Source organism: Rissa tridactyla, chromosome 2 (assembly GCF_028500815.1).
Source record: "Rissa tridactyla isolate bRisTri1 chromosome 2, bRisTri1.patW.cur.20221130, whole genome shotgun sequence".
Taxonomy (NCBI): domain Eukaryota; kingdom Metazoa; phylum Chordata; class Aves; order Charadriiformes; family Laridae; genus Rissa; species Rissa tridactyla.
This window is the reverse complement of record NC_071467.1, coordinates 135359963-135432051: the sequence shown is the minus strand read 5'-3', so window position 1 is coordinate 135432051 and position 72089 is coordinate 135359963. Positions and strand designations below refer to the sequence as shown.

The 72089-nt window shown below is 40.6% G+C and overlaps 1 protein-coding gene and 1 long non-coding RNA gene across 2 annotated transcripts in view; one reads left to right on the top strand and one right to left on the bottom strand.

Moving 5' to 3' along the window:
• Nucleotides 1-5223, bottom strand: part of AGR3 (anterior gradient 3, protein disulphide isomerase family member) — a 6605-nt gene extending 1382 nt beyond the window's left edge. Inside the window, exons 1-5 of the mRNA XM_054192737.1 lie at nt 5118-5223; nt 2906-2969; nt 1584-1636; nt 858-934; nt 550-613 (exon numbers count right to left, since the gene is read on the bottom strand). Coding sequence (XP_054048712.1) covers nt 550-613; nt 858-934; nt 1584-1636; nt 2906-2969; nt 5118-5223 — 364 coding nt within the window. The remainder of the gene's footprint in view (nt 1-549; nt 614-857; nt 935-1583; nt 1637-2905; nt 2970-5117) is intronic.
• A 30884-nt stretch (nt 5224-36107) lies between these two features.
• LOC128905602 (uncharacterized) lies at nt 36108-47338 on the top strand. The gene is made up of 3 exons (XR_008464911.1): nt 36108-36222; nt 36339-36552; nt 47173-47338. It is a non-coding gene; the product is annotated as an uncharacterized LOC128905602 (long non-coding RNA).
• Nucleotides 47339-72089: the final 24751 nt, after the last annotated feature.

Sequence of the window (72089 nt, the reverse complement as noted above, 5' to 3'; positions counted from 1 at the left end):
GTGGGCTTCATCTCACCTCACTTCAGATGCCACCACAGAGCTGGTCGCTGTAGGCTCCCTGTACAGTCAGTGGACAGGAACAGGCACTCTGGGGCATGACTAATTTGATCTATTCCAGAAGTCAGCTTTATGATGGGATAAATCATTCCTTAGTTGCCACTGACTGATGGCTTGCTTATAATGTCCACACTGTAGGCATTCAGTTGGATATTTGACTGTTTTCAGTAAACTTAGTCTTATAACAGCACTAGCAAGAAGCACAGAGAGCAAAAGCCCAGATGGTAGTAGATGTTTAAGCATCTTGCCCCCAAGCACAAATTAGGTACCCTCCAGAACATATCTGTAACCTGAGGAAGCTTACGAGGGTCAAAGCCTGCGACAGAGGGAGAACTGAACTCAGGTGTGCCAAGTTGCAGACTAATGCCATGGTAAGGATAAATTTTGAGCTATTTTCTTTTTGCAAAGTGAACCATTTTGATGTCTTCAAAGGAGGACGCTGGCATACATTCAGATATCACAACTTTGAAGTTACATAAATATGGTACATACCTACAAACATGATTCGTGGCACGTATTGTCCATCAGGTGACAAGTTTTTATCTGTGGTTTCATGCTGGCAGAGAAATTAAAGCTAGTTATTAAAATATTTCTGTAAATTTTGCTGAAGTAGTACCACCAGTCTTGTACCAGAGAAAAAAACTGACAAATATACTACTTGTGTGTATATACCTGTGAGCAAATGCCTGTAACTGAAATGCCAGAGATATTTAGCTAAAAGGACATGAAAAAGCAAGACAAAGAAAGACAAACACAGGCCAAAAAAAGATGCCAGCCAAACCGCCCCAAACCCTTCATACCATGAGATTCAGCATAACGAAGTTATTTTGGGCCATTTCCTGTATCTCTTCATTTTCTGCAAAAGCTTTCTTCAGTGCTAGAAAAGACATGATCATTTTGAAGTCCATCTCAAACACTGCCTTTCCTTCTGCGTTTGGGCACCGTGTTGGCCGGAGACTGGCCACATTGTTCCTGTCTCTGCTGATTGACATTCCTGAGGAGACACTTAAGGGCTCTATCACTGCTTTTTGGGTTTTTTGACCCACGTCAGTACAACCTCCTGGCTATGAAAATGGAAGCTCTCTTCTGTTACTTATGAAGCCTGTCATCTCAAGGGATACCATGTCTCAGCTTGACAAAAGTTCATTATTCTCAGAAAATTCTTATTAGATCGATTTCAGCAGCCCTGTCCTTGTCTCCTTCTTTAGTTACCAGTTCAGGGGAGCCTAACAATATTAAATCTGTTCAATGAGTCAGTAGCAAATCTGTGTCTCTTAATTTAAACTGACGAGTGCTGCGTTAGGGATAGCAGGGCAGCAGCACTGAGTATTTTTCATGTTCTTTGTTGGGTAGTTTCATAGTGGAGTTTTTGTGAATAACAGTAATAAATCTTTAACTTTTCAAATACATTTTCATTTACCTATTTCTTTAAATAATTTTCAGTAAGTGCAAGGTAAATATGTAGATAGGTGCAGTTTCTTATAAAAATATTCACAAAATTTTAACACTCAAAAAATCAAAATTACCTTGGCAGTATTGACAGTCTTCCAAATGATGAATTACCATCAGTGGCTTGTTACTTTATTAATAATAATAAAACATGTAGTTAGATCATTTAACAAGTATGCAAACAGATCATTTTACTAGCAGACTGGAAAAAACAAATTACATTTAATCTTATGTTAACCCACAGTAAAACCATACAGACATACTGTAAAGAATTACAGGCATTTTGGAGGAAGGGAAAAGAACATAACTCCTTTGTAAAAGAAAGAAATAGAGAAATACAGTTTCTGTATCTAAATAGGTTTTCTGAAGTAAGAGATGCTAGAAGAAAGAAACAACAGAGCCATTGTTCCCAGTTAGTATATAATCAAACTGAAGAGGTATTTAATATCGCTTAAATGTGAATGATCTTAATGAGCTGGAATAAAAGGATTTTTATAAAATTGTGTTTATCATCGAATACTTCCCATGAAAATTTTCATGTTTTTTAAGATTTCTTGAACAGATACAGAATAATTCTTTTTTTTAATGTAAATAGTTTGGTAAAGTATGAGAATTTTATGGTTTTGGATGTCAAAACATAAAATAATTCTGTGCATTTTCTCTTGTATTTTTTTAAACTACTGTTACTGTTCAGCAAATCACTTACTAATGCTTGATCTGCTATCACTGTCAAAAATTGTTCAGATCCTAGCCATTTTCAGATGGGGTACATGGAAATTAATTCCCTTTTATTTTAAAAATAATTTGCCTTCAATTTAACACTAGCTCATGCTACACTATTATGATCTAAAATGAACTATAAAAGAGATTTAAATAAGTGTTGTTATGAATTCTCAGATACATTTTCAGCTGAGTCCCAGAGAAGATTCAAACTGGAACTTTCATTTCTACCAAGATAGTGAGAAACTGTGGCTACATCATGCACATCTGCCAACTAACAAAGTGTTGGGGAAAATGTCAGGGGCAGTAGATCACCACGCAAGACCAAATGTAACTGATTTCCAGCTGTTGATTAAGGAAGAAATCAGAGGTACACGATCTTAAAAAAACCCACAACAGATGTATTTTTAAAATCGTAATCATTTATCATTGCTTAGTCAAATGACAATACCACTGTTGTGACAAATAAATGATAATGTTAAACTACCAGCCCGTGATGTTGCTTCAGAGTCATAAGACCCCTACAATGGCTTTTATTTATAGACACAAAATCTGTTTTATTTAACCAAGTGGTCTGCAGTGCAGGTGTCATGGTGTTTCTTTATTCTGTTTCATTATAGTGTATTCAGGCATGACTAGTCAACAACTTTGTCTTTCAAACTATTTTTTAATCTCTTACCTTTTTTTTGCTTGATAAAGCCCTTCTTCGTAAGTTTGTACCCAGGTAATTTCATCTCCCCACCCTAGAAATATAACAAAATCATTAATGGGTGGCCAGGCAAGTAACTCATAACAAATTCCTTTTTCTTGTATTTATCAGTAGTTGTACACAAATAGGATTTGGAGGTTTTAGTCAAAGGTTCCCAAACATTGTGGATTTGCTAATTCTACATGTCCTGATAGGTACACTGGAAGATTTAAAAAAACGAAACTAACAAAACCCCAAAAAACATTCAGCTGGTTGCATATCCAGTTCACGTCCTTTGACAAATCTGCTAGATATCTTCCTAAATACTCAGAGGGCCTTAAATACACAGCCAGATCCTTTCTGTTGTCTGCTCTGTGTTTCATGTAGACCATGGGGCTTAATGAGAAAGTTGGCTTATAAAAAAGAGAAAAAGAAAATATGACAGTCCAATAAGATCAACTTTAATATAAATGTTGTTAGGACAGTCTTGGGTTATAAACTTAACTCCCAAGTAATGAATTTCAATCCCTGAAGTTGCAAGTACTTCATTTAATTAAATAATTTAATAAAAGAATGGCTGCTAAACAAAAATCTCCACCGAAACAAAATCCTAATGAATCATCAGCTTCATAGCTCATCCATAGCCGGTGATACGCTGATCTCAAAAAGCAAAATGTCCCGTTGGTTTCCTGCCTTTAGATCCCAAAGACTCCAGCCCCTGTGTAGTAGGCAGTGTTGTTCCATTCATGACATCCCTCGTGGGAATTGCAGAACAGCTTCTGGATCTGGACCAGGTTAAGGCTCTCTTTCTTCTGCGTTGTCTGGGTGGTGCTTGGACCAGCCCTGGTTAAGCAGAGATTTGCCATTAGCTCCCTCACAGGACAATTGCTTGTGACGCTACTAGGTCATCTCTTCTTTCAGGAGCGTGATTTCGGTTACAGATCTGTCTGGTTGATGGTGGGATTCTGGCATGTTGACCAGTGCGTTCCCAGCCCTGGCTGAAGTCAACTGCTGACGTAGGTAACTGCACAGAGGAGTCAGCAAGGGTCAGGTTTAAGTATTCCCCTTTGATCTGTGAAAATTACAGGTAAAGCACTCAAGGCATCCCAAAAGGCCTGAAATCAGAATTAGAAAACTGACACTTCCCTTCTGTGACTATTTTTTTCAAAATTGCCAGAATTGAAGGGAATTTGTTACCTTTTTATGCATTTAGGCTTAGTGGAAAAAATAAATCCTGATCTAGGCAAGATAGGCAATAGGTACCAGACTGAATATAACCTTTCTGCAGGGGATACCACTTACGAGAATTGATTTGTTATTTCTCTTTGTTTAGTCCAGGTGTTGCATGATTTTGTCAAATGCTCCTGGGCAATCAGTCTCGGATGGGACGTCTGGGACAGGGAGGGCTTTGCCAGTGCTTTGGATGGAAAGACCTCAGAGGTGAGCTGTGGGGTCTACAGGCTCTGCACAGCTTGCAGAAAAGGTCAGCAAGGGAGCTGGGGATTTTTTGGGGGTAAATAGGCCTGAAAGGAGAGGGAAAACGGAGAACAGGAAAAGACCTTGGTAAGCTATTTCTCCGCTTGTATTTCTAAGGATTGATCAGACATAAATAACTTAAAATAAGGTCTGTAGTTAACATACATGTTGGAAATTATGCACCGCAAGGAAGTGAATTATTCACTGCAAAGCATGACTGTGACTATCTGATAAAAAGCAAAAGCAAAAAAAAAAAAGTCACGCAGAAAAACACCACCAGTGCCTCAAACTGTTGTTCTGTGTATAAAAATGGGTCTGTAGAAAAATTGTTTTGTATAAACTGAAGTTATGAAACTGTGTGTCAGTAGTTAGTGTTACCATAACAAAATATCTTTTAACTGGGATATGAAAGAATGTTTTTTCAATGGTAGTCCTACAAGTACATCCTGATTTGAGAAACTCAGTTTAGGTTATTTGCTTCTAGTAGATGGCTGTGAGTTATACAAATTATTCAAGTTATATGAGGCCCTTATACATGTCATTAAGAAAAAAATGATGGAGTGAAACAACATGGAATAAGAAGATGCACTACTTAGAGTGTCCCTTAACACGAGAGAAACACAACCCAGTCAGTATATATGTGCTTTCAAGTTTATTCCAAATAAAAACATTTGCTGACCTATATGGTAAGATAAGGAGGTAACTACATACAGTAAATATACACTACCTCTTGACAGTGTCTGAGGTGCTCGTTTTTCCTTTTTGATTGCCATCGCAAGGTTGGAAGAGACTGCGATTAGCAGGAGAGACAAGGCCAATGTTGAATGGAGCATTGTTTCTTTGAGAAGATCCCTTTCAACACAGCAAGGAAACTGGAAAACAAAGCAACAGCTTTAGCCGCATGGATTTGTCACCTGGTGCACTGTAAATCAATGCCTTAGCGTTATCCTAAAAATCTGTACTACTGAGACAATTTTGGTTATTTCTAGAAACGTGTTTCTTTGTGAGAAAAGTGCAAAATGGAGGTGCTTAATTTTATCATGCAGCGCTTCTTTCAGCTGTCAACGTTAGGCTGCAGGGGACATTTCTCACTACAGTCTGATCCGGAGAACAAAGTTTATTTCAGCTCATTTCTGGGCAGCCAGCATTTGATTCTGATGAACTAGTACAATGTTGTAATACTGCATCATGAGGATTTCAAGACAGTGCTATTAGTTGTTCATTCTGTTAGTTTTTTAATTTCAGTGAAACGTAACAGCTTGGGATCTTTTACGTGCACAGTAGGTTTTTTGGTCAAAAGATGGTATCTTCCTTAATAAGATAAGAAAATTGACAAGTATTTGCCTCCAGTTATAATACATTTAAAATCGGCAAATCCCTCCAGAATGTTGAAATTACCATCATTTTTTTTTAGCCTGCACTCTGTGAAACAGGATGTTAAAGACTGTGAGATAAACGTCAAAGAAATTTCCAGCTGTTTCTCATAATGAAAACTCAAATAATTTCACTATTCTTCATGGCAGTTTAAAACTGATTTTTAGCTGAAGTCTTGCTTAATAAGACAATCCATATGTGCTCCTGGCTGTTTCAGCATTCTGAAAGTGTTTGCTTCTCTTCCTGACAGAGATTATTATAAGAAATTCAGTAACTTCTGGTCTCGATAAAAGTCAGAGAACAAAAGTGACGGTTGAGGAAAGGCATTACAAAGCCAAAATTTCTTAATTGATAAGTCCTTTCTCCCTGGTACAGTCATCTTTAAGCATTAAAGCTCTTGTGTTCAGGTGGATACCTGATGATTTGAACTAATTTAAAAAATATAATGCATATAGCCCAGGATACCACCCAGTCGGCTTATCAGTTCTCTCTGGAGATTCCACTTTTCAGAGGCCGAGCTTTAGGAGTTGCCAGGACCCATTGAGAAAGCGCTTTAACTTAAATAAATAAATAATAAAAAAGAATCCCCCAAAGCATTTTTGCCTGTATTGATAAAGAAAATTTCAAACTCGAATTTAAAAGTGATAACAAGTATGGAATTACAGCCCTGACCACTTAGGAAAGATGCTTTGTGATTCTTAGAATAGAGAGGCATGAAAAGTGCAGCAGCTTCTATCTTATTTAATGAATTCCTCAACATTACTAACATCACTGTAAACAGTTCAATTTCTAGTGAACAAATTTCAAATACAGCTTCCACTAACTGTCAATCTCAGTACATGAAAAGCATTCTGTTCAAGCAACTGAAGAAAAATATTGCATGTTAAAAAGTCCACAATTTTAGAAAAAATTAAGTATCATCTTGTAGTACGAATCCTATATTTCTGAAGAAATTTCCCCGGCTTGCTAAAATAATTAATATATTAATTATATTTTTCTCCTCAGTCTTGTTCACAACAGCTCCCTTTCTCCCCCACCTGGCGTCACAAACTCTGGAGTTGTTCTTCGTTTCACATACTTTCCTCCTTCGTCTCGTTCATGTTAGCTATTGTTGACGGCGTTTGAGAAAGGAGTCTCCTTTGGAGCTTATTAATTATGTACGTTAATTTGATGCTTGGAGATTATGGGTGTTTAATAAGAAAATGTGAAGTTTACCAGTGTTTCCTAAGGAGAGACTATAACTTTTAGTTAAGTCTGGGGCATGAGGATTTTTTGGTACAAAAAATTCCTTTCAAATTTTCCCCATGTTTGCGCAGACCACTAAGTTCAGTCAGCAAAAGCACATCATTACACCCTGCTACTATTCTCTTAACAAATGAGTATTTGTAGCAACTCTGTGTGAAAGTTAATAACTGTCTTTAGTACCAGTTTACCTATTAGATGTTAATAATAAAACCTAACATTTATATTAACATGTTAAAATGCTATTTAAGCATAAATAGTGATGGCTTTGAAATCACACCAGATAAAGCAGGTATGGAATGCGTGAATCAGTTCTTTCTTTCATGACGTGTTCATGGAAAAATCAAAGTGTAAATCTCTTGAAGTCACACCATTAATAATCTGAAGCTTAAATAATTGATTATCATCCTACTGAAAACCAACAGGGTTTTGGAGAGGTGATTTATTGAGCTGTAGCTGGGGGCAGTTTAAATTAAATATTCTGAATTTTTGATTTTACATGATCCTATGCTAGTTAATGGATTAAGAGAAAAAAATGACAGTCAACGCCACATAGATTGCCTTCCTCTCTCTGTCAGAACAAACATTTTACTAGATAATCTCTAAGCATCTATCATTTGTCTATTTTGTATAACTAGGCTTGTAATACATGCATCAGGCAAACCTCATCACTGTACTAAAGGAAAGTTAAGAATGAGAAATATTTGCTCACCAGCAGCGATCAGTTCTTCTGATAGAAGGTCCTTTTTCTGGAATGGGTTACTTAAAAATCAGTGTGGTTTTAGCACAGAACACCTGAGCTTCCCAGGTCTCTGTGTAGCAACAACAGCACATTCACCTGGGAAAAACTGAGAGGAAGAGAGGAACCTTTTATCTGAAAAGCAAATTCACGTGTTTCCACCCTCCCCCTTCCTTTTCTGCCATCCCTCCAACTTTCGCTCTTCTGAGTTCCCATGCTTATACACTGCATTTCTCTTCATCTTGGCTTGTATCAGGTGTCTTGTATGAGGACTGAAAATAAATAGTGGCTTATGTGTATCTGCTACTTCCCCCCTCAAACAGCCTGAGTCTGGCTTATGTCCAGTGAAAAAAGAAACCACCAATGAAAGATGGAACTGTAGGTGCTTTTGTTCCCAATGAATGGCTGGGTTCACTGGTGCTTGAAGATAGGTATGAACCTAATAGGAAGATACAAAGGTTACTTTGTGTAGAGGAATGTAATTAACAAATAAAAGGAACTTTTTTTTTTGAGAGGGAAATAAAATTATTTATTTCAAGAATACGGTTGAAAGTATCTGATTATTGCTTCTCTGAGTTGCAGTTTAAAAAATGGTCTGATTCTTTGGACATGATGCTTCATATAATTTTGACCTAACTTGGCTAATACAGGCAAAGTCCTTTATTTATCATCTTTGCTGGATCACCTTTTCCCTCCTCCTTGGATAGCTTTTGTGAGGGAATCAGAAGCAATCCTCTTTTGGTTCTTCCTCTCCCATATATTTGTTTATATAGACTGAATGGTTACACTTTTTCCTCCTCCATTAAAGTCTCAATTCTTATTTGTCTTTGATGCTTTGATCTCCTGATGTTTGTTGTCATTGGCATGTATATGATTAATGATGTACGGTTCTTGTGTTGTGTATTCTTATCAATTTTTGTACCAAAAAGTGCAAAATGTGACTTTCTGTATTTTTAGTGCTGAGTTATCTTTAACATTTGTAATGGAGAACTCAAACTTGCATTTCCATTTAAAAAATATAGTAATTGTATTTAAATCCATGATACGCTTGGCTCCTGGAACGGCTGAAGAAAAAAGGAATGTAGTTTGGTTACAAAAGAAGTGCAGGCAGATATTTAAATCAAAGTGTTATATTGCATTTATTCATTTAAATTTTAGACAAATAAAAAAGACGGTCTGAAGTCAAACCAGGGCTGATTTAAAGAACCTCCCTCTATCCAAGCTTTGGGTTTTCACATAGAAATTCCAGGCACTGAAGCTTCACTTCTTCTTACACTTCAACTAATTACAGATCATTAAGTAATTAGAAATACAGAAATTTTCCAAGTGTACTGAAGTGTATTGCTGTTCAACCCTGACATACTGTGTTCTTCAGCCCGGACATATTGTGTTCTTCGCTGCACCGGTTTCTACTTACTGTAAGGAATAAAGGGGTAGGCATTCAATCTAATAGGTTAAAATTAGTGCTGAGCTACCTGTGAGTGTCTTTTGGCAGGAGAACATTCAGCAAATTGTCTTCTGTGTTCTATATTTGGAGATCAGAGTTTCAGCCTTTGTCAGTCTTGCCATGGAGAGGTTGGCAGTTCTGGTCAAATAGACCTTGTCGAGGTTTAATATTGGAAGAAAATGACTGTAATGCTTTATAAATCCAAGCTGGATACCTTCACTGTACCTATTCAGTCACTGCTTGTTAGGTGGGACCTTATCAGCTCTCTGTCCGTGCTTTCTTCTGCCTGTGTTCAACATCCACACCTGAACCGAGTGTGAAGCTAGAGCTTATGCTAGCAGAGATGTCTTCCACCCCAGCTGCGCTGCCTGACATTCAGATCACCAGCCTGCGCAGCAGCCGTTACCAGCCAAATATTGAATCTCTGCACTGAGGACATGTTCCTGCATTCATTCATTGAGCTGGCATGGTCTCGTTCATTGAACTCGACCAGCTTCATCCCCAGGGTAATGTGGGTGGAAGGTGTTTCCATTTTTCTCTTCCATTCTAAAAGATTCATTTTGGAGGTACGAGTAACTATGGGGTAACTGTGTATATACAGTTGTATCCAGGTCAAAATTAGGAAATGTAAGAATTAGCTAGATATAGAGCAAAGCAAGGTAGCAATAAAGCATGTGAAGAGGACAGACTTTTAGAGAGTGAAAGACGTTGCAGAATAACCGACACTTGGAATCGCATGCTGCTGCTTTTGTGTGAGTCACGCAGCAACTGATTTAGGTACGTATCCATACATGTAGCCCATTTATGAAATGTGAAACTGACTCTTAAATGTTGCTCTACATAGTGCTGCACAAATACTAATTCAGAAAAAAACCAACCTTACTGTGTTGGTAGTTCCCTGATCTCACCCTTTCTGTGGCCTCATGAGTGTTTTCTCTGGTACAAGGCAGAGGATACCCTGATGTAAAGAACAACAAGGGGTGTAACAGGACAACCCCATGTGACATTTGCTTTCACTTATGCATAACTTTAATTTAAAGTGATCATGGACTGACAGCATAAGAGAAATACAATTTATTCATATAAATTTTTTTTAAGACAAAGCCTAGACAAAATACTTAGTACCAAAAATCTTCAGTGCCAAAACTAATGACACGGTGATGTCTCTGTAGACAGAAAAGTCGGTCTTCAAACTGAAGTAGCTTGCCACAGTCTGCAGCACGAGTCAATGCCAGAGGATGAGCATTGCTATGGGTCTAAACAGTCTTTCCCACCCCTAGGCTGCAGAGATCCCTAGGGCTGGGTAGTTCAGCTTACCATGTCTTTTCCAGCAGTGTTTGCACCGCTATGGCTTGCTTACATCATCCAGTTACAACGGTGTAATGAGCTGCTCTATGTCTGCTGAGCTGCAAGACCTTTGTGGGCCACAGGCAAGTGTGCAGGCAATGCTGGGCTTAATTAACGTGATAACCATATCAGATTTGTTAGCCTGTGGGAACCTACTTATTTGAGACCTTAAGCTGAGTACAAATCTGAATTTGCTGAATGCGCAGTATGAAAATTCATAGTATGAGAATAGAAGATAAAAGAGAAAAGTCCACTTCCAAAAGAATTTCTGGGGAAAAAGATCCTACAGTGACACATCTTTACTCTGTGTGGTTTCTCATGGGTTATGGCTTCCCCTCATGAGGGTAAGCGTGAAATCCCCTGAATTGCAGCAGGCTTAGTAGAAGAAACCGTATTACAAGTAAAATGAAGTATCTTCAATTCAAATCTACAATTCTGTGATTCAAATGAAAATGAAAATTTTCGCTTTTGCTTTTGACTATTAAAAATCTCCTGCTCTGGTACTTGCAGAACTGACACCTCCTCTCTGCTGCTCCCATCTCTTTGGGCTCCACAGAGACTGGCCTCTTTCTGTGCTCAGGGGAAAGTATGAAGAGAACGATGATGTGAAGCACACCTCAACTACAGTAATAAAAAGGAATTTTAGGACCCGCTAAAAAGCTGTTTTCTGTTTTAGCACCTATGACGTAGACTCTTTGCGGGGTCTATCAGTCAAGCCACCTGAATTTTGTAAGCTTTATAGGTTAAGAGGAAGGAGTGGAGCAGGCCTGGTGAAATGGGTTGGAAGGAGCCTGCTGGCCACACTGTCTGCTGCTGCAGGTGAGCTGGACTCGCTGCGGGAAGCCGGGGAAGGGTTCCAGCGCAATTGCATTAAACCCTGACCGCATTTCTTCAGCGGATGAAAACAAATGGTTTGACCCTATTTTTATTTTTTTTTTTGGTAAGCCTGGCATTACCAGCTCCCTCCTTTATGACAGTAAGACAAAAGGCTCTGGGTTTAAAGAGAGAAGCAAAAATGCACTAGCGTCACTGATGGAGGAAAGAAAAGGGAATGAAGGATTCAGGTTTCAGTGATGAGTTACTCCTGTATAAAAGATTTCTTTCTTTTTCCTTGTGAGTTGTACCACAAAGGTCCTAGCGTCAAGATGGGTGTGAATTTTTGATGGTGCTGCCGCTTGTTTTTGCTTGGACCATGCTGTGGTGAAGGCTGGGAGGAAAATGCCTGCCCCATGGAAGTCAGCTGGCTTTTGCTTGGATGTTGCCAAAATTCTCACAGGGAGTTTTAAAGATTGCTACTTGTGCTTGGCATTGACTTTCAGGAGGCATTTGAGCAACCTGGGAACCTGCTAGTAAACGGAGACACTCCACTCTAACCTTAAGACTTAGGTCTGCCTTACCTAAAGATGGTGCCTCCAGCTGGTGCTTACTAGCAGCAAGACTGATCAGCATAGCCTGATTTGAAGGGTTAAACACTCGCTGTTGATCTGCTTCCCCAGAAATTAGGTTGCTAACGATGTTCTTACTCTATCCAACTCTGCCTTAGCTCATGCGTGAGCAAGGGATGAGATCACTGCTCCTGTGACAGCTGTAGTTCCCCATCGTTCCTGCTATTCTATTGATAACTCTGGAAAAGACTTTTACGCTTGCCCAATATGCCTTTACAAATCAATACAAAATTAATTAGGAGCTTACACAGACACAATGCCCAAACAAATTTTATGCTAAACAGTATGACAAAGCTTCACAGAGCACATATTTTCATGGGTGAGAGGTAGTTCTGGCTTGCGACGCAGGTAATTGGTGTGCAGTAGGTCTGGACCTCAGGGCACAATCAAACAGCAAATACTACGAAAGCTGAGAACTACGCTCTGGGCTCAGAGTGCTGAGCATTAGCTTTCGCTGACAAACAGAAAAATGAATAAATGGAAAAACCCTGCAAGTGTCCGTTGGGCTTAGCTTTTGACTGGCAGCCAAAAATCATTATTAGAAAATTTCTGATTCATTTCAATAAAGCCATTTAAAGAAATCTAGATATGACATTCTGCTTTTTTTTTTTTTTTTTCTCTGTGTGTGTGTCTTTCAAAACAGTCACCATTGTGGAAATGTCGCTTCTGGTATTACAAGCTGATTCACAACAGATGCACTTTTTTTTTTCTTTCCTAAAAGCAGGCTCTAGGTAATGCTCAAGTGAACAAACTACTCCAGTGTTGCCTGAGTCCCAGTGGTTTTCTTCCACTGGACCACTGTGCTCATTTAGCTTTGTATTCCTGTAAAGACATTGTTATGGAACATAAGCATAACAATATAACTGGAAAAACATTTATTGAATTAGTTTTTACAGTGGTTTACACTTGCTGCAAACCATATTCTCTGTTTCTCAGGCTTTCACTTCTGTCTATGCTTTCACTTCTAGGCCTTCATCTGATTCCATTACTGTCACCTCTAACCCCCTCCAGGGTTTTCTCTGCACTTTTGGGACACTCTGGTTCCTCCATCCTTAAACTGCCTTGTGATACAGTCCCTGGAAAACTTGGTTCCAGGCTTAATCGGCACCTCGCTCTCAGCTGCTCTGCAGCTCGGTGCCTCCGTGAGTCACTGCTCTCTATTGGCTTCCACTTCCCAGCGAGATTATTTTCCTACCCTCAGGCTCCTCAGATTTCCCAGACACTTTTATAGATATAAAGCTTTGAAGACTGTCAGGGGAAAAATGTGATTTATTATTTTTCATGAATTTTGCTGAGATTTACAGAATAAATGTGTTTTGGTAAATAAAAGGCAACCAATGCTGGATGGTGTTGTTTCCTCCCTTCGATCCAAAAGTACAAACTGTTCTGGACAATATGTTAATTTACAAACTCTGACAGGCAGAGTTTGCCCTTCCACCAGCTGATCTTCCTGTTACACTATATGGTTCTAGCCATGCAGTTTTCCAACAGTCCTCTAGGCTTCTTCTAGAAGAAAAGAAGATCCCGTTTATTTAGATCCCGGCATCTCTCCATCTGAATATCACTGCAGAGCAATAGCAAGGGGAAGCCCTGGAAGCAATTCTGGCCTCCCAGGCTCCTGGTGCATCCCAGGGCACGCACTGCCAGCCAGGAGGAGGGGTAGAGCACACTCCCTGCCCATGGCTGGCCGGATCACTGACTGCTGTGAAGGAGCACGAAGAGTTGCCACCTGCCTGCTTTCATTTCACCATCTCAGAAGAGTCCCTTGGAAACATCTTTCCAAAGGGACCCGGTACAGGTACAGCTCCCCAGGCTGTTTCCTGTTTGCAATCCTTAATTAGAAAAGAGGAGTGTCTTATGTCCTGCACCCGGCAAGTCTGGAGCACTGTGGATAAGCCTGGAAGTATGACACATCCTCAGGCCTCTTGGTTTTCTCCCTAACAGCAGGCTCTGCCTATGCACAGGGTTACATTTGATTTGGTGAAAAGGCAGAACAGGGATTGGGGGGGCAGCTGGAATGAACCTTTCCCCAAGGCTTCATTGGACCTTGGTAAACATGAGGACATGCAGAAGGTCCCCATACCCCCCTGTTCCAGCCCCGTCTTGCTGGACACTGGGCAGCTGTACACTGCTGTGCCCTACCGTCATGGGCTTGGCAGGGAAGAGGGCAGGGTGGCAAAACCAGGCAGCTCCAGCCTGTGCATGGTGCATCAACATCCACAGCTTCATGTTCAGTCTCTTCTCATGAAGAGCAATCTAGCAAGCACGTACATGTCAGGGAATCATATGCAGTAACCAAGCCTTCCTGGTCAAGTGCATGTTTTCTCTATTTTCAATTTTACTTCTTCAAGCTGTGAAGAAATACCTTGCCCCTCAATGTGTACACCATCTTACAAAGTGGAAAACTCACACAAATGGGGTTTTAGCCCACCTGAATAGAGAGTACAATTTTTTTATTTCAATCGAGTACGAAGTCTTCTTTAAATTGTGGGTTGAGAAAATGATATCTAGGATTTATTTTGCCTTCAAAGTCATAAATGTTTAATTTTTTTTGATACTTGCAATGTCTTGTGCAGGTATTTTTCCAAAAGCTGTTAGAATGGTTTAGTAAGTCTTTAAGTAACATGAAGTTATTTGAGATCTGACTTGATTATGCTCGGGTTTCTGGATGATGCTATTTTTAGTGGAATAATAAGACTTGTGGTATTAAGATTCAATAAATGACTTAGTGAAACAACAAAATCTAAAGAAAATTAAATGCAAACACTGCTGTAGTTGGAGGCTTTGGGTGGGATTTCTGTAGAGCAAATACGATCTTTCAGTATTTATAGTTATACAACCCCTTAAATTTACTGATGTGGTCCATAAGACCAGAATTTGATCATTCCCAATGCCTCTAGTTGGCAGTGTTGCATTACTAATAGCTAAAGGACAAATGGTTTTATTTTAACTTTGCTGGATTCCAGTGATAAGTTCCGAATACAAATCATTTAAACATAAAAGTGATTGCATATAAAAATTCACAAAGCTTGGAAAAAGAGCTAGAAATTAATTTTCAAAAATCATAATGCTTTTAATTTTTTTTTTTAAATTCTAATTTATGTACACATAAAGTAATTTGAGAGGGGGCAGGGGTAGAAACCCAGACCAGATTTTAAGGAAGAGAGCCAGGAAATTCAGCATGTGTTTTGGAAGAGATTGAGAGTTCAGAAATATTCGATGAAACTTTCTGACTGCCACAAGAAATGAAAAGCGGCTGCATTCCCCTATAGTCAGAGTGTCCCAATAAAGACTTCACAAGCAAGAATGCTCTCCAGAAACACATTGGACTACTTTGCTGCAGCTGTGAGAGTGAGTCAACCAGGCATCTGTTGAAAGAGATGCCTGTTGCTGCAATGTTTTTGTGATGTTTTCCTGCAGTGACATCACTGTATCTGCATTAAAATGTAATACCATATAAGACCCAAAAGACATTGTGTGCTGTAAAATGAGAGTGTTTACAGTATCTTTTAGTGTTTAAGAGTTTTGTGCAGGTATTCCTTTTACTACAATAAAGAGTTTGTCCCAGGGCTTGCTTCCACGAAGGACTGACGCGAGAGGGCATGAGAGCAGCTCGGTATCTCTCAGCTTTTGTCTTCCTTTTTACTCTCTGTTCTTCAGCCAAACCTTGATCCTGCAAGTTTTTGAGTCCTTGGCCCCATTCCAGCACAGCACTTGATACATATTTAACTTTAGGCACATTAGCAACCCTATTGATGTCCATAGGACCACTCATATGCTTAAAGTTAAGCATGTTCTCGAGCGTCTATACCGGATCACAGAATATGGGATTGAGGTCTCTGGCAAGTCTCCAGGGAGGCTTCTCCTAAAGAAGCCAGACAAGCTTCTCTTCTGATGCGGACCTGGTCTGCTGCAGCTGTGTTTATCCCCAACAGCCATTGCTTGAAAAGAGCTCTAGCTGATCATTCCTCACCAACTGAGCAGACCATGCCGCTTTACCAACAGAAAGGATTCAGCTTTGGCCATGGCAACGCAGAACTGCTCACCCGAGCACCTTGTAGAGCTGCAACATGAGGTCCCTGCATTAACCCCTTTGGTGATGCTCACCCATTGCCCTAAGTCTGAGCTCACTCACTGTGGTCGACCCACAGAGCTGTCGTCCCTTCATCTGCAACCTGTTGTTGGCACATGGAGCACTTTTCTTTCAGTCTGAAAAAGATAAGTGACAACAGGCTTCCACCTTCCTAAAAGAGAAAGCTGCTTTCACATATATTATCCTCCATAATATGTGTGAATATTTAATATATTCAGAAAACTTGAATCAGAAGTTAAAAAACGAACAACAAAAACCAAAACAGTTATGGATTGCTATGGCCTCCTGTTGTTGCAAGACGAAGTTAACATTACCTAATTGAAACCAATTTGACTTTGAGTAGAGGGGCAGAGGTGGAGACAGTGAACGTGTAAAAGATGGGAGTATCTTGAAATGTTGACAGGTGTGCCAGATGTTGCTTTTCTTTATCTCCATGGCCATTAAAGACTGTTAAATATCAGAGTCTGGCTTCCACTGAGTAACAGTTTGCTTTTAGTCTTGAAATATATTTTTAGCCTGGCCAAACATAACCTTTTGCTATTTTGTTGTTACATTTATAGTCCACATAGCTGATGCAGAAACATCTTTAGCTTCAGATTAGTTTCTAGCTACAGTATTTTCTTGTTGTTGCTTTTTTTAAAGCCAAGGATTAATAGGAGACAGACAGAAACATGGGACTGAGTCATCAAGTGCTGTCCTCCACTCCTGGAGGCAGCCACACCATAATATGCTGGTTATATATGCATTAAAGTTACTTAGGAATTTTGCCCATTCTTCTTTCTCAAGCCTGCCTTTGAAACTCACTCCTTTGAGAGAAACTCTAATTTAACTAGCCTAAACTTAGACTTGGCAACTTCTGAACAAGTGTTCTTTCGCCAGCATTGCCCTAAATGATTCTCTCGTACGTATTTCTGCAGGGAAATCGTATCTCAGCTTGGTCTTCTTTCTTCTGGACAGAATAAAGAAGGGATTTTCAGTTTCTCATCACAAGAAAACTGGAAAAGGGAAAACATAACGCCCATTTTTAAAAAGGGAAAAATGAGGACCTGGGGAACTACAGGCCAGTCAGTCTCTCCCCTATGCCCGGCAAGATGATGGAACAGATCCTCCTGGAAACTCTGCTAAGGCACATGGAAAATAAAGAAGTGATTGGTAACAGCCAACATGGCTTCATTAAGAGCAAATTGTACCATACAAATTTGGTGGCCTTTGACAACAGTGTTACAGCATTGGTGGATAAGGAAAGAGCAACTGACATCACCTACCTGGACTTATGCAAAGCATTTGACACTGTCCTGCATGACATCCTTGTCTCTAAATTGGAGAGACATGGATTTAATGGATGGACCAATCAGTGGATAAAAAACTGGCTGGATGGCCGCACTCAAAGAGTTGCGGTCAAAGGCTTGATGTCCCAGTGGTGACCAGTGACAAGTGGTGTTCGTCAGGGGTCAGTACTGGGACCAGTGCTGTTTAACATCTTTGTTAGAGACAAGGATGTTGGGATTGAGTGCACCCTCAGCAAGTTTGCCAACAACACCAAACTGTGTGGAGCAGTCAACACGCTGGAGGGAAGAGATGCCATGCCAGACAAGCTTGAGAGGTGGGCCCATACAAACATCATGAAGCTCAACAAGGCCAAGTGCAAGGTCCTGCACGTTGGTTGGGGCAATCCCAAGCACAGATACAGGCTGGGCAGAGAATGGCTTGAGAGCAGCCCTGAGGAGAAGGACTTGAATGTGTCGGTGGATGAGAAGCTCAACATGAGCTGTCAATGTGTGCTCACAGCCCAGAAAGCCAACCTCATCCTGGCCTGCATCAAAAGAAGCGTGGTCAGCAGGTTGAGGGAGGTGATTCTGCCCCTCTAATCCGCTGTCACGAGACCCCACCTGGAGTACTGCATCCAACTCTGGGGCCCCCACCATAAGAAGGACATGGACCTGTTGGAGCAGGTCCAGAGGAGCGACACAAAGATGACCAGAGGGCTGGAGCACCTCTCTTTTGAAGACAGGCTGAGAGAGTTGGGGTTGTTTAGCCTGGAGAAGAGAAGACTCCATGGAGACCTTACGGTGGCTGTTCAGTATGTGAAGGGGGCCCACAAGAAAGCTGGAAATGGACTTTTTGCAAGTGCGTGTAGTTGTAGGACGAAGGGTAATGGCTTCAAACTGGAAAAGGGTAGATTTAGATTAGACACCAAAAAGAAATTTTTCACTATGAGAGTGGTGAGGCACTGGAACAGGTTGCCCAGGGAAGTTGTGGATGCCCCATCCCTGGAAGTGTTCAAGGCCAGGCTTTGAGCAACCTGGTCTAGTGGAAGGTGTCCCTGCCCGTGGCAGGGCAGTTGGAACTAGATGATTTTTAAGGTCCCTTCCAATCTAAACCATTCTACAATTCTATGTTTCCATGATTCTTCATTCATCACATCCAGCTGCCCTTTTCTGCATCTATTCTAGTAGGAGTTTAGTGTTCCTGAACAGTACTGTACCACTATAATACAGATGTGGTCCTACGAAGGTCTGGACAACTACTCTGTCTCTCTTTAAATACCTTTTCTGATACCTCCTAGTGTCGCATTTGCCTCTCTTACAGCTTTTTAAAAAATATTATTTACTAATGCTCAATCATTGTACAATCCACCGAATGACTGACCATATCAGACCGCAAAGTTTGAGCAGAAATATCTGCCAGTCATTTTTGTAAAAAGAATTTTTTATAGGAGTGCCTTTACCATCGTTAACAATCTTTTTAACGTGGATGAGCTGGCCTCTCCAGTGAGGAAAAAAGGAAAAACTTGCATTTTTCTCTGTAGGAGTAATCACTCTGGCTATACCTAACATAAAGCCCCATATTCTCCCTAAAGCCACTACTTTAGGCAATGGAGATGAACAGACATGACTGCAAACATACGGGCTAAGTCTACTCTAAATCACCACCTGGAGAAGCCAGATGGCATCTGGATGGGAGGCATCAGATGAAGAGACCTTAAGAGATTGGCTCCTACCAGCTGATGTTAGTCCCTGTAGATATCTTTCCAGTCATATCTTTGGATGATCTTGTTATATCTGCATTCTTCCTTAGCATGTACATCAAAATAGATGATGTTATATCTCAAAAAAAAAAAAAAAAAATTCTTAACAGATTTCAGTCCCAAAATCTAGATACTTGAGACACTAAAATCTCTGTTACTGGTACTGAAGCTAACCTTAATGAGTCTGTTATGTGCTCTAGCCATCACTATACACCTGTTTAACTGATATTCTGCTGACAATCATTTCCAAGGCTTGCATAAGAGATTCCAGCTGTGGCGCATTCCTGCAAATGTTTTTTTCAGAATAAAGAATGATCTTTTGTTTGAATTAGTGAAGTGTCTCTGTAGACAAGTATAACCTGGCAGTTCTTTGTTATCAGTGGTGGTGTTGCATGAAAGACATTGTAAGAGATTCCAGTGACTTTATCTTTTCCCCTTTCTTGAATAAGAACTATTTTATTGTTGCATATATGTGCAAAGCGTTGCAACTGATATTTGGCTGAAAACTTTTGGTGCAGTGCTTCAGGAAGCATGGTTTGTGGTGAGGTGTGGGTTGCAACTAGCCTGGGGTTCTGCTCAGCTTCTGCCACGTTGCATTTGCATGATGAAGTGAAAATTAATGAATTTCTTTCTCAGCTTGCACCATTGCAAATTGGAGACAGCCCCCAGAGAGACCAACATGTTCAGGCTAAAGGTTGTGAGGTGGTATTCACACTTCTTAACTTAATGTGGCTAGTGAGGAAGATAATTTGTCTAGCTGAAATAGATTAAGCCAGACTGTACATCTCCAACCTACTCTCTGGTGGGGCAGTGTGAGGAGCAGAAAAGGCCTTGATGCTGTGTAAGCCCTGCTCAGCAGTAACTAAAACCTCAGTACGTTACCAACACTGTTTTCAGCACAAATCCAAAGCATAGCCCCATGCAAGCACCCGTGAAGAAATTTAACTCTATCCCAGCCAAAGCCAGTACACAACTTTACCCAAGATTTTGGGACTATTTTCTGTACTTTTCTTTCATTTCAACAAATAAGAGCAAAACGTGGATACCACTGCAATAAAAGGCAACTTTCTCCTTTACATCAATGGAACTGTGCTGTCACCTCCAGTGGTATTTTTCCTTTGGAAATGTGATGGTATGTCTTCTGAAACATAACCCCCTCTTTTGACAGCATCTAAATTTATCAAGAAAAGTTTCTAATAGTTTTGATAGTAAGAAAAAAAAAAATTACATTTTCTTTTCGGTCATTGTTTTCCTAAGGGATGAAAAATCGTTTTTTTAAGCCATTGTTATTCAGGACAATATATAAGAACAATTCTAATGCTGGCTGAAAAGCATTATTGCCACCCTGTAAAACATCAGAACTGATCTTTTATTTTTTTTTTTTTTAAAGGAAGAACGTGAGTGAGGGAGAAGAGAGAATGATTTTCAGAAAATTTGAATTTACAAGGCAGACCACTGGAGGAACGCAAGGGGACATTTTTACATATGAAGCAAGAAAATTGTTCATAGTTTGTCATTTGGGAAGTGAATACAGATTACACAGTGGTCTGTGACATTCCTTGAGGGGTAAATATAGAAAGAAAATTACCTAGTTTTCACCAGTACTTGTAAGATTTCAGTGGTGCGACTGGAATGAAAAAGAACATCTGCCAATGGTTGAGTTAATTTGCCCATATAGCGGGAAAGACAAATGAAAAGAAATTAATAAAAAAAGAAAGAAAATATTTAATTATGATATTTAATTATGGCAGGAAAATCCAATGCAAAAGGCATAGGAAAGATCAGTGGAAACTGGCTGAAAAGAATGTCGGTTGTTTGTCATAAGAGCGTGAACTGGACTGAATGCTGAACGAGGTCCTCAATGTAGTGTTACTGCAGAGGAAACTGTCAGAGCATCTCATCAGTGGGAACTGGACTGAACTGCTTGGAAAAATGGCCAGTGGCTTGCAAATACTTTCCCCTTCTCTTTCACATTTAATTCTAGATTAGTTTACCAGTAGGCATAAGTTGCATGAGAGTGCTATATGGATGCCATAGCACAATTTACCATGCTTTTGTATTCTAGCTGAGATGAAAGACCCAGTTCCAATATAAGCGTAATGCAAATGCCATGGGGATTTTCCCTCTGCCAAACACAGACACCTGCACTATGAATAGTCTCGTCCTAACAGAGAAGTCTAAATTAGGTTGGTGGATATCTCTAAATTTTTTGGTTCCACGGATCATAAGGCATTTCCATGGAAGATACATTGACTGGCTCAGATTTGGAAGTCTGCACTGTAGACATCTGTAGTAAAGTTATGTGTGGGGAAATCTACCCCGTATGTTTCAGTTGGAGAGTACAGTAGAGGAGCCTCTGGAGGAACTAACTGCCAAAACTAACCTATCCTCATGGACAGAAAGCTGACCCTGAGCTCTTGCTGAAGGGAGAACTTTTACATTGACAATATCTGCCTAACTAAGAAGCAAGCATAGGCAACAGATGGGTCATGACAGGAACAGGAAAAATCGGCTATTGCTTGTACTACACAGAACACATTTCAGAGGAACACTTCAGAGGGGCATCATGAGGCCCAAATTAGCTACAGTGCCGAGATGGCATTTGAGTAATAGGAATGCTGCTCTAAAACCTAGTAATTTCTTGTCTGTTTATTTATCTTCCTCTCATCTTCATAAAACTGTCTTTCTTGGCCAGCAGGTCATGCTATTTTGACTTCTTCCAAAGCATGCTTTTAAAAATGAAGAAATAAATGTTTTCTTCAATACTTTTAAGAGAAATCTGTTTCCTGAGTGACTCCAAAGTCTTTGATGGTGTTTAAATACAGAAATTCAAGTTGGAACGGACCTTGGAAGGTCTCTAGTTCAATCTCCTGCTCAGGACAGGTTTGAAACTGAATTCAGATTACATTGTTCAGGGCTTTGTTCAGTTGGGTCTTGAAAACCTGCCAGCAAAGGCATTCCATGGCTTCTCTGAGTAACCAAAGGAGATGCTTACTTAAGAAGCTTCTGGTAACCAGAATTAATGCTTAATTATCTTGAGAGTTTTTTTTTTTTTTTTGGTCCTTGAGTCCAGTTGGAACCTTCTCTGTTCCAGTTTACAACCATTATCCCCCCAGTGAAAAGCTTGGCTCCTTCTTCTAACCTCCCAGTGAGCAGGCTTCTGTTTGGTCCCCCCTAAAACAGATCTTCCTCAGGTTGAACAAGCCCAAATCCTCCAGCTTTTCCTTACAGGACAGTTGCTTCAGCTCCTGACCATCTTGGTAGCGTCTTGCTAAAGGTCTTTTCAAGGTCTATCTTAATCTTTCATGTACTTGGGGGTACAAAACTGGATGCAGGTTTACATATGTAGTCTAATAAGTGCCAAGTAAAGGAGAATAATCACTAGCAGGACTCTTACTAATTCAGTCCAGGATGCTGTTGGTCTTTCCTGCCGGCAGGGCACACCGCTGTCGCATGTTTAGCATATTGTCAACCAAGACCCAGGCCCTTTTCAGCAGAGCTGCTGTTAAAGCTGGTCAGTCTCCAGACCGCACCACTGCAGTGGGTTAGCTCATCACATGTTCAGGACTTTGCATTTTTGCTTTTTGAATTTCATGACACTCATGAAATATAATCTCATTAAATTAGGCTTAGAACAAAGCATATCTAGTTCCTCACCCCACTCAAACAACCAGCAGAAATGGTTAGAATGGAAAATGGTCTAGTGGGAGGTGTCTCTGCCCATGGCAGGGGAGTTGGAACTAGATGATGTTTAAGGTCCCTTCTAACCCGAACCATTCTATGATCCTGTGATTCTTAAACCAGAAATGGTTAGAATAGGACAAACATGGAATAAGACTGTGTGATTAAAACCAGGTAGGGACCTAAAGGCAATCTCTCAGTTTGATTTAGCAGTTCACAATCAAAGACTTAAAGCTCAAGCATGAAACTTTACATCCTTAAACATTCTGTTTTCACAATGATGCCCTAAAGGAAGGAAAAGTTCTTGTGTATGAGAAGAACAAAATGGGTTTTCTGTTTTGTCCATGGCACAATCTGTAAGCAACTCTTAAAGGTACCTTTGATATACTCGTATGTCTCTGATATTCATAGAAGCATCTGGAAAATGAAATTTGGAAATATATATATATATCTCGGAATTTATTCCAGAGGTGAATCTCAAAAGCATTTTTAACCTGCCAAAGAACAGAGACACCTGGAAAAAATCATCCCAGCAGGCATAATTGAAACTAGTAAACTAACTGTGCTGAGAGAAATGCCATTGCAAATGTATAAATGTAGGTATTAGATTAAAAAAAAAAAAAGAAGAAATTTTATGTAGAACTCACCACCTCAGACTATCCTAAGTACCCTGCCTACATGTTTATGCAGCTATATTTATCTTTCTTGTAATCTTTTCATCCATTCCACTGTTCTTTGGCTCTGAGTTTTGCTTTTTATCAAAATCCTGTACACAAGGTCTTTGGTGAGTGGTATGTCTGGATTTTATTCATTTGTGCGATAGTGACAATAATGTAACTTGATCTCTGATTTCTTAATCAGTACATACAGCAAATAATGAATATTTGCAAAACCACTGAGAAATTACATCAATGAAAAATAAACAAGGGAACATTTGGACAGTTATCGTGTGATGAAAACAGCAGAAGAAATAGGAGGAGGTCCTGAAAGTTGAGAAGGAGAACAAGAATATCAAATGCCTGAGCCAAATTTCACATTGCATGGTGCTTCATTGCCAGGGTGCCAGTACTCTACTGCTAAGCTACGATTGTCACAGACACTCCTAAATAATGCAGAAAACAAAGTCAAAGTTTCTAAATGTAGAGTTGAAATAACAGAACTGTTCTATTTCTTCCCACAATGCAGTAATTCATTCTAAAAAGGATGGTCTAGGTTTACCTGACTCAGGTTATCCAAGCCAGCTCTCTGGGTCTATCCAAAATGCACAAAAAAGAAGTCTGGAATGCAAAAAGGTTCAAAGCTTTCTTTATGCTCTCCTAGCTGTCACATTATTTTATGTGCAACACTCCTAACTCACAGGTGCCTATAATACCACAAGACCGAAATGCAGCTCACGGTTAGCGTTCCCCAGTCTCCAGCCATGTCCTGTTTCTTTCAGTATCAGTTTCATCCTACCCCAGTGAAGTCAACTGTGATATGGAGGATGCCTTAAGTTGGTGATTGATGAAGTACATGTAGTGCTTGCATGTCTGTTCCACACCACGTGACCACTGTAGGTTTAACCCCCTGCAGAACAAGCTGGTGGGTTGAGGAAAGCACAGGCGAGGCAGTCAATTGCACAAGAGGAGAAGACCAGGCTCCATGTTTCCTTTGTCTCTGGGCATGACTAGGAGGGAGAGTATTTTCTTTTACTGTCAGTCCTAAAGGATTGCTACATAACCTTATGTGAGTTGAGCGAATTAAAAAATATCTTTTGTAGCTGTGAACTGACATGTGGACTTCTTCCATGATTATTGCCACTGAAGAAATGTATCTGCCTCCTTTGATTACTGTTATTCCTTAAAGATAATTTATATCAGTGAAGAAATGATTGAGAAAGTGTCTTTCAAAATTAAGTTATTCCTGTGTCTTGTCTATGACCATCTTAATAATGCTTGAACATCTTGACAATGCTTCATCTTTTCTACCTTAAAAGTGAAGATCTAAGGCAGGTTATGAGTAACTTCTATGAATAATAATAATAAAAAAAGTTATTTAGCTTTCTGTAACTCCTGATTTTATCCACTTGCATAATTTATTTCATTATATTTTATCAGATTTACCATTTACTTCAGATGTTTCTGATGCCTGACATCTGGAAAATACTTCTTGATCTCTGCCTTTGTGACTTTGTTATTTTGCTTTGCAAAGTATTAATTAAATCTGTCAATTTTTATGTCACATTTTAACCACTAATCAGTATTTTATAGTCATTCTTATTGATTTCCCTTGGTATATTTTCTGTTGTGTAATATTGGCTTGAATAATTTCCCCCATGTTTGCCTGAGCTATACTATCAATGCTCATTGGTCATGCTCTTGACGAATCTCGGGAGCTGCATTCGCCACTGCCTTTGAACTGTCATTGTCATAAATTATTTTTGAAATCCCCATATCTGTATTATGGTATCACAGTATTTTTGTGCCTTTGGGAAATGCGTTATAATTAATTTCTAATATGTGCGTTATGATGATACTATCTACCAGTTCTAGTTATAATTTTTTCATACTAATAGTGTTAGGTCCATCAGAGCTTTTACTGAACAGTTCTGACACAGACATGTAAAGTCCACGTAAGCTTTTATAGCACATTTCATTGTAGTCCAGTTTCAGGTTAGGCAAAGAGATAACTTCTGGAAAGTTTTAAAAATAAGCAGTAATATTTATTACTGTTTTTACTGTTGTTATTATTATTATAACAGCTGAACAGTAATAGTAGTTTTTCATGTAAAATGTTTAATTATTTTAATTTGTCCCTTGTCATGTGAAAACTTCATCTGGAATTATTGCTTTACATTTTCATAGCAAATGGCTGTGAAAAAACCAATTCTCTAATATAAACTGTATAAAAAGATGAGCTTCCAGAAGGCAATGTGGGTGAAGCACAGTATTAGAAGACAAAGAGAAATGCAATCTCTTGCATTAGTGAGAAGGAGATTAACTAGCAAAGTATTTTTAAGAAATCTCTGAAAAATGGTGTTACCTGGCAGTTCCACGTGCAGTCAGTTGTGCCTCTGCCCAGCTAGAAGTACACTTCCTACCACAAAAAAACAACTTGTTTGAAGCTTTTTATAACTAGCTTTCCTTCATTCTTCTCTGGTTCAGAAAACCGGATGTGCAAGAGAAGTCTTATAAACCACTACCTGTATCAACAAAACTATGTTTACCACAATGGGACCTAAAACTTTTTTCAGAGATGAATAAAGTATAGATATGTCTAAAAATGTCTAGACAGGACTTCCTTTTCAGAACTTTGGCAGTATTGTGGTGCGAAAGTAACTTTTTTAATAGTTTTTTAAAATTTCATATTACAAAAAAAAGGAAGGACCTTTTTAATTTTTAATAAAAGAGTTTAAAGTGTGAATTGATCGATTTGTTAAAGCCATCAGCTACTGGCAGTTCTCCCACATCCTTTCACAGGTGGACGGGATCCATGGTACTGTTGTTGGCTTAGGTCATTGTACGCAAGGAAGGCAAGTTTAAGGCACCCTGCATAAGTAGGTCTGTACCTGCTCCTGTGGGACAGATTTCAGCTTCATGGAAAGACCTTACGTTAAGGCAGGGTGGGAAAGAGATTTTGGAAATAAAGAATGAGGAGTTCTGTTCATGGGATTATTCAGCTACTGTGAAGTCTACAGTGGGACTAAGGAGATTATTCTTTTGAGCAAGCAGGAAAGTCTTTATTTGTGGGGTCCCTCAGTTGTGTTAGAGGCTATGGATAGGAAAAGGAGTCTTCCTTCCTTTGTAACCACCTCACCAACAAGCTTTGCAGCTGAACCGAATTTTCTCAGTTTTGCAGGAGGTATTTAAATTAATGAACTATCACAGGTTAAGTAATGCACATTCATGCCTGCCTGGCAGACCTGGTTTACATGGTGTACCACAGCAAGATTTCCTAGCCCTACAACACTGCTGTTGCAGGTTCTAATGGGATGCATATCTTCCAGACTCTTCTGACTCCAAGAATGAGGTTTTTGGATTGAAACCTAGGGAAGAAACTGCTAAAGTAACAAAAAACCTCCCTGTTCGCCTTTTGTACATGGCCATCTGCAAGGCCTCCTGCTTACATTTTCTTGAAGTTCTTGGCTAAATCACAGAAAACAACAACCTCATCCAAATTTTTCATTGTCCTTGAGAGCCTTTCCACTGACTTTAGAAGGTGCTGCCTTTGGCCATGATGAAATCACACCTATTAATACTCATCTGTCTTTACTGGGAACATTGGCTCGATGTAACTGCAAATCTTGTGCAGCTCTGACCACAGTGGTGCACATCAAATGAAACTAAACTACCCAGTACAGGCATATTCCTCTCAAGATTTCCATCCTTTCAGTGGTAGCCTATATGCCTGAAGAAATTCTCACTATGAAATGCTCTTTTATGCAGGCAGTCTGCTTTTTCTTGCCTTCTGAGACTTACACATACAGAAAATTTCAATAATCATGAAGTCTGGCTCTTGACGTGTAATGTGACCCAAGTATCTGCCCTTTAAGTATGAAGTTGTGATTGAAAAGACATCTTCTTGAAAAAAGTAATTGAAACTATCTGGCCTCATTCTTGACATTTATGGTAGCATACTGTATTTTTATAGGAAACATGAAGGGATGACAGAAAACATTTTCAGATGTGGTCATGGGCCTCTGAATGTATTTAGAGGAAAACAGAGTTCATAGAGATCCTGCATATGGAAAACAAACATATTTTTTCACATACTTCTGTATGCACAGAAAGTATAATGCATTTTGTGTCTTTTTCAAGCCACGTGGCAGTATTCAGGAAACAAGTTACAGTGTTGGATAAATATGGAAAATTCTAGTTTACCCTGTGATGTTACCCGTAAGGCCCCACGGATCTCTATGTCCTAAGCTCAGACACTTACCTTGAGAAGTGACAGAGACCTTGTGCCAGCCAGTAAGTCCGTGTTAGTTTGGATGGAGTGTTATTTCACCCCACAGGAAAGAAAGGATTGTTACAGAAGGAGCACGTAAGAGGAGAAAGACTGAAGGAGTGAGAGATGGAAGGAATGAATAATGCAATAGAACTTAGCTGTGTAATTGTCCTGACAATATATTATTAAAAGGATGAATGCAAATGTTTAACTTGTGTGTGGTGTATAACAATACTGGACAGGAACACACAAATCAAAGTAAGATTTGTTTTGTGTCTAACTGTTACTTGACCTTCTGCCTACACCTTATGTCTATATAATCCTAGTTATAGTTAGTGCTATAGGGTTATAGGGTTAGTGCTGGTGGAATAGACTAGTTTATGGCCATAGCTCATAAGGGGGTGGCACAACCGGCATTAAGTACAATCTCTCCTGACCTTCCAACCTGAATAACCAGGTAGCCATTTCTAACTTGGTTGACTATGGTCAAAGGCTTTAACTCATGCTCTTAATTCTTGCAGCAAGACCTACTGTGCTAAGTGGATTTAAAAACACTGCAAATCATAAAAGCAACATCTTAAGGTTGATAAGGCAGTGAAGAATCTGCCTGTTCTTCCTCTCCTGGTTTCTGTGGGTTCCAGAAGGCTCTGGGGAGACCTTATAGCGGCCTTACAGTACTTGAAGGGGGCGTATTAGAAAGCTGGGGAGGGGCTGTTTGCAGGGGCATGTAGTGATAACACAAGGGGCAATGGTTTTAAGCTAGAGCAGGGTAGGTTTAGATTAGACATTAGGAAGAAGTTCTTTACAATGAGGGTGGTGAGACACTGAAACAGGCTGCCCAGAGAGGTGGTGGAGGCCCCATCCCTGGAGACATTCAAGGCCAGGTTGGATGAGGCTCTGAGCAATTTTCCCTGTGTACTGCAGGGGGGTTGGAATAGATGGCCTTTAAACGTCCCTTCCAACCCAACACATTCTGTGATTCTATGATTCTATAATGTGTTCAGATACGGCAGACCACCAGAGCTTCCCAACTCTCATCTGTGTTCAGGAGCTCTGTCATTGAGCAGAGATCTCAGCAAATGTGTTTGGCCAATATGCATCAGTAGTCAGCAAAACAAATTGGATGCTTGAATACAGTAAATTATAGCTGTGAAGTAACAGAGAAAGTGTTATGGACTCAAGTAACATCAATTTACATGCTGACATGTAATAAATCTCTTCTCAAAGCTCAAAGATTTTGCTAATTAAAACACATTTGGAAGGGGGAAAAAAAGGAGACTGTTATTCCAGATTTTAGTAATGCTAAACACCAGGCTGGAGACTGTTCTCGAGGGAATGGCAGGATAGTGTGAAATATGGGCAACACTTGATAAGAGTTAAAAAGAAAGAAGGGAAAACTGATGAAATTAATGCACTTATTTAGATGGCTTCTTAGTGTTTTAGCTTAGATATTTATTAACTTTTAGTGGCTGACAGAGACTGGGAAGAGATCTGTATGTTTGAAACATCTTGTGTAAAGGAACTTGTGTTTTAGCTGGAACTTTGAGATAATAGTGCAATGCAATTGATAGTAGCAACAGAAAGGTATACAACTATGGTGGGGTGACGATGGCCAGCAGCCAGACCCCCCCCCCGCCAGCTTCTCACTCACTTTCCCCCCTCAAAAGTACAGGGGGAGAAAATATAATGAAAAGGTCATTGGTTGAAATAAAGACGGGGAAATCACTTCCAATTACCTTCACGGTCAAACCAGACTTGACTTGGGGAAAATTAATTTAATTTATTTCCAGTTAAAATAGACTTAGATAGAGAAAATCAAAAACAAAAATTAAAGCAACATCTTCCCCCCATTCACCCATTTTTTCCCAGGCTCAACTTCACACCTTTATTCCCAACTCTTATACCTCCTCCTCCCTCCAAGCGGTGCAGAGAGGATGGAGAATGGGAGGTTGTGTTCAATTCGAACAGTTCCTCTCTGCTACTCCTTTCTTCTTGCAGTCTTCCCCTCTCCACAGGCTGTGGTTCCTTCAGGAAACATCCACCAGCTCTGGAGTGGGGTCTTCCATGAGCTGCAGTGTGGATATTTGCTCCAACCTGGTCTTCTCCACAGACTGCTTCTCTAGCACCTGGAGCTCCTCCTCCCTCTCCTCCTTTGACCTTCACTCTGCTGTGTCTCACTTTTTTGTTCACTCCTGTGTCTGTCTGGTGTCTTTGTCCTTTCTTAAATACATTTTCTCAAAAGCACTACCAGCTTGGCTGATGGGCTCACCTGTGTCCTGCTGTGGGTCTGTTGGAGCTGGCTGGAACCAGCTGTGTCCCTGGCCTCTTCCCACACCTGCAGCCCCCCCTGCTACCAACACCTTGACACCTACCAAATACAACAACCCAACTGATAACCCTCTCCTTCTCAATTAGGGCATGTCTAAATGCACACACATAATTGCAGCCACCGTACCTGTCTGGACACCATCCAGAAAACAGATGTTTAATGTTACTGCAGGTGTGTCTCAGTTGTTGAGAGCTGATTGGTGTTATATAGTCTGGGGGAAGAGTGGCTGAAAAGCTGCCTGGCAGAAAAGGACCTAGGAGTGCTGGTTGACTGTCATCTGAATATGAGTCAGCAGTGTGCCCAGGTGGCCAAGGCGGCCAACAGCATCCTGGCTTGTGTCAGAAATAGTGTGGCAAGTGACTGTCCCCATGTACTTAGCACTGGTGAGGCCCCAACTTGAATACTGCGTTCAGTTTTGGGCCCCTCACTACAAGAAAGACATTGAGGTATTGGACCACATCCAAAGAAGAGCAACAAAACACGTCTTGTGAGGAGCGGCTGAGGGAACTGGGGTTCTTTTAGTCTGGAGAAAAGAAGGCTGAGGGAAGACCTTATCGCTCTTTATAACTCTCTGAAAGGAGGTTGTAGCAAGGTGGGGTTTGTCTCTTTTCTCAAGTAGCAAGCGATAGGACAGAGGAAATGGCCTCAAGTTGGCCAAGGGGAAGTTTAGATTGGATATTAGGAAAAAATTCTTCACTGAAAGGGTTATCAAGCGTTGGAACAGGCTGCCCAGGGAAGTGGTTGAGTGACCATGCCTGGAGGTATTTAAAAGATGCATAGATGTGGTGCTTAGGGACATGATTTATTTATGGACGTGGCAGTGTTAGGTTTACAATTGGACTTGATGGTCTTAAAGGTCTTTTCCAATCTAAATGATTCTATGATTGTATGTGTGTGGTGCCTTCCATTGAAGCGGAAAATTACACAGAAGTTCAACAAGGTGATCTTCCAAGTATTACAGTAGAAGATGGAGACTTGTTGTGAGTATTTTAATGTTTTTCACAAAACTGAATGGACAGATGAGGGAAGAATCATGAAGGAGAACTCTGCAGGTTCTCATGGGTGACCGTGTGTGGTCCCCATATAACCTGCAGCTGACCAAGAAACAGCTGATGTTTTCTGTTTCTTCTCCACTGTAATATTTGTTTGAAATCTACCAGTTCTGTCAACATATTTTAAGACTTTCTGAAAGTTTTTCTTAGACTCCATGCAGTATCATTTCTGCATTTCTTTAATCAATTTGTGTGCAACATCAAAAAAGACAAAGCAGAAAGAGGTTACTTGCTGGGACAACCAAGAAAGTAAGAGAACTGGCCAAGCTGCCCATCCCTGGGGTCATTTGTCCCCTGCTTCTAGCAGGCATCCAGCTTTCCAGGTGGGCCAGCTCTCTGATCTGACCACTGTGTTGCCTTCTTGAACCCTTCCCTGCTTCATGCTGTTTCTCATATTTGTTTTCCATTGAAAAAGAAAGAAAAGAAATTTAAAAGTTTGGGGGATGGGTGAGATGAAAACCACTTTATTTATTTATTTCCAGCTCGCTCCACCAAAGAGAGGAAAGTACATAAATGAAAACAAATGGTCCCCAGAGAATTTACTGTTGTTAAAAAGCAAATTTTCATCAAAAAAGTCATTTCACTGAAAAAAATTTTAGGCATCTGTAATTGTGCTTTTGTTGATTCAGAGCCTGCTGAAGCCAACTGAGAGCTTTCCCACTGATTTCACTGATTTTGGATGGAGTCTCTTATGAGCTAACGATGTGTTGTTGATTTGGTGTTTGTTAAAAGAGAACCCAAAACTTTCTGAAACTTTTCCTTGGACTCATTATCCTCCACTCAATTTGTTTCTGCATTTCTTTGATGAATGTATGTATGACATCAAAAGGGACAAGGGGGAGACGAGTATGAGTTTACATTTCCCTTTCCCAGAACTTGCATGGTAACTTCATTTGTTGTCTGTTGTTTTAATGTATAACAGGCTCATGTTGCTTTCAAGATGGAAGCAGAGATTTTCATTATTCTATAGGAAGTATTTTCACGGCAAGATCCTTTGAACATTTTCCATTCCAGACTAATGGAGAATACAAGAAAGCCATGGGATACCATTAGAAAATCTGATTTCATAACATTTTAAAAAGAAGCCTGTCTTCTTTTTAATCAGTTTCCTAGGATCCTGCTGAGAACCCCTTCTGACATTTTGTCATCTTGTCAAAAATAAATTTTCTTTTCCCTTTGCTCTGATGGAGGTGGGGCCATTTTTACAGATGGCTTGGTGAAGTGAGTAGGAGCCCAGAAAAGGGGATAATTATTCATAAATGACATTTCCCATTTGGGTTTTCTTGAGCAGGACAGATACTCTAATGTTTGGTTCTAATGACAGGGAAGGATTTATGGTGTCTCTGTCTTATCTCCTGGGAGCACAAATGCTTTACTTCAACTCTTCAAGCTGCTTTGATATATTTTTTTCTAAAATACAACATGCATCTTACTTTATTTTGGCATTTAAGTCCAATCGGTATCCTAACTATGTAAAGACAAAATGTCAAATAACTGGAAAGCTGCTTAGCTGTCTAAGATACGCCTTTCATAACAACCTCCAGGAGAACATCATTTCAATGATATCATTTCTTAAGGTTAATTTGTACTGGGTGTAAAGCATTAGGTCATGCTGTATGTTTGTTTTCAAGCCTAGGAGGTGTGTGACGGGAAATGTTCCCTTCTGGGACTATGTAAAGCAGATACACAGTCATGGCAAGACTGCCAGATGAGTCACAGGTGGGAAACCATTGTGATACTGAAGAATTTGACTGTAGCCACTTTCAGCATTATCTAATTTGAAGAGTCTTCCTCTACCCACACTGTTCTCTGTTCACTTCTGACTCACCCTTGCTCAGACATATAAATCTGGGAGTCACCATATGGAGTCTGTTGAGCAAAAGAATATATCACATTTCTGGGTACATGCAACTCACAGGACCTAGCGCAGCTGTTTTCTCCTTCAAGATGTGTGGATTTAACAGCCAAATTAGATGAGAGGGAAGGGGATGAGTTAAGTAAGGTTTAAACTTTTGTCCCTTGTCCCTTGATTGTGTAGCACGTTGACTAGGGGCATGTTGCACTTGGAGAAGCCTCGAAGGTCCTTGCAGGCTGAGCATCTTCTCTGTCAGTCTGGTCCAATTTTGCTCCAATTAAAAGCCTAGCTTTCTTCTTATGGTATATTATCCACTAGTGGGTTGAGAATGGTCTCAGACTCAATGATGATTAATAAGGGATAGGAACTAGGGAGCTGTATAAACTTGCTGTTGAAAGTTGATTTTAATAGAATAGCAATCTCCCCCCTTCTCTTTCCTTTGAAGGAAATGGTGTATTCAGCATTAAATGGCCCTATGACAGCTACACAGAGGGGACTTCCCTTACTTTCTCATACACAAGCAACTCTGAGATCTCATGTGAAAATCTTGTCTTACCTAGCAGACCTAGCAGAGTCTTGAGAGTTTCCAGTAACTAGCTTGTGAGTTATAGACAGCATTGGTGAAGTCCACTGATGAACTGTGGGAAAATGGATGCAGTCCAGTGTGTATTAACACCCTTTCAAAGAAAAGGGTGTTCACGGGGCATTATCACTGCTGATTTCGAAGGGGAACTCAGGCAGAACAAGAGAAATACTCACTTCTCCATTCCAACACCATGACTCATTCAACTTTCTTTTCTGCGTCTCCTTTATATAACTTTTTTTTAAGGTAATTTTTCTTCCTCAAAGACAGTTCCACTTCCCAGTTTGCTATATCCACTACACTGTGATTTTATGTAGACCTAATTGCTAAACTCAAGGTGCCCAGAATGCTCTGTTCTCCTCATTTTAAATCTTTTTCCTACATAAAGTACCTGCAGGGTTCAAATTCTGTAATAGAATCCTCCTACTTGGTGAAAAAATGCCTACATGGTGCTCTGCCAAATATACCATCTTACATTTGGAAAAAACATCTTCTCAGAACTATTTTCAAGGAAAAGGATATGGCTGAAAAAAAATAAAAGAGCCAGAGAGTTATAAGCTACGTTATCTCTGTGAGAAAGGGGATTTTCATCACTCTTTCAAGGCCGGCTTCCTACAGCATGTGTGATCAGCACCTGCCAAGCACATGGAGACTGTATGAAGGGAGAGTTTTTTCGGTGCTTAGTGAATTAGCTGCTCATGAAAGGGGACACAACAACACTGTACTTACTCAAGAAATAGGTGTAGTAAAGGCAACCAGAGGGCAAACATCCCTGCTCCTCCAGCGCACTTAACCTGCGCTGTATGGTCTGCACTGCTAAGGAGGAGAGACGAGCTCTGCTTCAATGCTCGCTTCAGCTCTGGCCCCTCAGCTGCCCCTGCCAACCAAATCACCAACTGTCTCATTCCCTGGCTTCAGGAAAATGCTTCTGTGAGAGGCTGGATTGTGCCCATAGCCACGTTTCACAGAAATCACCATATTACCAACAAATGCCATTAAATGTTGACATGAGACAACACACGTATCACTTAGGGCCGGCTATCGTTCTGCAGTGTTTCCCAACCAGTTTCTTTGAAACACCAATAGGCATGTTATGACATTGCAGAAATTGATTGTTTTTCCACTGATCTTGAAATAAAATTGTTTTAAATGAAAGCATTAAAAAAGACTTTCAAGATATATTGGTAAAGTACAATGACTGCCTTTTTGCTAGATTACCAGAGCAGGCTCTGATGTACAGGTTTGAATTAATATGAGTTTTTTAAAAACGTTTTTTTTTGTTGCAGGTGTGTTCGCTCTGATTTTTCTGAAGATGATGTCTTTGCCCTAAGCAGCAATGTGCTTGCTGTAATGTACCTATAGGTAATTGTGCATTAAGTTCATTAACATGGATGCAGCAGACAGCAAAGCGACCACAGCTTCGCTGCCGGCAGTTCCTGAGACTGTTCCTACCATTAGCAGATTTCTTAGGGTGCCCGGTAACTTCTCCAGCTAACAACCCAGTTTGTGCACAGAGAGTTACGCTGTGCAACGAATAAATGATGTAGCCAGCAGAGGGCAATGAAGGTCAGGTTTTGGAGAGGTTACATAAAACAATCACAAAAGTGGTCGAAAAAGTAGGGCGAAAAGGTCAAACAAGAGCACGTTGTGAACTGCTGCTGTACATTCATTTCTATTAATTGCTATAAGACCTAAGTGAACCCTTGTGATCATGTGATCTATAAACCTCCTTTTTAATGGCCATATTAAAGAACGTAGTTCCTTATTTATGACAATGTAATTAATCGTCTTTTCAACAGGGGAGAAAAAACTAATAAAAATGATACTCTCCTAAAATAGGACAAACAGCTTAAACCAATAGCCAATAAACCCGTAGGTCCTCATATAAATCCTGTTTTATTGGTCTGTTCTGGAGAGCAGTTGTTTTGTTTAAGTTGATAAACAGGTCATTTTTCCCAAGACAATTAGGTGCCTGGACGAAAAAGAGGGAGGGCCGGAGAAGTCAGCTGTTGCTCAGTTCAGAGGAAAAAAGCTGCTTCTTTCCGTCAAATGCAAAATTGTTTATCACAGATACTAATCCAACATGCTGGAAATAATGTGAAGTTATGGTAGAGAACAACAGTTTTTAACTTAGGTGACATCTGCTAGGGCTGTAACTCAGATCTAGGCACTTGGGCAAGCAGTCGGTGCCAAGAGAGTGCAAGCTGCAAGAGTGCAAGAGTTATTTGCCTCTGACAATCTGGGCAACATGGGGTTTTTTTTGAGCCTAATTGTGGCTCTAGGTGCCAAATATTTTAAAACTGATCTCTTGACATTGCTATGTTAACCAATGAACAGCTTAATAGCAGGAAATGCCTGGAGTGTTAGTGGGAAATTGTATTTATTTATTCTGTGGAAGATCCTAAAGGAGCCCTTCAGGACTGGGACCCTGTTGCAGCTCTGCTCTACTGCACAGGAAAGCTCCTGTGGGCAGCAGACCTGGGTTTCACTTCTATATGTGTCACGGCTGCTCAGTGACCTGGGGCATGTCACTTGGCTTTTCTGTCCTGAGCTTCCCATCTCAAAACAAGGTTAGCAGCTCCTCCTGTTTAAAGTGCCAGCAGAGCTATACCTGCAACCGACTACACGAAAGCTTGGTTGTGTTTTGAGATGGCATAGGAGAGAGAAATAAATCTCTATTTTGTGACTGTGGTAAGTCTGAGAGAAAGGTCCTGGGCTATTTGAGTGAAATCTTTGCCTCCCAAAATTTCAGCAGAAAGCTGGGAACTCTGACTGCCCTGGTGAAATTGTTGTCTGGCCATTCGCAGTGACAGAGCCTGGCAAGGACACGACAAGACCCTATGCAAGAAAGAAAATACTTCTTTCAAAAAGGAAAAAAAATGGAAAGCCGAACCTTGTGATGATGGTGTGGACTTCAAATACTCAGGAGAAGGAAGAGCAAAGTCCCAGAGGAAGAGGGGGGTGAGTCACACGCCTTGTGCTCCCAGCAGAGGTTCCCAGGCAGGGAGCAATCGGCTGGTGGTAAGTGCCCTGATGTTCCTGGCTGTTAGCAGTAACGATAATTATAACTAAAGCTGTCAGTGCCTGCGTGCACTTACTTCAGAAAGAATACAGGACATGTTATGCTGTGTCAGACCCAATATGGACACGTTAATAAGTACCCGTTTGCGTATGAGGTAACTGTTGCTTCTGAGGTTTTATGGTGTCTCGTCAGCTAACAGCCAGGAGCCCGGCTGGCGCCGGCTCGGACGTCAAGTGGGATCTACCTGAGGAGATGGCAAATATTTGCCTTGGTGCTGATGAGCTGGGTTTCACTCATGGCTCTGTGCTCCCCATCAAATGAATCGTGGCAGGGGTAATGGGTGTGTTTGAACCCTGACGAGTCTTTGCTGAGCGGCTGCTAATTTTTGCCTTTTCTCTGGTCTGACCGTTAAAATGCAACCAAGTAGTCACATTTGTATCAGCGCATCTGAAGTGCAATCGCGGAGTGGCTCTGCTCGGGGCTCGGCGACGGCTCCCTTGAGAGCAAAAAGCTGCTGTTCCCAGGGGGACAACATCCCTGGGGAGGGAGCAGGGGTCCCCTGACGGATTCTTTTTGGCAAATGCAGGCTTCCGGGTGTGCAATGGAGGGCAGCCTGCCTACACTTCTCTCTGCTAGGGCTGACTTCCCTCCTGAGTCATCAGGGCCAGCCAAGGATTCGGTAAACGCCGGGTTGCCCCAGTTTAGCTGCTGCGCAGTGTTTTAATGGAGCCAGTGCACTGTAATGTAGCAGCACTTCTGCCAGGCTGATGTACTCCGCCAGCGCAGATTAAGTGAAATCAGTGAGCACAATAGTTGTAGGCAAGTCACAAATAAATTATATTCATAGGCTTTAAATATTTTATTTTTTTTTTTTCTGAGGCTAAGGGGGGCGGTAATTCATTCTCCTATGCCTCTCCCACAACACAGACTTTCACCCAGCCACTCCTACCTCTTTGAGGACAGATTTTAGACCTTAAAGAAAAATGTCAGCGTTCATTTTTATCTACTTAGGTGTGTAAAATAAAAATCCCTATCTCCTCACCCATTAAAGTAATCAGCAGGGGATTTTCTTTCACATTCCTGTCTTGAACTGTAGGAGGAAGGGGAAAATGCTGAAATATCTTTTTTCCTTCCCTTCCCTTCCCTTCCCTTCCCTTCCCTTCCCTTCCCTTCCCTTCCCTTCCCTTCCCTTCCCTTCCCTTCCCTTCCCCTTCCCTTCCCTTCCCTTCCCTTCCCTTCCCCTTCCCTTCCCTTCCCCTTCCCTTCCCTTCCCTTCCCTTCCCCTTCCCTTCCCTTCCCTTCCCTTCCCTTCCCTTCCCTTCCCTTCCCTTCCCTTCCTTTCCTTTCCTTTCCTTTCCTTTCCTTTTCCTTTCCTTTTCCTTTTCCTTTTCCTTTTCCTTTCCTTTTCCTTTCCTTTTCCTTTTCCTTTCCTTTTCCTTTCCTTTTCCTTTCCTTTCTTTTTCTTTTTCTTTTCTTTGAGGTGCTCACACATTAGAGCAAAACGAAAGCACTAATCAAGGAATGGCCAATCTTCCTTAGTGTTCCTCCCCTCACGCTCAATTCTTCCACAGCCAGACCAGTATCAGCTGTTTGGGGAATGGAGGGGACAGGCAGCTCGGGGGGAGGCAGTTCGCAGCCAGGGGAGCGTGGCAGCGGCCTCCTGGGCTCCCTCCAGCGGGACGTGGATGTGGTGGAGAACAGCTGAGCTCCACGTGGACTCATTGCGTGGGCATTTATGGCAGCACCCAAGCAGGGCTTTGCGGCTGGTCATCTGGCATCACCTTTGAGTTGCATACAGATCAGATGTCACGGCTGGACAGTCCCTGTGCCAAACACTTCATAAAAGAGCCTGTTGTAGTAAAGTGATGAAAAAAAAATTGAAGTCCTACGAGATTATGGTAAAAGCGCAAGTGTTGAAAGCATTGGGAAGCCTACTTGGAAGAAAGTGAAAGTTTGACATTTTCAAAACAACAAGATGTAATGTTTTAAAACTTGTGACAGAATCACAAATTCTTGAGGTCTACCTCTTTCTCTACCATTCTTGCTTTGGCCCTGGTGAATCATAGCCCCTCCTTTTTTTAGATGTGGAGAGTAATTTCTAGAGCCCTTTAATACCCAATCAAAAAAGTCTTAGGCGTAGCACTTGCTTTCCTTCTGAAATACCTAATATTTGGATTCATTGCTCATAAGATCAAGGTTATGCTTGAGAGGAACAAAAGATCAAAAAAATCAAGGTTATGCTTAAGAGAGGAACAAAAAATAACAGAATAAATAATAGAATAGCCCAAATTAAAGTAATTGTTGATTCTTTTTGCATTCCAAGACCTGAGAGGGAAAGCTTAATTTCTTTTGTAAACCATTTTCTACCACTGCAGCCACAGTAAATGACATTTAATTGAATAAGGTAGAATAATGAAAAAAACAGAACAGTTGATCAGAGAGGTGAATGAAGTCTTTCTGTTTTCTACATTAGGGAAACGTGAAGTTGACAGTGGTTTAGAAAAACATCTCAAGGGAACAGACTTGTTAACATCAAAAGTTTAATTTCTAGAATATTTTCCATCTTTAAAGAGCAAATGCTTGTTGCTGTACAAGAATCAGCTACAACATTTTTACAGATTTCAACAAGGAAGTTGTGCAGTTTATGAGTGGAGAAAGCAAGACATAGAGGGGTAATAATATTTTGTAACCACACCACAAAAGGGAGGTAAGAAGTGAATTAGAATTTTCTATAGGTGGAAATATTCATAATCAAACATAACCAGTTTATTTGCAGGTACTTGGAATTTGTTTATGTAAAGAATTCCCCATGATCTGATAGAGAAACTAGCAATACATGCACTTTTTAAAATGAAACTACATGCTCTTCGTTTAGGCTTATTATGTTTTACGATGTACCTTTACGTTGAGGATGTTTTGTGTTTCTTAATAGTGAATTATAACACATCTCCTTAGTTGAGAGCAATTGCCCACTCTCAGGTCACAAAGTCAAAAATAAACTGGAAATTTCCATGTTGATAAGAAAGCCTTAAACCAAAAAATGGCATAGGTGTGGTAACGCAAAATGTCTGTTGCTGTCCCGGGCTCTTAGCCAGAGCTGGTCTGAGCTGATCCTACCATTTTTCTTCCCTGCTCTCTCCTTTCCCATCTTTCTCTGCTTTCCCAGTCTTCCTTGCTCCAAACCTAAAGATGGCCAGCTATGAAATGCTGCCAGTCAGGATTCCCAAGCTTCAAAGGGATCTCTCATCAGCGGAGACAGAGGCTCTTTTGTGTAGCTGTTGGAGAGTGGCTCTGGCTGCTTCCGCGCAGGCAGGCAACTCCGGAGCTTCTCTTCGCTCCAGCCTCTCAATGCACCATCTGGATGTCGCAGGGATTTTTTTTGTTGTGTGTTTTCCCCAAGGCTGCAGACGAAGTAGGACTGCAGTCAGTGTGATGGTCTGCAGGGAGACGTTGTTCTACATGCATGAATGCAAAGAAAAGGGTCTCTGCGTTTCAGCGCATTGGGCAAGGAAGCCTCTCCCCAAAAGGTGCTCTTGGCCTTTTGTGCTTTGACAGCTCAGAGGAGTCTTAAAACTAGAGGAAACAAATGCTAAACTTGTGCTGGGAATTCATCATGAAATGGAGTCCATGGGTACAGTAACAGAAAAACTGTGAAGAAGAAATTAAATAGAAGTGATACTAAAATCTTTAGTTTAATACCATTGTCATCAGGTTCCGAGGGTCAGGAAATCCTGCTGTGCTTTCTGAGAGGTGTCTGGGATTTTACAGGAACTGTCAGCTTGATTTCACGAGGCTTTGCTCTAATTTTCTGTGTCCTGCTCTGTGAAAACATGAGTGCAAAGTTCTGCTATACCGACAGGTCAGGTTAATACCCACTTACCAAGGTGCAAACAAAGTGGCAAGGAGATGTGACCCATCTCTTTTGAGCAAGTGATATGAAATGTTGAGAAGGCAAAGTAAGAACAGCCACAGTGAGTCAAACCTCCGATCTGTTTAACTCAGTATTTTATCAGCTAAGGTGGTTAGCAGGGAATACTTAGCAAGAATTTAAAAAATAGTGTAAATACAGAAAGCGTCTTTCTGTAATACAATCCACGAGCTGGGAGAGAGGGTAAGGAGTCACTGAACACGGCTGTGGAAGTCCTCTTGCATCTCTTGCAGTGCAGAATTTTAAATTGCCTGCGATTTACTCTCATGCAGAAAGATAGTGTTTATCAATGGCTTTGCAAAAGGCAAACCCTGCATTTACTTTCCCTTTGCTTTCTGGCAGCTGAAGTTTAGCATCACTGCTCTCTGGGGCCAGAGGCTCCTCAAGGCAGGCGCAGCGTCTCTCTGTGTGTCAGCAGCAGAGTGCCAGATCTCCCTGGGGCTTTCGCACACTCGCATTTGCCGCTGTTTCTTCCACTTCACAGATCCAGAAGATCTTAGCTCTGGTCAGTGGTTCATGGTATCCGTGCCCCTCTAGATTATGAGGCTGGGGTTTTGTTTTTGCTGTGAGCCTATGGGACTGGGACTGTGAAATTGCTGGGTGAGACAGCAACAGCCTTCTGTGCTGACTTAGAAGATTCCTGATCACTCATTGATTTTTGAGAGAGAAGCAACAATCTGGAGAAGGAAAACCCTCCTGCTGATCTCTTGTTCCCTTCCTTGTGGATCAGAGGGACCTGTGAAACTATAAACCTGGTGACCACTTCACCTCCCCTGCTCAATGAGAAGGTATGCAGGCATGCAAAGTTTCTTGCAACAGTTTCTTGGGTTATTATTAGATTATTTTTTTTCACAGGTGTTTCATGAGAGGATGCAATATGGGATGCACTTTCTAGGATTCTAGCTAAAGGGGGGCCTGAAAAGATATGCTTTGAGTCACCTTTTAGAAATACTTTTAGATGCTCTAAGAAAATGCTCCTGAAACGTTTGACCACTGAAAAAATATCATACTGAGCCTAAATCAGCACAGCCTTTTTACGCTTTGTGGCTAGAAGATTTTAAGGGCACACAAAGGCACAACCAAAGGCAGACCTGGGCAGTACAGCAAGGAGAGGGTTTTGCTGACAGTGCACTGTACGGTGGGTACAAGATGGTGCAGTTCTTTGCCCTTCACCGGGCAGCACTCTAGCGTATTCACATCTTTTATTCAGCATTTAACAAGATCATTGCTGTGTCACGGCTGCATTTCTGGGTGATGCCAGTCTGACACTACCTCAGGGTAGAAATGCTCTAAGTATAACACAAATGTACCTTACAATAATGGAAAATCCTTTTGCAAGATGGAGAGTAATGCACGCCGAAGAGACGAGCTGCTCTGGTAGCCCCAAGGTGATATCTCCCAGAGCAGCCGGAAAGGTGAATGCACAACAGCAGCAGTATTTTACAATAATTTACATGAAAAGAAACAGAATGACGGAACTGGAGGCTACAGTGAAAACAGATTAGGTATTTTTCCCTAGCACTAGTGATAGTGAAATATTCTGTGCAAGATTTCATTCAAACTACATATTTTGGAGAGAAAAAAAATAATCTGGTTTTATCCTTTCCTTCTCTTTCCTTTTCCCTCCATTGTCATTTGGGAGAATCTCGTCTTCTTTAAGAGGCTTTACACACATGGTAAAGTTGATTCATAAATAGAAGATATAGAAGGCATATTAGTTTTCCTTAAATCTCATTGTCCGATGTAACTGAGAGCTTTTCCCCATTTCTTTCACTGTGACAGGCTTGTAGTTGGATGGACGACAAAACCAAGTGAAGTGTGTTACCTTTATAGGGTAAAAGGGCTGAGGACCATTTTGAAAGGTGGCTAAGGTCACAACATTTAATGTGTTGTTCAGCAGCAGCTTGGAGCCAGGGAGTTTCTCACTCCGTGACTCAGCTCCTCCCGGGGACGTGCTTTGGCTGTCTCCCAGCTCTGCAGCAAGACCTGGGCATGCACCATCCCCAGCAACCTGTGCCTGCTTATCCATGGGGTGCAACCACGGGGGCAGAGGCTGTGAGGGTTCCAAGGCATGTCACAATGCTGTCTGGACAACTAGGGAGCCCACTGGAGGGTGGGGATATGAGGAAGAGAGGTATTCCAGAGTGCAGGTTAGATATAGCCTCACATTGTCTACTGTCTGAGCATTACTGTATAACAAAGGCTGAGATTTATCACACAAGTAGCTCCAAGCAACTGGTATCAGAGCCTCCTAAAGTACTCCTCCTGCTACTTTCTTTTTTCTCAAAAAATATAAAAGGATCGTTGGCTAACAGTGGGCATTGCCAGGCGAGGGAATGTCAAATACTGACAAGATCTCTATTAGCCAGACCAGTGTGTCCCAGCAGAGCTGGCTGGGAGCACCTTTCCATGGGCACAGGAGATGTGGAAGAGCTGTTGGGTGCTGACAGTCAGTACTTTCCTCTGCATTTGCAAATAGCCTGGGAAAAAGCAACCAAAAACATTTGCTGCTTTTGCCTCCACATTAAGGAGTTGGAGTGGGAGGCTGATACATGTGGTGCATTGCCACAGAGGAGCCAAGAGTTATTACCGTCCCAGTGGCCTTGGGCAGCAGAGGGATATTCTGGGAACCAGCTGCAATGGCTACTGTGGTTGAGCTCTTTGGACTTTATAGTAAGGTTTCTCTGATGCCTAGTGTTTTAATCTAGATTTGCAGGTCTCTCCTACACTGATCTACGGGTATCTATCAAAACTAATGCAATCCCTTCTGCTTTCAGTGTAAAAGACTAGTTTGATAATCTTCTACTGCAATGTCGCTCTTTGTTACAGGAGCAATTGCCCTGACCTAGCAATTCTGATGCCTTTCGTATTTACCCAGGTTTTGCACACATGAATGGTAATGCAAAATCAGGCAAAGAGATATAAACCACTGAGCCTCTTGTATTTTTTCCAAACATCACGTATCATCTTGCTGTCTGCTTTTGCTCTAATTCGTGGGACTCCTTGTCCTGTGAAGATGGCGTATGAGCTTTTTTGCCTCAGGTCTCTTGTAGTATTTTTGATTCCTCATTGTGTTCACAACGACAGAGCCCCTTTCAAGATTCAGTCTGAACTTGCGACTTTTTTTGCTTGTAGTATTCCACTTGCTTTATAAGGGGCTTGTCATGGTCTAGGTAGGTGAGTGCTTGTCCTCAGTTCCCAGGAATGATTAACAGGGTCCCCTCGTGTCTCAGCCACAAAACTGCATGATCAGATCCAAGTCTGACAGAAATACTTTGCTAGCTTATGTGATATGTGATAAAAGCTCATCTCCACAGACACGGAGGAGCTCAGGGGCACAATGGCGGGTGAGAGAACCTCATAACCCAGCCAGGGAAAGGGACATGGTCCCTCCCAGGCCTGTCCCAGCGGTGCCGTCAGTCCCGTGTGCTGGGGGTGACACCCGTCACCAATGACGGCTGCTCTCCAGAGCACCTTTTGGACTGAGGGGTGCACTGCCTGCGGGTATGGGGTTCATTACAGGATGCAAGGGAAGAGTGTTTTGGGATTGCACAAGATTTATTATGGGAGGAACAAAAGACAGGGAAAGAAAGGGACCAAGGCAGTTTGGTGAAGAAGAATTTTGGAAAATATAGTTGGGGCTGGTTGTAAGTAAACAGGCTGATGGGCTTATCTGGCCATGGCCAGTCCCTGACCAGCACAATCTGTCCTACCTTCTTATTATCTCCATTTCTAACTATGTTCCTGTGTGAGGGGACTGCCTTCTGTGTGCATGTGTATTTGGAAGTCCACATGCTGGCAGCTGGAGTTGAGCCATGGTCAAGGGGACCACGTGACTATGGTGCCACCAACCACACTGAGTGAGAGCACATATGCTAGTGTGTGATAGCTAGCAAATATCAAATTGGACTAGCCAGGAGGTAGGATAACTGTCTTGGGAGACAGATTTCAAAGCAGCCATAAGATATGCTTGTCACTGTGTGCAAGACCACCAGAGAAGTTGGCTACCATGGGAACCAAGAGGTCCAGGGCAACTGTCAGAGAGATCGTGGTGTCTGTTGCTGACTGAGAGGTCTGTGTTGGTGTGTGCAAGATGGCTCTGCACTGGGGCTGCAGCCTCGAGGGTTTGTATGCCCCAGTGCCAGCAACTGGGGAGACTGGGATCCGTGGCCAGTTACTGGGCAGACCAAGTGTCTGGGCTTGACAGCTGCTGCAGGGATCCACCTTGCACATATGCACACAGATATTCCTGTTAATGGACCTTCATCCTGGTTGGCCAGACAGGTGAATGGGATGAGGCTGCTGTTTACGTTCGTGTACGTGCTGAGTGTACCTGTCTGTGTTATCTGTGTGGCTGGCTGTGTATCTATCTGTAGATGTGGTGTTTGTCTGCCTGCCTACTGGCCTCGCTAGACCTGGGGACATGCCAGGGCCAGCCTTGCCTTTCTCTGGCTGACAGATTCAGCAGCTCCCTATTGTCTTTTTTCTACCATCTTTTAAAAGTTATTCTCACGTGGAGTACAGTACTCAGCTTGCTGCAGTATAACTTCATAACTAACCTTTTCTTGTTAACTGAAATACGTTAAAAACTTGGTTTGTCAGACAGGGCTGTAATCAAAAAGCTGCTTGCTGCGTCTTTCTGACTCTTCCCTGTTTTGAAGGCACCCGCTGCTAGCTGATAAAAGGTGAAGCCTTCCTTTGAGACTTATCCCGATGTTCACACTGTTTCAGTGTTTCAACTGGCTTCCCAGTGTTTTCATAGCCCATTTGGTCCTAGCAAGAGGTGTTGATCAGCCATCAGTTAGACCATAAGAGTGAGAGGGAGACGCGATGCACGCACACCTACAGGCATTGCTTAACATCCGCATGAGACAGAAAGCGTTTCTAACCGGCTTACACTAAAGCTCCTAAAGAATTTAGCTCCTCAAAAGTGCCATTTTTTTGCCTACTAGCTTTCCTTGATGGAGCAGGTCCAAGATAAAGCACATAATTAAAACTTGTCATGCATCAATCACTTCAGGGCAAATAATCCAGATAAGTATTTTGGTTTTACTAGCGGATAAGTGGGTAAGTTTGGTATTTCCTGTGCCATAATTTAAATTTATGGGAGCAGACTAATTTGTATGCCAGATCCTGTACAGGGAGCAGTCAATTTGGTGCCACAGCTTTAATTGAAGATGATTCATATCGGACTTATAAACATAACACATTATCACATCAGATGATGTCTAATATCTATTCTTGGAAATGAATGAGAGTGATGAGATAAGGACTGTAACAGAACATCAGAGATTTCAGGAAATCAGCTCTTTTTCACTGGAAGCCAAAAACCAAGTCTAAAGGCTGGGTTTATTTAGGCCTATATTTTTTTTCCCCAAAGATGTCTCAGGAAATTATTCTTATGCTGTTTCACATTCAATGTGATTTTTTTGAAGCAATATCCTGTGCTATTGACCTGTCATACCTGAATGGAAAAACTAAAAAGACTTAACTGCAGAAATCTTTTATCTAAGAAAGGTACATGGTAGGTGGATACCATAAAACTAGTAAGGTGCAGTGTGGGAGTTAAAATACTGCCAGACCTGAAAACAGAGCTGTAGCATTGCTGAGTTAAAAACAAAACCAAACATAACCTTGATTCAACAGAATTGACTCATCTCGAGGCAGACACGGGTTATGCAAACAATCCCGGTCAACGTAATTTCTGAAACTGAACAGATTCTATCCAACTCGTGATAAGGGAGCACTGAGAGAGGGAAGTTATTTTGATTTATTTTAACTATTAGCTGAAGCGCTGCTATTCATACAGGAGTTCATCCTCACCAGAGTGTGTTCTCACCTTGGTACGTGCACAGAACCTCTTTTGGAAGAACACTGTTAGCATTTCATTTTGCTGTTCAGCGTGTGAAGCTGCCTTTGTCACGCTACGCTACGCGAACTTTTTATGGAAGAACAAATTATTTATTACATCATGGGATGTCTATGCTTTTGTTCACAAAGTGGTCCCATAGGAAAGGGCCAGTTTCAGATTAAGGTTATATGTGGTCTCTCTGTATTTTCAAGTGCTTGACTTTGCTGTATTTATCATCTTTTGATGTGATTTTGCCTGTGTGAAAGTGCCAGCAGGTAACCTTTCTCAGGCTGCATCTCCTGTTGCAACTCCAGCTATGATCAAATTTACATTTACTACACAACATACGGCTGCATCCAACTGCACTGTAACATCACAGTATAAGATTAAGGAATTGATTCTTAAAATTGAGAGAAAACTAGTATAAAGGCTGACATGATAACAATCTATTGTGCTAATTATTTTTTAGATGTGTACCACAGAAATGAACCCTTTCCACAGCCAGAAGAGTCAAAAGTGGTTAAAAACTTTGTGGTGTTGCCTTACTGATTCATTTTCACAGAAAGGGCGGGAACCTAGAGGAGATTATACTGTTTATGGTATTCCTTCTGACCTTCTGCAAATTAGAACCTGTCTTGTTAGAATGACATTTTTATTATTTGCTGTTAGATTAACCCCAGCCAAATCTTCATTTTTTTTTCTCTGTAACTGTGAGCCATGCAACTAAAGTGGCAATCAAAACAAAAGTTCAAATTACTCTCCAGGATTTCCATCCTAACTTGTTAACTCTCAGAATTTATAGTATCAAACTAATCCCACCCCTAGAAAATCTTTTTTCAGATATTTGGAAAACATCGTTGAATCTTCTGTTTAGAAAGCGGATGTCATACACAGATTAGCAGACAGACTCCAGTACAGGACGCAAGCTCCGTCTCTAGTCCTCCTTCAGTGCTCTTACAAAGTATGCTGGGTTGTGTTTAAAGGGATAAATTGGAGTTTTCTCTGAATAAAGGCTTCACCTGAGTAAAGACTTCAATTGAGGACTTTAGTCTTACAATTAGAAGCATCTGTTCTGATGTAAAGCTAACGTGATTATTGAAGCAACCTTTGATGACCAAAATTCTCAAGCCTGAAATAAAATTAGTCTTAAACAAATTTGGTTTGCTGCCCAGGGTATAGCTGAGCAATCAGATTTCAAATGATTGGTTTAAGCCTTTATTCAGCTTGAAAAATTGGGGGGATTTAAAGGCTAACAGCTTTAAACTAAAACATTGTAAGTTTACATTATTGATCATTACAGATGAATTGGGTAGTTAAAAAAGATTTTTGGTATCTGAAGTTGTGCTGAATATTATCTGAGTCTTCTGAAGGTCAGGGATATGGGTGTTTCTAGTTCCTATATGATGTAGCTTATTACTGCAAAAATTAGGGACAGTTTTTTTCAGAATGAGCAGGAATAATCAAGTTAGTCTGCTCAGTACTACCCCTTGAACAATATGCACTGTATTTCCTTAAACAAATAATTTTCAAAATATGTTTTTAAACATTTTCATAACATTACCTATATTTGAGAGAAAGAAAAAATATTTTAATAATAAGATTTTTTGTTGTGGTGGTGTTAAAAATCCTATATTAGATTGTTCCTTACTACATCATCTCTGGGGTCATCTAGTAAGCAAGGAGAGAAAACAGTCCAAAAATATGCAAAGGAGCAAGTGTATTAAGAACAGATACCCTTCCAATGAATGCATATATACAAGTGTTGGTTTATATTGCTCTGGTGAGATTTAAGATCTCACCCTTTATTCGTCTCTCATCCTGAGGAGTGGAAAGTGCAGCTTTCTTCACGGTGATCACACTGGGCAGCATTTAATTGCCGGTAGTTATTGTGGAAGGATGAAGAAAATGGGTGTAATGTGCTCATCGTGAGATATGCCTCTCAAGTTGGGCAGTGTATGATCAGGTATATTGACAATGAGATTTTGGGTGAAACAGAAGCCAGTCTGTACCATGACAGATGTTCATACGATGAAAATAATTCTCTCTTTTGGAAAAAAAAATATTACTAATACCAGTGAAGACGGGGCAGGAATTTGGGATTGTGGCTTGAGAGTACTGTCCACCATGACTTCCTGGTGGGAGGTTACAAATGTGTGGAGAGACCCAGTGATTCTTGGGGATAGATTCACACTGAAGTTATTCTCATCTCCCTAAAATCCTTCCGTAATCAGTTGTGGGAGAGATGTCTCCAGACACTTGTCAGAAGATCTCGAGTGACTTTGTCCCTGGTTTATGTTAGAAAATTGTGCTTTGTGGTCTGTTTTTACTTGCTTTTTTAAAACATATCAGTCTATTGTTTCTAAAGTAGTGTTTCACTAAATAGCCAGCCAGGGTACACGGGGTGCCCACTATCATGTGTTTTACATGTTTTCAGCATTTAAATATTTGTTCCCTCAGTCTCTGCTGTCAAGATATTTCACATCAAAATCAGGACTGTTTCGCTCAGACTGGGATGGGTGGTGACACTAGGTTAATGACTATCTAAAATTTGATTCATTTCATATTGTACAGTATGTCAGATTAGATGAGTAACTGAGTGCTTAGGGACATGGTTGAGTGGTTGCTTTGGCAGTGTTATGGTTGGACTCTATGATCTGAAAGGTCCCTTCCAACCTAGACAATTCTATGATTCTATGGTTCTAGAGAGGCCCCCGTCCTCTCTGCACTTAGGAGGAAGCTCAACCTCTTCATGGCACAGGAGTTTGCAGGCACAGAGGTGGGAGCAGGAGCCGTCAGAGTGTGGGTTAGGAGATTAACGGTCTGAATGGTCCAGAGGTCAGGGCTCAGCCTGATGAGCCTGGGCACAAGCCTATCTTAACTGGTAAACAGAGTTACTTCCCCTGTCACATTTATTTATATTTGGGCAAATTCTGCCAAGCATTCTAAACCAGCATTTTATACTTGCCTCTGGGAAGAGGTTGAAAGCTTTCAGCTCCCATTAAACTCATGCTTTGCCTAGGTATGGGTAAATCTTTAGTGCACTTTTCACTTCCCCAGGCTCAGGACAACAGGGAATAAATTTTCTCTGGTCTGCAAAAGTATCGTGGTTTCCTACCCTGTGTCTAGGGTTTGGGACCTCGGCATGCTCCACAGCTTGCAGGTATGGGTGAGTGCACCAGCCTTCCTGCTCTGCACCTTGGTTTCCTTGAGGAAGGAACCCAGATACAGTGGCCAGACCCAGGTGTCACACCTGAGGCAATAGGGATTGAGATTGCTAAGGACATGATGGTGCTTGCCTGTCCTACAGTCCTAGGGACCATTCTGGCAGGTTACAACTGACAGGCACATGCCCTGTACTTTCCAGGCCTGTCTTTGTCCCTACCTGTGTCCAACATGCTTTTCTTGGGCCCTGGAGCTACAGTTAAGTTCACTGTTTAACCTCCTTTAATGCAGCTTTCTGCAACAGGCATTGCAAATCATATCCACTCTTCACTCTGGTATCTCCAGTGATTCCCCAAAGATCACTGGCTTGGAGGAACAAGCCCAAGTTTACAGAATTTTGTAGCTGTGTTCTGGTACAGCCTAGCATAAATTTCTGTTTTCCCATCAATGGACATGTTTGGACATGGAAGTATTAAATCTGTGAGAGAAAAAACTTTGAGAAGGCTGTTTGTATCTTCTGCATTAATCATCATTACCACCCACATCATTAAAAATACTCCAGAAAACTCTTAGATAATACCGTATGTGGTTAAGATATAAATTCCTTAGCTTTTCAGTATAAACAAAGAACAACGTATGCACAAAAGTATTATGCTGCTAGTCATGACTTAATAATCTATTTTATCACTGTTAAATAATAGTGAGACATTGGACAAAACAATATGTTTTTTCTTTAACTGCAGTCTCCTGTTATTCCAGAAAGTAATTAAGCATAGGACAGAGAACTTCATAATATTAAGTGCTCTTGAAAGAGTCTTTTTGCACATGTGAAGAGCAGAACAGAGTGTAACATCAGACTGGATTACTTTGATGAAAAGACTCACAAGTTGCCAACTTAGTGATAAATGTTGTGTGATATTTAACTGGTTATTTGTCTTTTTACTCCCCCCTGCTTCTTTTCTGCTTAACCGGCATTTGGAATTAAACCAGGAAATGAGAAAATCTACAAAGGAGAGAAAAAATTACTGCTCAATTGAAAATTTCCATCTGCTTCTAAAATTCTAAAAAAACCCACCCAACAACTCTAGGTCTAAATACTGTTAGAAACCATGTCAACCAGATTTGAAAACACACTGGTAGATATGAAGTTCCCACTTAAACAAAACCATCTCTCCATACAAATCAGAGGCAAAGTATTTAATTCATTTGCCTAACCTGATAAACCCCAAGGAAGTACGGGCTGCACCTCTCCGAGGAACAACTCCCAGTGGAAACTCTAGTTCCACATGCTGGGGAGTCTGTTGCAGGTCCCTCTGGGGAGATGCACCTTTCCTGTATCACCCATGAGGGGACAAGGAAAACAACCCCTTCAAAGGGGAGGTGGGAATTACAAATTCTACGACCTACTGCCTAGGGCTAAGAGAGTCGTTCCCTCATTAAAGAGAAATTCCATGTGCTGAGTTTCTGTGCTGCTGGATGGCTCTCCCTGCTTCCTCAGTTTACTCTTTATTCAACAATAGAGTATAAAACGGGAGCCTAGCCAAAACCCATAGTCATATTTAACTAGAAAGACATCAGCTCCCAGTGATTGCAGATTCTAGGCCTTTTCCTCTTTCACAAGAGACAAACCGGTTTGTGTGCTACAGATTTATAATCTGTTATATTTCGTGTCTATGGATGACATCAAGATAATATTTTTGAGTCAAGTGAGACTCAAGAAACCTAATTTTCAGATTGAAATCTTTTTCAGAGTTGACGCTAGGGGATAATTTGGGGTTTTTTTTCTGATTTTTGTAATACAGTTCTTCCTTTCTGCTGAAGTACTACCCTGCTTTTCTGCTTCTCCAGCTGGTCTGAATGATGATCTGTCTTATAGGTTTCTGTTGAAGTTGCTATTAAAATAGGAAGCGTTCTTGCTTAGGCTTTATTTTATAGCTTCCTATTTGTGCCTTTTAATTTTTGACCCATTAAAATTTCCTGGAGTACGCTGCCTCCTGCAAGTAGATACACTATCTAGTCCAACCACACAATGCTTTCATAAGAAATGCTTTAAAGCTGTTTGTGCAACATCCTTGCATATTATCATTCAGTTATCTTGTCTTTTGATGTACATAGTAAGTTAGAAGATGCTGAGTAAATAATTTCAGCTCTTTGAAGTGCTCGACTTATTTCCATTCTGCAGCTGGAAATCACCAGAGCATAACAAACAAGCACTTCAATTACAGCATAACACTACTTAAAATATAATTTTGTGTGAGCCAGAACTGTGTTACCCTGCGTGTTCTTGGTGCAGTTGAGGTCGTGGGGACCCTCTCGTAATGCTAGCAGTGATGTGCTGGTTAGATACACAGTGTGATGTGCAGAGAATACATCCTCCACGCACATCGTCCCGTCCCCCCCCATTCCTTTATTATTTAGAATAATGGCATCTTGAGCAAAGAAAGTAAAATTTAGCAGCACACTTCTAAGGTAAGTAAAAGCCTGTAGCTCAATAATAGCATCATTATTAATCCTGGAAGTATGTTTTACATGTATTTTCTAGTTGTAAATTACGATAGGTGAATTTTCCTTGCATTTACAGTGCTCTAAGAGCATTGTTTTAGAGGTGTCTGCATGCTTCTTAGGGTTTAAGAAGTCACCTGGAAGTAACCATGTGACAGTAGCCTGATTTGTCTCCCTTTGTTGTCTGTACAAGGATTTTCATTGCTTTTAGCGGGAGCTGGATCATACTCCTAACGCCACGGTCATTTGCCCTGAGAGGCTCACTTAAGAGCTCCTCAATTACCTTTCTGGAAGCTTTCAAACTGTCGAGGCTAAGACTTTGCCAGATGTTTGAAACGGAACAAAATTCCTGGCATCACACACCTAGTAACATCATTAATCACTGGTAGAAAAAAAAGAGACACCAGGGACACAATGCCAAATACTTGTTTGGCTCCATCAGGTATTTATATAATGGGTGTGCATAGTGCCTTATCAAAGCACAGAATTCACCTTTCCTTCAATAGAGAGACATGCAATGCTTCAAGCACTAAGAAAAAAACAACAGCATGAATCCTCTTAAGTGACTAATGTTTCTTTTTTTCTTTTTTTTTTCTTTTTTCTTTTTTTTCCTCTCTTCCCTTTCCATAGAAATTCTGAATTACATCACAGGCTGTTGCTATTACATGGTGAACAGGTCCGCTCAGTCCACAAAAGCACTTCTGCATCTAAGAACTCTCCTTTGTGATAACTGCCACGATATCACAGTTTGCTTCTGCAGCAGCAGGAAATGGTATTCAAATTTTGCCTTTCTGCTTAGCCCACATAGATATTTAGCCAGAAATAATAAGAAAATGCTTTGCAAATATGCAGGCTGAGAGTCTATTATCCCTTCAAATCCACGGTCTGCACAGAAGGGAAAGCTGAAAGGACTATTTCAGTCATTTAGGGTATATGTTTCTCTGGCACACTCATAATCTGACCAAAGCCATTATTTGGAAGTCAGTTGCACTCAATCATTTTGCCTGTTAATGAGGAGTTACTGAATCCTCCAAGCATTAATCCCATTTAGGAAAACACAAAGGCAATCTGTACCTTGTATCAAGCAATTATGATTGCATTGAGCTTGAGGAATTCAGTTATTTGTTGGAGGTTGTTTTTCCCACAACAGACCCTCTAAATAGAATTACCAAGCCTTTCAAATGTTAATTTGTTAAGAAAAATATAATGGCTAATAAAGACAATTAGGTTTGTATTGTAAATACTGGACTGCAGGACTAAAGCTGCCATGGCTTGTGAAGAAAGCGTGGCACGACTCCGTGGAACTGCTAAGACTGGAAACTGTCTGCCTGACAGGATAAAGAACATATGGATATTAACATCGGTCACAAAAGTGTATTTCATACAAGGCAAATGTAACACAGGGCCAAAGAAAGTGAGGACTGATCTGAATATTTCTGAGACTGCAAATGAAAAAAAGAGTATCAGTAATATGGCACTGTGGAAAAAAGCACAAGTAATTCAGAGATAAGAGCACCATGTATAAAAGACAGGAGCTCGTACCTCTTTACATTGTGCTGTTTGTGCCTAGGCAAGAACACTTTGTTCATTACTGGGTCCCAGGCTTCATGAAATAGGTAGACAGCTTAGATGTAGCCCAGAAAAGAAGAGGACAAATAAGTTTAGAACACATTAAGTTTGAGGAGTAGTCTGGAAAAGAGAAGACTAAGTTGCCATGTGCAGCATAGGACATAGTGTTTGGTACATAAAAGGTGCTGTGAGGAAGATCAGCTATTCTTTTCCACTATGATAGAACAAGAAAAATCAATCATATTTTTAGTCAAAAATATAATTGTTATAGATTCTTTTTTTTTAATTCCTTGTTATAGAAGCTGTGAAAAGTGAAACAGGTAAGCAAAGAATATTGGGAAACCTCCTTCGTTGGATGTTTTTATAAAATGGTTGGAGATACATTTCTAAGGATAACCTGGGTATTTCTCACTTGTCTATGTCCAGAAATAAATTATATGGTCACTTGAAGGATATTATAGGCCTGTTTGCAGATAGCTCGGGCAAGTGTCTTTTGAATTAATTTTCTCGTCTTTGATTGCTATAAGAGGCTGAATTTTCATTCTTTTATTGAAGTTATCCCTAGTAGTCACTTTCTCTGTAACAAACAATTTATTGCCCAAAACAAATGCTCATAAAGAACCTAAACAAAACAGAGAAAGCCTTGAAACCATTTAGGAAACAAATTGAGCTGTATGTCTAGATCTAATTTTAGGAACTCAGTGTCTCAGGTGGTATGGAAAACAACAAGTGATTTTTTTTTTCCACCAGCACCTGAATAGATATTTATAACACATGAAAACGTCAGGGCAATTGCTTCATTCCTCAGCTGCTACCTAAATTATTGCAATGCCTTTTGCATAGTGCTGTCCATACAGGTCATTCGGAAACTTTAGCTGGTGAAGCACACTCTTCTGTGCTTGGTCACAAATACCAAATAATGTTCTCTATCCTTCTTCCACCTTCTCCCCCTTTTCCCTTCTGTTATTGTTTACCATGCAGTCTCATATGCTGGCTTTTCTCTGTTAAGTTGACATGTTTAGGTCCTCAACTCGTTCAAATATTTTGTTTTTCCATGTGCTTCTGGAGCAACTGTGGTGCTGAAATTTTCAGCCACCAGATTTAAGCAGCCAGACTTGACAGAGGCTATGCTTATTTGCATCAAAAAGTTAAAAAAAAAAAAAGAGAAGTGCACAGGTTTTAGGTCTGAGTTCAAGGATGTCCAAGTATGTTTCGGGAGGGAAAAACTGTCAGATTTTCTTCCTCCTTTAAAAAAAAAAGAAAGAAGCGATTGTAGATTTTGATTTATTTCCTTTTAATATTTTAATTCAGAAGGCAAACATGGTTTATATAATTGTGGGGTAGAGGTAAATTGTAATACAGTGTTTATAAATCATGAGGTCCTTGGTGTCTGCAAGTTTACAGTCATATTCATAACTTGTCTAGTCACAGCTATGTTGCTAGAGAAGCTGTTTACTTGTCCCTGGAGTGTGCAAAACTGGACAGAAGATTTCCAGTGCTCAGTGCTTCCTTTTCATCCACAAATACTGTGAGAAAAGCTCTTTGCTGTTTCAACACTTCCCCTTTCAATTTCACTTGGAACGGGGGAGTACAGGGAAGTGAGCAAAGGAAAAGTTAGCAAGAGAAGGGCTCTGTTATAGCTGGAGAGAGCGGGAGAGAGGGAGAGGCACTTGAGCGGAAAATAGTGCAGCCTATGCTAAGGATCAGATGGGTATGAGGTGCTTTGGTCTCTCCTGTTGCTGTAGAGGAACATTGTCTCAATGCCCGTCCTTCAGAGAGACAAGTCGAGTTAAGGTGAACCTCATCCCTTCTGGCCATCCTTACTCCCTGCAGCACCTCTAAGTGAGGCCCTTTCAGGATGCAGAGATCAGGAAAGAATTGTTGAAAACTGCAAAAGCGTGAAACCTGCCCTGTAGTCTCATGTATCTTCACTATTGGTGTGTGTTAGCAGAAGAAACAAGCAGCACGCCAGGCTCACTAGACTCCTCAAGCTAAAACCGCAAGCATATGTTGGGAAAATTCAAGCCAAATGTGAGAGGTGCTCTACAAATTAAGCAGATCTAAATCACCCCTCCTTTTTTTTTTTTTTTTTGGTCCCCACAGAGATCTCAGGTATTTTTGAGGCTCTTTAGCCTTTTCCAAGGCCAGATTTATATCTAAACCAGGCAGAAATTCTGCCAATGTAACACGTACTTATTTCAAACATGAATGACAGAAGATCAGCTCTCCCCAGGTTGTGTCAGACTTCAAACTGTTCTTCCTGAGCGTGAGCACAGGAAGAGATGAAAAGGGCTACATATGTGTCATGAGACCACTTTAATGACAAATTAGCAAATTGAGAAAAACAACTGTTGGATGCAGGCGCCCTTGTCCTTAGTAGGAAGCTTGAGCAGGGTGTGCTGAGATGTGCCTGAGGTGTGAGTCCCCACTTACCAAGTGAGGTCTGATCCTGCAGTTGAGCCGGTTATTTCCAATTACTGCTCCATGTAGCTCACATACACGACACTCATTCCTCTTTTTCTTTTTTTTTCTAATTTGCTGCTCTCACAGATGTGATGTCTGCTTACACAACCCACTCTGACTTAGAAGAACATGAGCAAGGTCCGCTTTCTCCGTCCTCCCTTTTGTGGATGGGTACCTGCTCTAAGCGTGACTGAGACCCCATCCTGTTGTCAGGGCTCACATTGATGATCCCAGCAGTGGAGAAGGAGCGGACCTTTCTTAGGTTAGTTTATGTTGTCTCAGCTGTACTTACCTTTATAGCTTCATGCTCATCTCTGTGGGAAGAACATCTGAGGTTAATGAATGTAAGTTCAGCATGAGAAAGGAAATTACTTGGATCTTTCTACTTTTCTAAGAGCAGATCTGACTCCAAAGGCATTATTCAAGTTGCATGTTGGTAGATGATTTGAATTCTGTAAAACTGGAATTCACTGCAATGAAACATCTACCAATAGTCATTTTTACTCTCCTTCCCCGTCTATATTCTAAGGAGGATCCCTTTGTTGCTTGTGCCCAGGTTTTACTCATTAAATAATGTGTTAGTGGTGTTGCTCTTGCTTGCTGTGGTAAAATATTTTGATTATAGATCATATGCAATTTTTGTGGAATGGAGAGATGAAAAGAATGTATGTAAGTCTGTGTATTTATATGGGTTCTTTTACGGGTATAAGATCATTTGCTATCCCTGAAGCAGTATTTTTCCCAGTTCCTAACCCCGTTGTCTAAGGCAAATAGAATTAGCTTTGTAACAGTACAGTACATTATCTGTTAGCATAACACATAGCCTGGAAGAAGATCCAACAGGCTGCTTCCATCCCACCAGAGCTGATGCATTCAGCAACCTGACTTAATTCAGCCATAATTTTTGATATTACTGACAAAAAGAAATTCCGAGTTTGGGAGTAGGGCTTTGGCTCAGGATGTTTCTATGCCTCTGTTATTATTCACAGAATATTGAGGCCCACAAGTAGGTACTAGGCACTGTTAGCTGGGTTCCAATCAACTAAAAATGTAATTCAAGAAGTATTGCCTTCAGCAGAGACATTGAGGTAGAAATTTCTCCTTCAATGTTCAAGAAGATGTGCTCTTCCATTTGGCCTGTTTGTGCTTCTACTTCATTGCAAAAGATATTTTCAGCTGATAACCTTTGTTAGCACTTCTGTGATAAAATATTAGAGTGCAATGAGTTACAGAGTTCTAATTTGTCTGTCACTCATTACAGGGCATTGACCAATGCCACCCATTAAGCTCACCGACAAAGGGGCTCTCCCAGCTTCACTGAAGTTGATGAGGAGACCACCAGCAGCTGTGTCAGTGCCATTGAAGAGACCTCAGACTGTTCTCTGGCTCTGAAGCTGAGCAACATGGCTCAGCTTGTGCCCATGTCTCAGTGCCTCCCCCACGCACCAGGCAGGGCAACCACAGCCAAACCACCAGCAGGAAACATCCCGTGGCACGTGGGGTACTTAGGCTGGGAGCTCTGCCTGCTCTTCATTGGCAAGGAATAGCACGGCCTGAAGTTGTGGCCAGGACTGTGCAAAGGGTTGTATGGTCTGTGTGATCCTGGACTAGATCGTAGAGTCATAGAATGGTTTGTGTTGGAAGGGACCACTGAAGGTCACCTAGTCCAACCCCACTGTGACGGCCTGGGACATCTTCACCTAGAGCAGGTTGCTAAGAGCCCCATCCAACCTGACCTTGAATGTTTCCAGGGATGGGGCATCTACAAACTGTGACTTTGTGCTCTGGACCTTTGTTATTTACTAATAAAGACGTAGCTGGTGAGAATTGCATCAGACCAAAACATTGGAGTAGTTTCCCAGGGAAACGCAAAGCATGTGATAAACATTTCTGTTCAAGTAATAAGTTAACACAATTACATCTATCCAACAGTACTAAAATGTCACTCCTGTTTCTGCTGAGATGACATAGCACTGGGCTGGGAATTAATACCTGTTCTTTCACTAAAATAATGCAAGGACAAAATATGAAATTTCTGAGCTTGCACAACTGTTAAAAGAACGTACTTTCATTTGCAATATTTTTTAAAAACAGGAATGTAAAACCTTTTATATAGATAACCACAGTAACTAAAGATACACATCTTAAATTCAAGTTTATTCATTACCAGTGCTGGCAGTTCAACTTTAATTTCAAAATCGAGGGAGTCTGTATGGAAGTAGTTCAGAAAGGATTAAAAAACAATAAATGTCAGCGGAGATGTGTGCTGTAAGAACAAGCTACACAGCACAGCTGAGAGGTTATATCAGAACAAACTAGTTGAGGCCGTGATTGGATGGTCTGAATTTTAAGAAACTAAAGCAAGTATAAAGTGAGACAAGGCCTTCCAAATTCTGCATGACCTCAGATGTTAGTGCAGAAGCATTTTTGTCGTGTCACTGGAGTCACAGGAGCTGCAGTCTCAGATGATGGAATTGATAATTATATTTGTGCCAGGAAGCTATACTTTTTAATGACTTTACAGTTCCTCTCATGCTATTTTTTTTTTAACTATTCATGCTGATTATGGAAGTGATTGAGAGCAACTAGGAGCAGGGCCAGGCTGTGGTAGTCACCCTGCCAAGACAAAGTTTGTAGGCTGAAGGAAATTACCTGAGAAAAAAATCACACCAAGAGCCTTCCTCTTCCCTGTGTGATGATGAGAAGCAGCAGGTGCCCGCTTTCCCTAAGCAGAGAGCAGAGATGTCCCCTCATTAGCATCGCGATTAACAAGTCCTGCACAACCAGCAACGTGCCTAGAAGAGTCCATGAGCACGGCACACAGAGGCCAATGAGAAACGATGAGGACAAGAATGAGTTGCGAACACTTTCTTCTTGCCTGCCTCCCCCTCACTTCTGGCTGGAGGGAGAAGGACTTTTCCAGTGGTGATCCATAGCCTGAACTTCTCTCAGAAGCAGCCTTACACTGCTGCTTTTGAGGGAACAAACTGTCCATGCTTTTGTCTTTCAGTATGATTGAGAAGGTGGGGTGAGTACCGGTGATATGACTGTGCAGTACAGTAATGGCTAGAGTACCCGATGAAATGTGGAAATCCTGGGATTCAGTAATTTTTTTGGCTGAGGAGTTTTAACCTGCACATCCTATCCACCCCAGAAAGTGGACTAAAACCCTATTGTAGGTGAAGGATACTCTCTGTTCCCACTGCTGAAACTGGGCTTTACGCTAAAAAGAGGCAGTCACAGCTGTTCTTCAACAGCTGGAGGTGTTTATAAGAAAGCAGTGTCTCTCATGGCATTTTGTGAGGAGCTCCACCAGCTACATGGGCAGTGCATGTGCTAAACCCAGGGCGATGCCATCCCACAGCTGTTTGTCTGCTCGGATGAACATCTGGATTCCGGGGCTGGGTGCAAGAGCAGAGTCAAGTGACTGGTTCTCTTAAAACCGAGGTGCTTCAAAGCATAACCAACAGCGTATCTTTTAGGCAGATGGGAAACTTTAAAATAAAATTCAAATAAAACCCAGAAAATGGTTACTAAAATACATTGAATTGGTGGGAATTGTTTCAACACTGGAATGCTTTCTTGGATCAGGGCGCCTCCAAGATTTTACAGGCTCTCAATACTTCAGGCAAACCATCTCCTAAAAGTCAGTAATCAGCAATCACTATACACAATCTATTATTCTAATAAAGTCTTTATTTGCATTAAAGTAATATAAAAGAAATGAAATGTTGAACTGTGTTGTTTTTAAGAGGGTGAAATGGGGAAACGATGGTGTATGGTACAATAGGAAATGCAAATAGATTCAGAGACAATTCCTGGAATTTCTGGTTTATGAAGCATTTTCAAATACTGAGGTATGAATAACCACTAGAATGGGTACTGTAAATCACTATTTGTTATTGGTGATCCTAACAAATAGAGGAACTACTGTAGAGGTCTTATTTCTGCTCTAAGATTCAGGAAAATGCACCCTCGGTAAATCAGAATATGATGACAGTCCCTAAAGGGAAGTGGTCACTTCTTGCAAATCACCAGATTTTTAGCTTCCTTATTACAATCAGCTCCTTCTAGCAATCTCACAAGTGCAGAATAGAAGTGTGATTTCCTGTGATCTACTTGGTGTTTTTTTTTTCTCTCCAGAATGAATTGACCACAAATGCTTAAAGTTCTTGTTTTACTTTCATTGCTGATGCTGGAGAAAAAAAGCAAAACACACACATTCAGCTTCTTCCATGGTACTGGGAATATTTGTGGAGCAGAGCCATGATTTGGCTCTGAACACCAAAAGAATATTTATCCAGCCTTTGGGCATAATATAATCTAAAGAGGGGCAAGTGAGATTTCAAAAGGTAAGACTTCTCCCTTTCCCAAATTTCTGCTTCTAATTAACTGAAACTCAATGTGAAAGTTCCTTTCATTTCCATTCCTCCCCTTTTCCTGTCAGTCAGGGAGCATTAAATGCTGCACCAGCACTGAAGAAGAAGCTGTTTGTCATCAGTCCCTGCAGAACGCTGCCATTATGCCTGGTAACATTGGCATATTTATCACGCTTGGCAAATTGCTCCTGTCACCACTGGATGCTGCTTACCTTCATTTTAATGTGTTCTTTCCACTCAGCTCTAAATAAACAAAACAGCAGTTTTGTGATGTCTACTTTTCTTGTTAAGACACAAGTGCCCCATTTACACATCAGTAGAAATGCCTGGGATACCTTTTTCAAACGTACTTCTGTTTATCACAGGGATTACTACATTTCCAAGAAGGATTTTTCACCAAATTTGTGGCACAAAGTTTGGTCTAGTTGACTTTACCGATCTAAAATGTTTACTGAAACGGCAAGGCAGAAGGTCCTTTATTGCATGTCATTTAGGTCTGGGTTTGCTTGTGGTTTTCCAATGTAATCACTAACTGAGGAGGTAAGATTTACAGAGAAGCTCCAAAAGTAATGGAAACAACATTTACTACGGGTAGGCTAAATAGTTAGCAGTCTCTGAGGAGCTTCCTGAGTTTTCTCTACCTTCTTCCCATCAATATTTCATTGGGTGGTGCTTCCAGCTGAGGCACACCAGTTCATTTCAGAAGAGCCCATGTTACACTGTAGGGCGAAGATACAGCTGATAAACACTCGCCTGGGATTTTGTTCTCGTGGGAGAGAGGAGGAAAAAGATCTCCCACAATTCATAGAGGAAAAAACTCAGAAACTCTCAGGGGTTTCTGTGTAGCAGAAGTTTACACACTGGCTCAGTTGGATGCTGCCCAAAGGGACACAGGCTGTGTCTCTCCGAGTCCTACCAGCACAGCTAAGCTGGTGAACCTCAGATTTGTTCTTGCTTTTGGCTTCTTATTCTTGTTGCCCAGCTTCTAACTCTGAAGGCTGCTTTCAAGTCCTGATTGCTTGTAAAAAGCATCCTATGGTAGCAGTAGATAGTCACACAGCTTACACATAAAAATGACATTGGAAACAAATATATTATGAAGATTTGGAGAAAAAAATAATTTGAGCAATGCTTTTAAGACTTCTGCTTAAAATGTGAACTATGTCTTCTCTAAAGCTTGAGAAAATCTGACTGAACTCTCCTCTTCCATACCTATCCTGTCACTCACTAGATATCCTTGTCTGCCCTTATATTTTCCAGTGTTGGTCAGAAGCAGAAGTAAAACACTGATGCGCTGAAATAAATGTTACGCTGAAACTTTTTTCCTCATCTTAATACAAATAAGGAAGTACCAGTAATTTCATTTGAAAGACAACTGTTGCAAAATTTCTAACACAATTTTGCAGACCAAGGAAATTAAAATACAGAAGTTACAGATGAAGAGCTATTGTTTGGGTGCTTATTGCAGCACAGGGCTTGTGAAAATATCCAATCCAAGACGGTGTATTTTAAGGTTTTGGAAGTTCAGTTTAAAGCCCCCACGATTTCCCACACTGCAAATTCAAATATTTGCTTGTTTCTGAAAGACAGTATCTCTCTCTCAAATAACTTTGGGTGGCTATCTGTCATCTTCATAACATATGAATATTTGGAGTAATTGCTCATCATGCTAGTGTGATATCTGTGGAAAATGCTTCAAACTGTGAATTTTCTGTTGCAGTCTCCATCACTATGCTGTTAGCTATGAAAGAAAAGATAGTAAACAAGTTTACTATTTTAAACCATTTTAACGTATTGCTGCTGCCATTTCTGTTAACCATACGAAAAGATATTTATACTCAAGTGCTAATGAGCAACAGATACACATGGTCTCTCTGTGGATCTTTGCAAAAAAAACCCTGCTAACACAAATTGCTTTTATCTGAACAGGGGTAAAATACAATAATCTCCCTAGCATAGTGTGTAGCAAAACTGACAAAAAATTATTACTGCCCACATGGCAGATATTACTGCTTTCATTATATAAGAAATTTCTGTAAGATAAAGTAAAATGTGAAATATTGTGAAAAATGTAACTAATTATTGCAATGTTTACAGTGTCATCTTGTTCATTGTTCCTTAATTCAAGTGAGTAATGTTGTCTTATTTTTTATTCCAAAATGCACAGAGTTTTTTGTTGTTTTGGGTAATTCTGAGCAGTAATAAGCCACCTGTTGCCAGGTAACTTACAGCCTGTCTCTGGAACAGCAGCAGCTAATTCACCATCAGCCCTCGAAGGCCACTAGAGCTATAGGTGTGATTCCAGCGCTGGGGGTAGGGCTGTGATGGACAGTAAGCTCCTCCTGGGCATCAACAGCTCTAGAGAGGTTAGTCTTCGTACATACTGGTGTAAATGGTTCTTGAATTAGGTCTTTCATTGCAAAGACCCGGTTAGCTAAGAACGGAGGCAATAATGACGCAACCTACAACTCAATGTGATGAGTGTTTCCTGACACATTCTGTCTTCATACGTCAAAAATGTTGTTTTCCCTGGTATCCTTTCAGTCCCTGACTACTGTATATTATTAGCTTCTGGTCATAGCAACAGTGTGCCAAATGCTTCACTGACACGACAAAAAACAGAGGCTTGCGCAAAAGTCCCACTGTATGAGACAAAAGAGAAAACAAAGCAAAGACTCCTCCAAAAAGGAGGAAATGCAGCAAGAAGTCATTCCTAAGGCAAGAGGGGAGGAAAAGAGGATGGAAAGGAAATCTTGAACTAGCTACAAGAGGAAACGGAAAGCTAATTAAGGATAAGATAAAATAAAAGACAGGGAGGCATCACGATATATCTTGGTAACTTTTTGATTCTGGAGATCTAGTCTGGGAAGAAAAAAGATGTTAATTGTTCTTGCATGCATGTGGGATTGGCCAGTATGAGCAGTGAGTGCTAAATGACCCCCATGTGTCATCAGTGGTGTTTACTGTCTGGTTCCATAAAAGATTGCTTGCTGGCCTTCATCCTCACCAGATAATTTAATTTCTTCCAGTGCACATCATGCTATTTTTAATGAGTTGCTGTGGGTACAGTGTTAGCCCTTTGTGTCCCTGTGGGGTGGAAAAAACCCAGCTGCGTGCCGTCGGTACGGGGGCTGCTAGGGATCTGGCTTTGAGGAAAGTCAGACTGGTCCCAGCACCTGGATGCTGGGTGAAGAAACACTTTTGGTGATCAGTGTGAGAAGACCTGCACCAGCAGAGAGCCTGAGCTGCTGAAAATTTTTTTACGTTGTAGGTACTGGATAATGGGTGACAAAAAGCTTGTTTGGCTTATTTACTTTATGCAGGCTCCTTTACCACCAACAAGAAACCCCTGGAGCCTGGCTTGAAGGATATTGTTAATGGCACCCACGCAGAGATGAGTACACTCGGTGTTTGCGATCTGGTTCTGTCTCCTCACTAAGTCTTCTAATCAAACAAGCAAGAAGAAGGAGAGAGATGACATTTCACTAGCACTGGCTTTGACAGACTTGGAGCTGGAGCTAGAGCTGAAATGGTGCATGTCACCAGTTAGAGAGAGCTGGGAGTGAGGTAGAGGGTTTCTGTCTTTCACCTCATCTGGGATGTAAAATGATGAGGAACAGATTTAGACGCAATCGCCTCCTCATCCCATTCTTACTCGGGTATAGTTGTGGATCTGTGCCTTTCAGCTACTCCATTAAAGGTGTGCTTTTGATGATAGCCAGCACTGCTCTGCAAATAAGAAGCAGTATATTGATATTGGCACTATACATAGACCATTATAGTTTCCATCTACAAGGAGCAAAACAGATGTTTTCAGCTTAGTCACTGTACTTACCTTAATGCTAAGGCAGAAATAAAACATTTGATGGTTAGAAAGTGGTTATTCTCAGGTTTGAGCACTTTACAGATTTCTTCAGGTGATGAACTTCTTTTATAAAAAATATAATACACAGAGCCAGAATTTACCTGTGTCTTCATTGTCCAGGAACTACAGGGCATTTTGTACTCTAGATTTTAAAAATTAGAATATAGGAAAGCATTTTCATAAACAAGAAAGGCAGCATTTTTTTTCTTGGTTCTTTGGTTTCATGAATTAAACTAACAGTTGTTGCACATTGTATTTTCAAGTCACAAAGTCATTTAGCTTTTTGTGCATGTCTCAGATGCAAAATATTATTTTTATTTGTATCATTTTATTGATATGGAAGTCAAGAGACAGGTGATGCTATTTATTTTACTGATAATAAAATCTTATACAAGATGTATTAGTAATTCCTGAATTATCCAAGAAGGTTTACAGGATGCTTTCTTGCTCCCATCCCAGTTTAGTAAACAAGCCTGCTTTCATCTTGAGGTAGAGTGTGTGGGGTTGTGTGGGCATGTGCAAACAAAGAGAAAGACAATGTTCTGAAGTGCCGTTAGTGTTCCTCTAAGTCACTGCAGTGTACTTTGTAGGAGCAGAAAGCAGTTGTTGCAAACAACTCTTGCAAAAGCTTTTAATAGACACTTGGCTGGGTAAGAAAGAGAACGAAGTTTAGAACGTCATCTGTGGTGATCAATAATCTGTACTTTTAGTCTTTTTCTCACGTTTTGGATGAAACATCAGGCATGATTTTTTATGATGCTCTGGTACTTTCACAAGGTTAGAGAAGTTAGCTCTGGAGTCCTGGGCAGATTCCAGTTGGCATCGCGCACACTGACAGTGCTGTTAAATAGGCATATTACTTCTTCTTCTTACTCTGTTCTGCACTTCCCTTCTATGAAATGCTGTTCCAGAGGTTTCATTGCTAAGTGATATTATCCCTCTGATATACAGTTTATAAATCAGTTTGTCAAATGTGGTGAGTGCCTTGATCTTCTGTGGATTAGAGGTGATCTATAATTAACCACCCTCATTACTAATAATTTTTTTCTTTTTTTAATTTCACAGCCAGCACTGTCACGTTGCTCAATTAATTACTTACTTTTACAGCTTGTCATTTTTCAGTGCCATGTCTGTGCATGCAAATCATCCAGGTTTGCTGGACGAGCTTTCTCCATGGACAGCAAATGTATACGGGGCACGGCAGTTAACAGCAGCATTAACACTGGCAAGACACCAGGGAGCAAGGTACAGAGCCCTTCAGCATGGGACTCACCTGCATTTGTTGAGGTGAATAACAATTTTCCACTGACGTTGCAGCTTTGATTAGATCCAGTTGCTGTGGGAAAAAGTCACCAGTGTTGATTTTTATTAGCCTTAGCTCACAAGGTACTGGTCTTTATTTATTTTTAGAGAAGTAGCTGCACTTGATAGTACCTTCCAGTGTCATCTTATATTTGAACTATGATTTTAACAGAACAGTATTGTGATGGATGAAAAAGCATTACTTCAGGAAAATGGATAGTCTAGGATATCTAATGAAACGTCTTACAGAGGCAGGCCAAGTTTAGTTATCCATAAACCCGAGATAACTTTTTAGAAAATAATGAGTCAGAAAAGTTAGTTTGTAATGAGCCTGTGGCAACAAGAAGAATAATTCCTGTGCATATCCCTAACACGCAGCCAGATAAAATTATGAGCTTTTTCATTTGCCTCTTTCATTATCAGTAGCTGAATGGTCCCTGGCATAAAATACAGGGTTACATCTAGGACTCCAATGTTAGCAACAAAAGAAAAATATTTTTACTTTGTCTTTGAATCCAAGTATAAGATACAATAAAATGCAGTGGTTAGCCATACCATGAGATTATATTATTTCTTTTTAGTAATTTTTCTTCTTATGTGCTTGTTTTCCTCTTCAACCATTACAGCTAAAATATGCCTTCCAATATTCTGCAGAGAATTTATTCTTATCTGCCAAGAGAGGTGTTTTTTCATTTTTATTTCCAATGTGCTGAAATACAGTTCCTATGATTATACTGACCTAATTTTCAGTGCCCAACAACTTTTTATTTCCTCATTTTAAGCATCCATGTTTGTGCGGAGCTGGCTGGACCACCTGTTCCGAAAAATGGGCGTCCACTTGGACTCACAAAATCACAAACTTTTTAAAAATGTATACCATAACTGTATTTTAGACTGACTATGATGCTTTTCAAACCTTAAGGGCCACTCCACTAGATTACACATTTTCAGTGAGATAAAGTGTACTAGTCAGAAACGTAAATAAAATGTGGGGAATGATCAGACGGGGATCTAATCTCTCGGGTTATGCAGATTTATTATATTAAATGATCTCTGTCTCCACCAGATTAGCATTGACATTCCCAGGAAATACGTGTGGTAAGAAGGAATTGAGTGAAGGCTGTTAGTCCTTGGCAGAAAAGGACTGAGAGAATATCGTCAAGAAAACATGATATAAGAGAGGCTTAGAGACACCAGCGAAAGGAAGCTTTGGAAAGGTACTGAGAGCATTACACTCAAGCAACCTGGGTACAGGAATTAGAAAAATGTAAAAATATGAGCCATGGATACAATTTCATTGTTCAGAATAGGGAATAGGAAATTAAACAGACGGTGATATCATCAGTGGGAACAAATCTCATTCGCTCCAAGATCTGGGTCAGAATTACTGTATGTAATCACAGATACAGATTGTTAAATATGACAAAAACCCATTCAATAGACAATGTTGCAGCATTTCCTTCTTGTGAAATTTTTTATATATGTATATATACACACACGCACATATACATATACATATATGCATATTTGGAAGTCTGACTAGCCTGAGAAAATATGTCACTATATGGATATGAGTATCTGTTTTCTTTTTGAATTTTCCTGAGACACAGCACTTTTTACTACAGTATGAATTACACTGGTGGCAAACTATTACCCATAAAACATCATTTTAGTTACCGATTCTGTCTAATTGCTAGCATCTTTTGCTTCACAGTGCTTTCTTTACTACAATTTGTTGATAACAACTAATAAATTTAGAAGACCACCTACATTGCTACCATGCCTTTCGGCAACAACAGCTTTCCAAGAAATGCATTCACTAATTTATGAACACTAAATAATAGCCTATTGTATCTGCATGAACACTCCCATTTTTCCTCTAACAAAGCACCTATTTTCAACATATGGTTCTCAGTATGGTCATTTTCAACTTCAGCATTTTTGGAAGAGAAATCATCCACAGAGAAGATAGTTTGTCACAAAAAATTAAGCCCTTTCTCTCGTAAAAAAAGCTCAGTTCTTTGGGAGTAATCTGAATAGCTGTATTAACTGTAAGGGAATCAGCTCACATTATAAAAGTTATGGCCAATTTTTAATTTAGAAAAATATAATGCAATATTCTCTAGTTTATGCTTTTCTTCTCCCATAGGTGATTGCTACTTGCCTCTAACCACATTCCTAGAGATTTTATCAATATTAGGTTTTGGAGCAGAGTTCATAGGTCCCTAGAAGAACCAGACCAATCTAAATAGGATATCTTCCAATAAATGGGGAAATATTTCATCCTCTTTTTAGTGAGTTATTGTTTTTCTCTTAACGCACTTCAAGACTGCAGTCTGTCAAGTCATTCAAGTCAAATCTGCAAATCCAGTCCTGATAAAACTCCTTCTCTAATGTATCGTGAGGCGAGCTATTACAGCAGTTCTCATAATTCTTGCTTCTGGCTTTGAACCTGGGGCTCCCAGTTCAGTAGAGCATGGTTATATTCCTGCAGCACGAGGCTGGAAGCCGCCAGCAATGGTATGAAGTTGTTGCTAATTACTTTAATTGTCACTAAAAGCACCATAAACATGAATTTTGAAGTGGGACATTCATAACATCTGGGTTTATGTTGCTGAAATGTTTTCAAGAAGAACTCAATTAAAGAGGACTTTTTAGTACTCTGAACAAAGCGAAATATTCCCCCAAACACTCAGAAGTTACGGAATCGGTGTTTATGTTAAATTATGTAACAAAACACGGACAATGCTGGGAAAGGGAGCTTCAGCAACCTTTCAGGCCTCCCATACCACATGATACAGCCCTAAGGCAACTTCGGGCAGCAGTAAATAAATAAGAGTCCTTGTCAGTAAGAGTTTATAATCTGGGAGCCTTCTCCAGAGCTGAGCAAACGCAATCAGAACATCACCAGGAGCTCAAACGAGTTGCTGAAAGAGCGTCAGTCTCAAATTTTCTGAATTAGAACTGAATGAATGATTCATTTTTTCCCCCCTTTTGGTTCACTGGCAGTTAAAAGAAGAAAGAAAAGTAATTTCATGCAGGTTTCTGCTACTCTCTGGCTGCATGGGCAGGAGAAATTGTGAACTATTTTTACAGTTAGTAAAATCCACCCTATCAAGTGTTATCCAAAACAGAAGTCCTCAATTTTCTTAAGGGAACTATGTTAAAAATAGATCCTGGTCAAATAAGAAAAAAAGAAGTACATCTTAAAAAGGTATTTTGAATGTTAAAAAAAGTACTTATCTCATAAAGTGTTGAAATGGAATATTTTGACTTTTGGGGAAAATGTTGTTGCCTATTTCCCCCACCTCCACCATAGGCAAGTCACGTAATCTATCAAACTGGCACGATCACAAAGCTTTCTATCATCTCCACATCTGATGTTTGTAATGAAGGGATTTGACTTGTAGCTGTCAATTAACTGTTTTCTTAAGTAATTAAATCTTGTCCAAATTACTGATCTAAAATGTATCTCCTTTTCTTTCTTCCTTCTTTGTTTTTGGAATTGTTTTCTCACCTTTTGGGTGTCTATCCCTTTCCTCCTATCTACTTTTCGGTGTCAGAGAACCAGCTTGTGACTCATACCCTGTTCCTTCTTCTGCGGCCAGCTTTTGCCTCATCTGATATATTTGCTGCCTTTTCTATTTCCTGTGTTCTTGTTGTTTTGGTCTCAGCCCTCGCACGTTTGTCATCTTAACCATCCTTGACCTACAATCATCATTCTCGCCTGCTCTCTGATGAAGACTTGCAGCTCTCGGTTTTCCTGCTTGTCTTGTGCCCTTCCTCCCCAGCATCTCTGTTGCTCCAGTCCTCAACATTTCAGCCGGGGGACCTGAAAGACAGGTGAAGCATGGTGACAGTTGCCCCCCGGGACCTGTCCTGCCTCCTGGCTTTTGGGCTTTGTTGAGAGAGTTTACACATCGCTGTTAGTGCTGCCAGTGTCAGAACCCAGGGGTGTCTCCAGTATTTCTTTGGACATTATTTGGAGGAGGTGTACGGGAGATATGAAGAGCAGCTGTCAATGTAAAGTTTGTACTGATTTGACATCCTGATTCACCCTGCAAGAGTTTAATTCCCAAACACTCGGCGTCACTGCCTGATATCAGTCCGACATAGGACACTGTCAGACATACATTTCTGACTGTGATTTGCTTGCAGAATTCTGTTGAATTTTGGGCAAGTCTGTGTTTCCAATGTATTCCACGAATACATGAATATATCTTAATTTCAGCATTTGGCATGGAAAATCCCATTGAATGCTCTATATAATCAGTATTAACAGCACTCCCTCATTTATTTACTTATATGCAAATTATATAAAGCCTTGTATGAGCAGATGACCTTAAACTTAAGTGCTGCGGTTGCTGTATTGCAAGAGGATTAAAGCGTTTTGATGTCAGGCTATTGTCTGTCCTCTGTGCTCTAATGAGTGTATTTCAGTACAGCTCTTAATATGGCTGGACTAGTGGGTTTATGAGCTCATTGTAGGTACTTAATGACAGTATGTCATTAATCACGTGCCCTCTTTTTGACTTAATAAATATCAATGCCTGATGGCAGTCTGGCAAGTATAAGCTTTTCAACTTCGTCAACTTTTGAGAGGCTAAGGGGAAAAATAAGCTGTCATGACTGTTAACAAATAGCATTTAAAGTGCAATTGTTGATTCTTTAGCAAAGAAGTCAATTGCACATTACAGCTGATTTCTGATTCAAAGGAAATTACTGGGATGATGTTTGGACATAGGATTTCTGATAATTTAAGTCTCTTGCTTTATATAAGTAGCAAAGTTGATGTACATTCTCAAGAAAAATAGAAATGGAAGTATCGGTTTCTTCACTTATCCACCTGCCAAGGGGTGTTTGACCTTCACCAGGCCAACATCTCTGTGCCTGGGAGAAGTGAAAAATCAATGTCTGCCCTCTCAGCTATTTTTCTGAGGTTTCAATTCTGATCTGTTTGCAGCAACTGGGGACCAAACCTAGAACTGAAGCATAAAATGGTCCAGATGGTGGGCTGTTCGCGGCTGGGTGGCTACCAACATGAACACCCAGAAAAACAACAGGAGAAGCCACTGCAAGAGAGGCTTTTTACATTCAAGTACCATCTCCTTTCTCTAGTCACCCCTTGTCCAGCTGAACATCACCTATCACCCTACCGGTTTTGCTTCTGTTATTGTCATGAGGAACCTGATATTGCAGCCTGAAGGCAAATAGGACTTTCTTGCATCAGTTTCAAAGGGAATGTGTTTGGACATTTTGATTCCTCTAGATAGACACAGGCACAAATGTTTACAGATGTGCTTACAGATACCTTTGCATTAAGTGCAAGTGCTGACTCTGGCCCCGAGGCTGTATTATCACCTCGTGTAATTGGTAACCTGCTGTTGGAGCTCAAAAAAGCCAACTATGGTTGTCTTAAAACTATACCCTTTCCTACCTATCTATTGACCAAAGTGATCTATTGCAACGTGTGACTGCTAGAGAAGACATTTAACAGAGCTAAACTTTTTGGTCCTACTCTCCATACAACCCTCACAATATTTTTTTTCCAATGTACATATAAAACCACTAGAGTATTTTAACATTTTACCTCCAGCTTTAGCCAGTATTAAATGAAATATATCTTGGCCAGCACAGAGCCAACAGGAAAAAGGTCAGTTTACATTTAAAAAAAAAAGTTGGAAAGTAACGTTTTGGAAACTGGTCTTTGTAACATGAACACATCAAACACATTTCACAACATTAAAACTGCTATCACTGGAAAATGTTAACTTAACACATGTGTTTATTTAGGTGATTTTTAACTTAGTCTATGAATAAAGATTGCAAGTCCAAGAAGAATGGTACAGGTAGTATTTTACTTTTGTTTAATTTATCTTGACATTTCTCATGTAATTACTGGTGAATCGTTACAAATGAGATCAGACTAAAACACCCATGGAAAACTAGAGTCAAAGTAAAATCTTTGGCTATGTTTTTTTTTTCTGGTCATTTTGAATGCTTAAACACCTTAAGGTATCGCTTAAGTGTCTTAAACAACAGCCCATGTCTATGGCATACAGAAACCCCTGAGCTCTCCTAAATGACCCCAGCACTAGATTGCAGGCACTACTTTAGGTCACTCAGACCTAGGAGCCAGGTTAATTTGTTTCACCTTCCAGTGGGTAAGATTATATTGTAGGTCCTGTTTTTTTAGCACTGTGCAGCTAACAAAATTGCAGCTATCCATAGCGTATTTCCACTATCTTGGGAAAAACCCCATGCTGCTTAGAAATGGTAAGATACCTTCAGGTTAAGCAGCGCAGAATCCTTAGCAGCATCTCAGAGTGAAGTGATATGACTTATACCATGCTGCTGAAGTGCTAGTTGTACTGCATTTTCATGGCTGTTAGGGTCTGTTTCTTAGTCTATGAGTAACATAATATGACAACTGGTGTAGCTACACATGTGCAGAAAATGCAGGTTTGAAAAGGATTCTCAGTTATTTGCATTGTAAAGTCAGAAAAAGATCCAGG